The sequence below is a fragment of the Oryctolagus cuniculus genome, chromosome 9, assembly GCF_964237555.1.
Source record: "Oryctolagus cuniculus chromosome 9, mOryCun1.1, whole genome shotgun sequence".
Taxonomy (NCBI): Eukaryota; Metazoa; Chordata; class Mammalia; order Lagomorpha; family Leporidae; genus Oryctolagus; species Oryctolagus cuniculus.
In genome coordinates this window covers 30,332,894-30,404,982 of record NC_091440.1, presented here as the reverse complement: position 1 = coordinate 30,404,982, position 72,089 = coordinate 30,332,894, and the positions used below count along the sequence as shown (strand labels likewise).

Below are 72,089 nucleotides of genomic sequence, written 5' to 3'. Positions count from 1 at the left end.
AGAGGGAGTGGGAAAGGGGAAGGTTGTGGGTGGGAGGGACGGTATGGGGGGGAAGCCATTGTAATCCAGAAGTCGTACTTTGGAAATTTATATTCATTAAATATAAGTTAAAAAAAAATCTTTGTGAACTATAAACGGATATTTTACAAACATGTACAAACTTGGGAGAAAAGTGGACTAGTTGACCAAAAAAAAAAAAAAAATTCCAGTATGGGATATCAGTCTCAAGTAACAGCTTATCTCACTCTGTCACTATATCCACCCATATACTAGTAGATGAGGATTTTTTCAAATAAATGATTTTCTTCTGTGAATATAGTTTTCATCTTTTCTCTAATAACTTTAAGGGAAATCTCTTATAGAACACTAGATCTCTGATTTTTAATTTTTTTACAATTTTATTTGACTTCAAGCTTATAATAACCTAATGAAATTATAAATTATTGACTAAATGATTTCATTGTCCAAGGTGGCAAAAGACTGAAATACTTATACTTTTTATGAGAAGGAAATCTGGTACTGAGATGTTATATTTCTTTTATAAGATATTGATGCTGACATTAATAGAAGAAAGATTTGAGATGCAGTCTTCTGAATTCACATCCTACATGTTCTTTTCACTAAATTTCATTAAAAACTACTTGAATTTCCATTTTTGTCATAGGACACTTCTAGAATATATTAATTTAAAATTAAATAAACATAGGTACCAGTGTTGTGACTTAGTGGGTTAAGACACTGCCTGCAGTACAATCATCCCATATGGATGCCATTTGAGTACTGGCTGCTCCTCTTCTGATCCAGTTCCCTGCTGATGTACCTGGAAAAGCAGCAGAGGATGACCTAAGTCCTTGAACCACTGCATACATATGGGAGACCCAGATGGAGCTCCTGGCTCCTGGCTTCATCTTGTCCCAGCCTACCCATTGTGGTTATTTGGATATAAGATTCTCTCTCTAGTATTTAGAAAATTTAGAACATGAAATTATTTATACATAAAGTCATAAGAAACTTGAAGCATGCAATTCATCTCCCACATCATAAACAACATTAGAAAACATGACCTTTTAAAGATTTATTAATTTATTTGAAAGCCAAAGTTATATATAGAGAGAGATAGGGAGAGGCAGAGAGATCATCCATCCACTGATTCACTCCACAGATGGCTGTAATGCAGGGATGAGCTAGGCCAAAGCCAGGAGCCAGGAGCTTCTTCCAGGTCTTTCAAATGGGTAGCATGGGCACAATGCTTGGTATGTTTTCCACAGCTTTTTTTCAAGCCATTAGCAGAGACCAGGATTGGAAGTGGAATAGCCAGGACACAAACCAGCACCCGTATAAGATGCTGTTGTTGCAGAGGGCAGAGGGTGGCTTGGTTGGCTGTGCTAGAATGCCAACCCCAAAAATGACTTTTGAGATTGCAGTATATAGTACAGATCTATGTCAAATTTAGTGGTATAGAATGAACAAAAGATGACACAATGAGGAATGTTCCATTATTTCTCTCTTCTTTAAGACTGATCAATTTCCACTTACTATAAAACATGTCTGAAATATTGAAATTTTTGTATCAAACTAGGAAAGCCTGAAATCTAAGATGTCATCTATCTTTTAGAAGCACAATAGCATCTCTCTCTCTCTAAAACTCATCATGCTTGGATACGGCTCAGCAATGAAAAGTCTCATTAACCCTGGAAGCGAGAACTTTGTGCTTTCCACAATCAGTGAAGTCTTTCTTTCAAGATTCTAAAAAAGAAATTAATGTTTTCTACAGACTTACTACTCTTTTTTTTTTTCCTCTGATGGGAACTGCATAAATCAGCAGGTTGTCATAGAGCCATTTTCAACTTCTTGACCGCTTTCATAACTCTCTTGCTACAGTGAAGAGCAAAGGTTAACAGTGCTAAGTGAATGAAAACTGATGATTGAGAACAGGTTAGGAAACTGGTTAAACAGAAAAAGAAAAGCAAATAATCTCATAGGGATTTTGGACATTATTTATAAGCAGTATGAACAATGTGCTTTAATATACACAACATATCATCTACTGAATATACTTAGCACTATTTAATCATAATTACATAAATTACATAATTACATAAATCATAAATACATTGAGTTCATAGGTCTTTATAAAGTCTTATATTTCTCACTAGAAGTCATATACTTTATATATCATTCTCTTCTGATTATTAATAGTTATAGGTAAAGTCACAACATGTGTTCTTCTTGCAATTTAGTTGTGAGTGAATACAATTTCCTTAGCAAATCTTATTATCTCATGTCTTTAAAAATCCACTCAGGAGCCAGCGATGTGGCATAGTGGGTAAAGCCACCGCCTGCAGTGCAGGCATCCACATGGGCTCCAGTTCAAGTCCAGGAGTCCAGGCTGCTCCACTTCTTCTTCTTCTTTTTTTTTTTTTTTTTTTTTTTTTGACAGGCAGAGTGGACAGTGAGAGAGAGAGAGACAGAGAGAAAGGACTTCCTCTGCCATTGGTTCACCCTCCAATGGCCGCCGCAGCCAGCGCACTGTGACTGGCGCACTGTGGCCGGCGCACTGCACTGATCCAAAAGGTACTTCTCCTGGTCTCCCACGCAGGTGCAAGATCCAAGCACTTGGGCCATACTCCACTGCACTCCCTGGCCACAGCAGAGAGCTGGACTGGAAGAGGGGCAACCAGGACAGAATCCGGCACCCTGACCAGGACTAGAACCCAGTGTGCCGGCACCACTAGGTGGAGGATTAGCCTATTGAGCCGTGGCACCGGCTGCTCCACTTCTGATCCAACTATCTGCTATGGCCTGAAAGGCAGTAGAAGATGACTCAGGTTCTTGGGCCTCTGTACCCATGTGGGTGACCCTATAGAAGCTCCTGGCTCCTGATTTCAGATCGACACAGCTCCAGCCATTTTGGCTGTTAGGAGAATAAAACAGCAGATGGAAGGCCTCTCTCTTGTTCTTTCCACTCTCTCTTGTTCTCGCTCTCTCTCCCTCTACCTCTTTGTAACTCTGCCTTTCAAATACATAAATAAATCTTTTAAAAATCCATGCAAAAATGTCAAGTGATTTTAAAATGAATGGTTATATTGCTCAAGGAATTTATCAAGAGGAATGTTTATAATAACATTATGAGAACACAAAACCAACACCAGTCATAAAAGGTAACATGAAGTATGATTTAAATAATCTGTTTTTACAAACACAGGCATAGATGAAATCTGAGCACTCACTGAGCCACTACATAACTTGGTGACTTTAATTACATCACTCAAGAGAAAAGGGGATAAATAATAAGATCTGTAAATTAAACTTGCACTTTTCAGGTTAATACAGAATCCTAGTATGCAATTGTTGCAGTTGATTTCTCAACAATGTTGCAGTGGATTCGTTTCTGAGATGAGGAGTGTGGTGGGGGCAAGAGGCGCAGAGTCACCACACAGACCCCGGGAGTCCAGTGAAAGTGGGCGTGAGGCAAGGAGCCCGCAAACTCATTTATTTCAGTTGGTACAACAGCTTATATAGCCAAAACCAGCCAATCTGGTCAAGGGGCGGTCTATGCCCCAACCAATCACAGCCTGTTGCCAGGCAGTTTCCAAAACCATGTGGGTTTCAAATCCATCCAATCACAGCCTGTTGCCAGGCAGGCTCCGTTGCCAGGTGGGTTTCAAAGCCATTCCTGAGTAACTGACACTCGCTTGCCAGTGGCTACCTTGGCATGGCCTTCTCATTCCACATTTCCCTGTTTTCATTTATTTTTGAGCAACAGGAGGCATGATTCTTGGCCAGACCATTGTCAACCCCATTTCCATGTGGTCTCCATACGCAGTTGTCCCTGTCTTAGGTTGTCCCCCAGGGGATCTTACCCTTCATTGACTAACCAGACCTCAAATCAAGAGACCACAGGATTGCTTGCTCAGATAGGGGTAGGAATGAGGAATAATGGTTATCAGGAATGGCATGACCGCATACAGGCTGTGGGCCGTTTGAGTGGCTGACCAGAGCTAGTGGGGTACAAAACAGTAACAGATATGGCTATTGGCAGTTTCTCAGGGTAGGATGATAGGGCAGGTACGTCTGCTAACAAGGCGGACTCTCAGGCTTGTTCAGCTGGTTCTGGTTAGCTATCAGTTGCAGGCTTGATGTTTCTGGCTGGTACCCAAATGGGCTTTTCTGCATTCTCTGGAAAGACACAAGCATATCCTCGACCTTTGGTTAGCAGAAGGTGTGGTCCCTTCCATTATCCTGTCAGGGGGTCTTTCCACCTAACCATAGGGGCTGGGGTATGGGATGGAAAGGATCCCCAGTGTTTATACGTTGGGCTTATCCCTTGGGAATCAAAAGTAAGAAAATTGATAGTGAAAAGGACCTCAGTCAAAGCAAGCTGTGGGTCTGAGGGCATATGATTGTTGCTTTGTCTTTGTAAGAGATCTTTAATCGTCCTATGAGTTCTTTCAATGATTGCCCGTCCCGGTGGGTTGTATTGGATACCTGTGGCAGACTGTATGTTCCAATTCAGGAAGGAATTAAATTCCTGTGATGTATACGCTGGCCCGTTATCAGTCTTCATGGTCCAGGGGACACTAAGGACCAGCATGGCTGATTTAACCACCTTTATCACATTACAAGCCTTTTCTCTGGATTGGGCTGTTGCAAATACAGCCTTTGAATAAGTATCTACCACCACATGGACAAACTTAGGGTTACCAAAGGAGATAATGTGGGTGATGTCCATTTGCCATAGCTTATTAGGAGCAAGGCCTCGCGGGTTCACTCCTGCTTGTTGCAGTGGGCAACTACTCCAATGCGGGCCTGTTCTTGAGGATAAATGTAGGTGCCACGGCTTGTGAGCATATGAAAGGTTACTGTTATTCCATAGGCAGCATTATTCCTTGCCACAGTTTCAGCCTCTTCCTGATAGGAGGCTTTCCACTGTAAAAACTGTGGTCTCGACAAACATGCTTTGAGCAGTGCAACCCAGTCAAAATGAGTTTGAAGGTTTGCTGCCCACTGTTCAAGCATTTGTTCAAAGTAGGGAGAGTCAGGACCTGACTCTTGAGAATCCTTTTTTAGTGTAGGGAGGTCATTTATGGGTGTTGGAATCCAGGGCCTGAATTCTGCATCCTCTCCTACATTAACAGCAAATGTGCAGGTGGGGTGGGGTGTAGCAGCTGCCCTAAGAGCTTGGGGTGTCCTAGTATTGCCACAAATGTGGGTATCCTCACTGGGTGTGGATGGGATGACCTTGCATGAGTTATAGTCTAGAGGGCCTCTAAGTTCATCCCACAGGTATGTGCGGGGTGGCCGACTAGGCATTGCTACCTTGTTTGCTACCTTGTTTGCTACATTGTTTGCTACCATGTATGCTACATTGTCATTTTCACTGTCGGAGCTCTCTCCCTAAGTCATCCACTGTTGTCTCTGAGACAGATGCCTGGAATGACAGGCTCTTATCACTCACAGACTCAGTATGTTTGGTAATCTGTGTGCGCTTCTGAGAGGGGTGTATCTTCCCCATGTTTGAGCACTTAAGAGCGGCACGGTACACCAACTCTAGCCAAAGGAAAGACTCGCACAGCACTGCTGCCATAACAAAGCAAATTCCTAGCACCTCAGCTGTTGACGGCATTTTGCAGGAGGTTTCCCTATATTAGACAAACAGATGGTGGTGTATCAGATCGTAAGTATGTCCTATGCTTGGTGGGGGACTTCCTTGATTTGTTAGGTCAAGGCCGTATGCCCACACGGTGTCTCCAGAGTGTCACCTCTCTCGAGTGAGGGAAGATGACTTGGTTCCGAATTCTGGGATGATCAGTCCCTTATGTGAATTCACCAGGTGAACTGAAAGTAAAAGGAGGAGCCGAGAAGCGACATATGCTTCTGGGCAGTGTGTGCCTAACCTGGGGTCACTTAGACCGAGGACAAGGACAAGGAAAAGGGTGAAGGAGGGGGTTCTGTGCTCACCCTCACAGAACCGAGCACACAAAACACTGAGGGGCCTTTTTGGGGAAATCCAGGGCAGGCCTTGCCGAGTCCGACACATTGTCTCTTTCTCAGTCACATTGTTGGCGCTCAAGATGTTACAGTTGATTTCTCAACAATGTTGCAGTGGATTCATTTCTGAGAGGAGAAGCGTGGTGGGGGCAAGAGGCGCAGAGTCACCACACAGACTCCAGGAGTTGGGTGAAAGTGGGCTTGAGGCAAGCATCCCGCAAACTCGTGTATTTCAGTTGGTACAACAATTTATATAGCCAAGACCAGCCAATCTGGTCAAGGAGCGGTCTATGCCCCAACCAATCACAGCCTGTTGCCAGGCAGGCTCTGTTGCCAGGTGGGTTTCAAAGCCATTCCTGAGTTACTGACGCTCGCTTGCCAGTGGCCACCTTGGCATGGCCTTCTCATTCCACCACATGCAATGAAGCAAGACTTTGAAATTGAGATAATTATGTTTAACTTAAACTGCTGTGTTCAATCACCTGTACAAACTAAATAGGGCATTTCTGGGTACTACTTGTGTTCCTTAGGAATGTCACTTGAATAGATGCCTAATTACAATGTGGCAGTCACCTATGAAAATTTAGATATGGATTGCAGAAATGACAGGATGAAGCCAGGCAAAGGCATACAGAGTAGATGTCACATGAGAGTGATGCTCTGGAGGAAAACAAAACAATGGATTTAGAAAGGAGAGGCATGATGGCATACACTCAGCTATGGTGTTCATATTAGAAGCTCTATATTCACAATACCAAGAAATATTTAAATTAAAGAATGCTTTACACTAACTGAATGTAAGACAATATGAAATACAGAAAGATATGAGTTCATTTTAAGTTAATCTCTGAAACTAAAGATAATGGTTGAAAAAAAGAGATGAAACTTTACACACAGATGATCCTCCTTAGTGTGAAGGGAAAGTCAGGCACTTTCCACTAATTGCCATCATTACAAAGTGCATGTTACATCATTATGTAGTCTATACAATCCTTGACTACTACATTAAGTGATAGTTTTTCTTGTGCATTGATCATGACAATTTCATTAAAGTACATGGATTGCAAAGGAACATCACTCCAAGCAATCTATTTTCATTGGTGTTCATCAAAAACTAAAACTAACCTGAAACATATTGACAAATTTAAATATATCAACACAGATAAATAATAGCAACAAAATAGACTGGTTCTAAGACTACAAGAGCATGCATATAAATTAGAAACTTTTATTAAATGAAGTAAATCAGCTTGTAAAAGCTACATAAGTTTGACCTCAATTATAGGGCATGCTGGAAAATGTAGAATCTTAGTAGAGGTAAAAAGTTCAGTGATTACTATGGATTTGGGGAGAGCTGAATTATATCCTCTGCAATTCATACACTGAAACCCTAAATCCCCAATAATTCAGTATGTCTCTGTAATGGTTGATGGTTCCTTTAAAGAGGTGATCAAGTTATTAAGTAAATTTATTAATCAGTTTAGAGGTGGAGGTGGAGTTTAATCCAATCATATTAGTGTAACTGTGGCAAGAGGAAATTCAGATGTACAGAGACAACAGGCTTGCATGTGTCAGGCAGCAAGAGGAAAGTCAACTGCATCCATCAGACAGGCCTAAGTCAAAAGTAACCCTGCAGCTACCATGATCTCAAACCATGATCAGTCCTTCAGAACTGAGAGGAAATGCGTCTCTTTTGTTTAAGGCACCCAATCCTAGAGAACTAAAGCAGGCCATGAGAAGGAGCATGAGACAGTTAAAACAAAGAGGGTATTTTAGTGGTGAAATTATTCTGGGAGACACATGATACAAGATATGGTAACTGGCAAAACTCAAATATTTTATCACACAATAGTGAATTTTAACATGACATTTAAAAAAAGAAATATCTGAGTGATCACTGACTCTCACTATAGTGCAGTTGTTTTGTAAACAACTGTAGCAAAATATGCCAATGGAAAGTAGAAAAATGTTACTGATTTTGCAAATTATTGGTGTCTTAGATTAAAGGCAAAAGAATGGTAAATTAATATACTGAGGGGGCAGGCAAGATGACGGAATAGGAAGGGAGCACACTGATAGTCTGGGGAGAGACAGTTTAATAAAAGTGGAGATACTTCAGGTTTAAGGAAGTGTAGGGGAAGAAACAGCAGAAGAAACTCTTCCGGAATGAGTGATTCACAGTGGACCTGCATGGAGAGCGTGGGAGCCCACAGTTCGGGACACCAGCTGCAGACTCAACACACCAGCACTGGAACGTGAGGTGAGCCGAACCTCAATAGCCCGAGAAACCGGCAGGCAAGCGGAGAGAGGAGACTAGAGGGAACGACTCTGGGGGGAAAAGTTCACCAGGCTAACTAGAAGAGAGAGAGAGAGAGAAAAAAATGACCGTTAGGGACACGGGTTTCTCTCTCTCCACTCACCTCTCAAAGGCGAGCAAGACAAAGAGCAGGCACCATCTTGGACATACGTCATAAGCAGAGCGACCTCAGGTCTGCACCAGCCCTGAGCCTAGCAGAAAAAACTGACTCTGGGCAGGGTGAATGAACAGGAGATTAGGACCTAGTGAATTTGTGGTGCTACTGAACTGAGACTGTGAAAAAAGAGATGGTGGGGGAGAGAACTCACGGAAGTCACGTGAGTACTCTCCAGAGACGCTACAATTCTGTAACTTTGGCAACCCAGTGGGAGACTGAAGGAGAATTTGAGCCCACTCTGAGGGCAGAACAGATTCCCTGTGTGGTCCTTGGGAAAGAGCTTCTGATCTCTGGCTCCTGTGGGTATATCATTCGCCTGCTAACTACCTCCAACTTCGTTCAGCTGTGGGGAATCACTTCCCTTTTGAATCAAAGAAAGAAAGAAAGAGAGAGAGAGAGATCTACCTGGGAGTGTCACCTTTGGCACACCAAACAGAGCTCTCAGGCCACACCCATCTCAAGCCTCTAAGGCTCCATCAAAAACAGACAGTCCACTTAATCTAGAGTCATAGTATAACAAGAAAAAGCACCACAGTGAAGAAACCAAATATCTCCAATATGCCAAATAACAAACGCAAAAACCGAGGTAATAAAAACAAGGAAGTCACTATGATGCCCCCAAATGAAAAAGACACCCCAATTCAAGATTATGAAGATGATGACATAGAAGAAATGCAAGAAGCAGATCTCAAAAAATTGATAAGAACTTAAGAAGTTCTCAAAAACAAATTCTTGAACTACAGAAATCCTTAATGGACAAGATAGAAAATCTCTCTCATGAAAATGAAATATTAAGGAGGAATCAAAATGAAATGAAACAACTAGTACAACAGGAAACTGTGATAGTGACGAGAAATCATAATGAAGTGAAGAATTCAATAGATCAAATGAAAAGCACATTATAGAGCCTTACAAACAGAATGGGTGAAGCAGAAGAGAGAATATCGGACTTAGAGGACAGAGAACAGGGAAGGATACAGTCAGACCAAAGAAAGGAAGAGGAAATTAGAAATCTAAAATATATTGTCGGGAATCTTCAGGATACTATTAAAAAACCCAACATTCGGGTTCTAGGAGTTCTTGAAGGCATGGAGAGGGAGAAAGGATTGGAAGGCCTTTTGAGTGAGATATTAGCAGAAAATTTCCCAGGTTTGGAGAAGGACAGAGAAATCCTAGTACAGGAAGCTCATAGAACCCCTAATAAACACGACTAAAAGAGATCCTCACCACGACACGTTGTAATTAAACTCTCCACAGTGAAACATAAAGAAAAGATCCTAAAATGTGCAAGAGAGAAACGTCAGATTACTCTCAGAGGATCTCCAATCAGTCTCACGGCCGACTTCTCATCAGAAACCCTACAAGCTAGGAGGGAATGGCGAGATATAGCCCAGGTACTAAGAGAGAACAACTGCCAGCCCAGAATATTATATCCTGCAAAGCTATCATTTGTGAATGAAGGTGAAATAAAGACTTTTCATAGCAAGCAGAAATTGAAAGAATTTGTTGCCACTCGTCCAGCCCTGCAAAAGATGCTTAATGATGTGTTGCACACAGAAACACAGAAACACGGCCATCAGTATGAAAGAAGGTAAAGGAAGGAAACCTCACAGCAAAAGATCACAGGGAATTCAAAGCATATATTAGAACTTATCTTTGGCAAATGGCAGGGCAAAGTCACTACTTATCATTAGTCACATTGAACTTTAATGGCCTGAACTGTCCAGTTAAAAGACACCGATTGGCTGATTGGCTTAAGGAACAAAACCCATGTATTTGCTGCTTACAAGAAACACATCTGTCCAACAAAGATGCATACAGACTGAAAGTGAAAGGCTGGTAAAAGATATACCATGCCAACAGAAATGAAAAAAGAGCGGACATAGCCATCTTAATATCGGACAACATAAACTTTACCACAAAAACTGTTAAGAGAGACAAAGAGGGATACTATATAATGATTAAGGGAACAATTCAACAGGAAGATATAACAATTATCAATGTATATGCACCTAACTACAGGGCCCAGTTTATTTAAAAGATTTGTTACCAGTTTATTTAAAAGATTTGTTAAGGAACTTAAAGGGAGACTTAGACCCCAATACAATAGCACTGGGGGACTTCAATACTCCACTCTCAGAAATAGACAGATCAACAGGACAGAAGATCAACAAGGATACAGTAGATTTAAATGACACTATAGCCCAAATGGATCTAACAAATATATACAGAACTTTCAATCCTACAGCTAAAGATTTTACATTCTTCTCAGCAGTACATGGAACCTTCTCTAGGATTGACCACATACTAGGCCATAAAGCAAGTCTCAGCAAATTCAAAAGAATTAGAATCATACCATGCAGCTTCTCAGACCACAAAGGAATGAAGTTGGAAATTAGCAACTCAGGAATCCCTAGAGCATACGCAAACACATGGAGATTGAACAACATGCTCTTGAATGAACAATGGGTCATAGAAGAAATTAAACAAGAAATCAAAAATTTTCTGGAAGTAAATGAGGATAACAGCACAACATACCAAAACTTATGGGATGCAGCAAAAGCAGTGTTAAGAGGAAAGTTTATGTCAATAGGTGCCTCCATCAAGAAATTGGAAAGGCACCAAATAGATGAGCTTTCAATTCACCTCAAGGATCTAGAAAACCTACAGCAAACCAGACCCAAATCTAGTAGGAGAAGAGAAATAATTAAAATCAGAGAAAAAATCAACATGATTGAATTCAAAAAAACATTACAAAACATCAGCCTCACCCTTACTGTTGATGAGCAGCTTAATATGTTATCCTTCTTAGTATTTTTTTGTTTGTTCTACTTAATACTTTTGGTTGAATACTGTAATCAATGCACAATTCTTCTTAAGTGCTGAAAATTAACTGAAAAGTGATCACTGTTAAATATAAGAGTGGGAATAAGAGAGGGAAGAGATGTGCAATTTGGGACATGCTCAAGCTGACTTACCTCAAACGGTAGTTAGAAACATACCAGGGGATTCCAATTCAATCCCATCAAGGTGGCATTTACCAATGCCATCTCACTAGTCCCAGTGATCAATTTCTGTTCACACTTGATCATAATGATAGGACTAAGAACCCAAGGGAGCACAGAAACAAGATTAGTGTCTGCAAATACTAGCTGATAGAATCAAAAAGGGAGAGAATGATCCAACATGGGAAGTGAGATACACAGCAGACCCATAGAATGGCAGATGTCCTAAACAGCACTCTGGCCTCTGAATCAGCCCTTAAGGCATGCGGATCCGGCTGAAAAGCCCATGAGAGTATTTCAGGCATGCAAAGCCAAGACACTCTGGGGAAAAAAAAAAAAAACAAACAAACAAAAAAAAACAACTAAATGAAAGATCTCCGCGCGTGAGATCCCAGTGGAAAGAATGGGTCATCAAAGAAGGAGGTACCTTTCTCTGAAGGGAGGAAATAACTTCCACTTTGACCATGGCCTTGTCTAAATATGATCAGAGTCAGTGAACTCAGGGGGCTTCCATAGCCTTGGCAGCTCATGACAAGAGCCTAGGGTGATTACTGAGGCCATAAACAAGAGTGTCAATTTGTTAAGTCAACAGCAGGAGTCACTGTGCACTTACTCCTCATGTAGGATCTTTGTCCTTAGTGTGCTGTACATTGAGATTTAATGCTAGAACTAGTACTCAAACAGTATTTTTCACTTTATGTTTCTGTGTGGGAGCAAACTGTTGAAATCTTTACTTAATGTATGCTAAACTGATCTTCTGTATATAAAGAGAATCGAAAATGAATCTAGATGTGAATGGAAAGGGAGAGGGAGTGTGAAAGGGGAAGGTTGCGGGTGGGAGTGACATTATGGAGGGGAAGCCATTGTAATCAATATTCTGTACTTTGGAAATTTATATTCATTAAATAAAAGTTTAAAGTGGATTTATCTGCTAAGCCACAGTGCTGGCCTCAAGATTAGTCTTTTCTTTAAATGATACTGACAAAACTGGATGTATTTATGTAGATGAATGAAATTAGTTTCCTACCTCTCACCGTACATAAAAACTACCTCATGACAAAGCAAAGATCTCAACATAAGAGCAGAAATTATGTAATGGCTAGAAGAAAACCTAGGATAAACACTTCAACACCTAGGTATATGTGATGACTTCTTTGTTAAGACACCCAAAATATAAGCAACAAGAGCAAAATCAGACAAATCAGCTTAATAAAACTCGGAGGAAACAGTAAATTGAGTAAAGAGATATCTGACAAAGGGAAAATATTTGCAAGCTATTAGTGTGACAAAGGATTAATATTCAGAATACATCAGTAAATTAAAAACTCAACAGCAACAAAAATAATTAAGTTAAAAATGGACAAACTCAACAGCAACAAAAATAATCAAGTTAAAAATGGACAAAGGACCTCAGTAGACAGATCTCATAAGAGAAAAAGTAGATATCTGACAAATATATCAAAAACTGCCCAATATCATTAGCCATCAGGAAAATGCAGGTAAAAACCACAATGGCATATCAGTTCACCACTGTAAAAATGCTATTATCTACAATCAGTAACAAATATCTGTAGAATGTGGAAAAAAACGAACTCTTAAACATTCCTGGTGAGAGTCTAAATTAGTGAAACCACTGCGGAAAACAGTATGTAGATGTCCTTTAAAACTGGATATAAAACTGCCGTAAGATCCTGCAATCTTACTACTGTGGATACATCAAAAAGAAACGAGCTCATTGTATTAAAGAGACATCTGTAGCATCATGTTTATAGCAGCAGTATTCACAATACTCAAAATACTAAACCAAGCAAAGTATTCATCATCAACTGAATGGATAAAGAAAATGTGGTATATGTGGCCAGTGCCATGGCTCACTTGGTTAATCCTCTGCTTGCGGCACCAGCATCCCACATGGGCGCCAGGTTCTAGTTCCAGTTGCTCCTCTTCCAGTCCAGCTGTCTGCTGTGGCCTGGGAGGGCAGTGGAGGATGGCTCAAGTGCTTGGGCCCCAGCCTGCGTGGGAGACCAGGAGGAAGCACCCGGCTCCTGGCTTCGGATCGACATAGCTCCAGCCATAGAGGCCATTTGGGATGTGAACCAACGGAAGGAAGACCTTTCTCTCTGTCTCTTTCTCTCTCTCTCTCATTGTCTAACACTATCTGTGAAATAAATAAAAAAAAAAAGAAAATGTGGTATATGTACACAATGGAATGCTATTCAGCAATAAAATAATGAAATCCTCTCATATGTTGCAAAATGGACAAAAGTGGAGATCATTATTTGAGTGAAATAAGCCAGATGCAGAAAAATATACTGCATGCTCTCTCTTATATGTGGAGTTAAATTTTAAAGCAAAATAAAGAGACAAACAAAAAACCTCAATCTGAACATAGAATGTTGAATACCAGAGACTGGGATTGGGTATTGGTGGGATATAAGGATTAGATGAAAGGCCAGTACTAAGTACCACTTTGGCATAGTACATTAAGTTTCCACGTGTGGTGCCAACATGATAGATGGGTGCCATTCTTAGTCTCAGCTGTTCCACTTCTGATTCAGCTCCCTCCTAATGGCCTGCTAAAGCAGCTGAGGATGGCCCAATTGGTTGGGCCCCTGTACCCATATGAGAAACCTGGAAGAAGCCCCTGGCTCCTGGTTCCTGGCTTAAGATTAGCCTAGCTCCAGCCATTGCCATTATTTGGAGAATGAGCCAGCAGATGGAAGATCTCTCAGTCTGTCTCACCCTCTCTCTGTAACTCTGCCTTTCAAATAATATAAATAATTCTTAAAAAGAAGCAAGTAGCACAGGCAATTATATCCCTACAAATTTGCTAATATAGAGGTCATGAATAAATTCCTAGAAACATACAACTTAACATGATTGAATCAAGCAGAATGGAAAGCATAGATAGAACAGCTATAAAGAAAGATATTGAAGTAGCAATTAAAACTGTCCAAAAAAGAATACTTCAGATCCAGAAGGCTTCATGGCTCAATTTTACCAACTAAAGATTTAATAACAATCCTTCTTAAAGTATTAAAAAATGCAGAAGAAGAAGAATATTTTACAATTCTTTTCATGAGGGATGGGTTTTGTTGCAGCAGCTAAGATATGTATCAGAGTACCTAGGAGTTTTTAGTCCTGGCCTCATTTTTGAGCCAACCTTACTTGTAATGTACACTTTACAATGAAGCAGGTGACTATTCAAGTGATGGATCCCCGCCATCCTTGTTGGAAAATGAAATTGAAGTCCTGGCTTCTGGCTTTGGCCACCCTGGTTTCCTAGTAATGGAATCTGAAAGGCAGCCAATGATGGCTCAAGTGCTTGGGTCCTTGAATTCCATGTGGGGTATCTGGATAGAGTTCCAGGCTCCTGGTTTCAGCTTGTCCCAGCTCTGGTTGCTGTGCATATATGGGGAGTGAACCAGTGGATGGAAGTAAACTCCTTCCCTTCCCTCCCCTTCCCTTCCCTTCCCTTCCCTTCCCTTCCCTTCCCTTCCCTTCCCTTCCTTCTCCTCCTCTCCTCTCCTCTCCTCTCCTCTCCTCTCCTCTCCTCTCCTCTCCTCTCCTCTCCTCTCCTCTCCTTTCTTCTCTCTCTCTCTTCCTTTCAGATAGATGAAAATCAATAAGTAAACATTTTAAAAATGTTTGGAAAAAATTTATTTGTTCACAAGAGGAATTGTGCGTACAAGTGAGAGCTTCCCTCTAAAGCATATCTTGCAGCACTCACAAAAATTAATTTGAGCTAGATAATAAACCTAAATGGAATTCCTTAAATTATAACACTTCCCTGAAAAAAGAAACTTTCCTATGGGGTGAGCAAAAATGTCTTAGATGAGTCATAATATTCAGGAAATATCTAAGCTACATTTCAGCAAAATTTCCCGAAAGTCTCTTTTAATGGTAATGCTAAGAAAATGAAAACACAAGGGCTGGCGCCATGGCTCTCTAGGTTAATCCTCTGCCTGCATCGCCGGCATCCCATAGGGGCGCCGGGTTCTAGTCCCAGTTTCGCCTCTTCCAGTCCAGCTCTCTGCTGTGGCCAGGGGTGGGAGGCAGTGAAGGATGGCCCAAGTGCTTGGGCCCCTGCACCCTCTTGGGAGACCTGGAAGAAGCACCTGGCTCCTGGCTTCAGATCGGAGCAGCGCTGGCTGTGGCGGCCATTTGGGGGAGTGATCCAATGGAAGGAAGACCTTTTTCTCGGTCCTCGATCTCACTGTTATATATCTACCTGTCAAATAAAAAAAAAAAAGAAAATGAAAACACAAGCTACAAACAAACACAAAATGTATCAACAATTGGGACCTGTACTGTGGTGTAGAAGGTCAGTGTTGGCATCTCATATGGACACCAGTTCAAGTCCAGGTTTTTCCACTTCTTTTTTTATTTATTTATTTGAGAGGTAGAGTTATAGACCGTGAAAGGGAGAGACAGAGAGAAAAGTCTTCCTTCCATTGGCTCACTCCTCAAAAGTCCGAAATGACCGGAGATGCACCAACCTGAAGCCGGGAGCCAGGTGCTTCTTCCAGGTCTCCCATACAGGTGCAGGGGCCCAAGCAATTGGGCCATCTTCTACTGCTTTTTCAGGCCAGAGCAGAGAGCTAGATTGGAAGAGGAGCAGCTGGGACTAGAACCGGTGCCCATATGGGAAGCCAGAGCTGCAGGCAGAGGATTAACCTACTGTGCCATGGCACAGGCACCAGTTCAAGTCTAGACTGTTCCACTTCTGATCCAGCACCCTGCTAATGTGCCTGGGAAAACAGCAGAAGATGACCTAAGTATTTGTGTCCCTGAGCCTAGGTGGGAGACTCAGAAGAATCTCCTGGCTCCTGGCTCTGGCCTGGTCCAGCCCTGACCATTGTGGTCATTTGGGGACTTAACCAATGGATGGAAGAGCTCTTTCTGTTTTTTCATTCTCTCTTCCTGTAACTCTACCTTTCAAATAAATAAATAAATTCTAATCAGCATCTGTGATGAAGCACTTAGTATGCAGTATATGTAAAGGATTCTCCCCATTTAATAATATAAATAAACAAAAAATAAGCAAAAAAAGTGGGCAAAAGTCTTAAACATATACTTCACTGAAGAATAAATATACAATAAGGAAGCCACACAATTGCAATCAACAACATCAGTTATTAAAATTAAAACCAATGAAAAAGTGGTGTCGTGTTCCTGTGGGAATCATCATATATTTTCTCTGATATGTGGTTGTTTTATGGAATACAACAAAATACAACAAAATATTATGTAAGCAAAAGACATTTTGTGATTTGATTGTTTTTAGGCCTAGTTTGGACTCCTATTGAACTGTGATCTTTCTCCATTTTACTTGTTGAATATGATGGTTAGTGGCAAATTAACCATGTGATTATAGGGTGAATTAAAATTATAGTTTTGCAAAAATTAAAGAAAAGAGATTTATTTTTCTTTAAAAAAAGATTGAGGGATTGAGAGAAGGAAAAAAGGAGAGGGAGAAATATGGTTATCTTCTTAGAATTATACCTTTGCCTTAAATGAAATTTGCTTGCAACATATTAATGAAAATTAAAAAAAAATATTTTAAGCTGATGAAAATGAAGGATACCACCAGGAACGTTGGGTATCTACTGAAATTATCATACATTTTGGTGTAAAAAGAACTCAAAGAGAAAGTTCCCAATAAAATAATATATACATTTAACATATGACCTTGCATTTGTGTTTCAAGGTATTATAGAAAAAGAAATATTTAAAAATGAGGTCATTAATGCCAGTATTAATTGCCCCACTGGAATTAGTCCATCTGGGGAATGTGTATCTTGTGATCAATTTACATGATGAAACATTACTTAATCAAAAAATGAACCTTTTCTAATGTCAAGAATATAGATGGCTCTCAAAAGTAATTTTTTATAAAAGAAAATATACACAAATATGTATAGGCTATATGATTTCCTGAAAATTTCACAACTTTAAGGATACATGGCAACATGAGAAGACATAATTATGGCGTCCCCTTGTAGTGCAGTGGCCAAAAACACTGCCTGAGAAATTAGCATCCCATATGGGCTTAATTTGTGTCTTGGCTGCTCCACTTCTGACCCAAAACCCTGCTAATGACCTGGGAAAACTAGTGGAATATAATCCAAGGACATTGGCCCCTGTCATCTATCTGGGAGACCGAGATGAAAGTCTTGGCTCATGATGTTGCTTGTCTCAGCCCTGAAATTTGTGCCCATTTGCAGAGATTGAAGCAGATTGAAGGTTCTCTCTTTCTCCCCCCACCCCGCTGTCTCCCTCTCTTTCCTAGAACAGACCTGCAAAGTAATAAATGAATCTTTAAAAGAGAGAAGACCTAATTATTATTCATTGCAACAGTGATGGGGGTTACATAGATACATGACTATACACATTTCTCAAACCTCTTAGAACGTAATTTGCTACTAGATGTGTGTTATCCCTCAATAAATCCATTTAAATATGTAACTTGGATTTCTGATCTCAAATCCAAAACAAAGAATGATGGAAATCATCACTTTCATTCTTACAGCAAAAATAGCTGAATGGAAAAGCAGTGACTTTTTTTAGTGCATCAGAAAACTGACATTTCATGGAAAAATGCTCTCCTCAAATCCAGAGAAACAGGGTAATTGAGAATGACAGTCGAAATCTGCTTACTTACAGCAAAGCTATTAGAGGAAGAAAGTGCAATGAAAACAAGCAACAAAATTGAAAAACGCTGGAGGTTGCCTGTGGATTCCTATGTTGGTGACAATCTTCTGAAAATCACAGTCTTGGCAGGGACACACACTTTTATGGTTTTACCTTTAGGTGCTCTGTCAGATTCTAAGAATGAAGAGCTGACAAAGATCCCCTGTGATTCTGTCTGAGAGAGGAGAATGACTATCAACATATAATAAAACCTGAACACTCTAACAAATAGATTCTCTTCAGGGTTGAAGACTTCTCCAAAAATAAAGTCCACCTAAGACAAAGGCAGTCACTCAAGGCCTACTAGCACTCCTGTCTCATGCAGTAGGGTAGGCATAAGGCACACTTGTAAAAAAAAAAAAAGGCATAGAAGGTAAGGAACAGGGACCAAAAAAGGGCAAAGATTCAATAGCATTTTATTATTAGATTTAAAAATACAATGCAATTCTTCCCCAACACTTAGAGCAAGATAAAACCATACTTGGGTATAACACTGGCCAACAGTTAAAAGTTCTGCAAGATGTTGAAGTTTCATGTAGGAGATATTAGGGAAGCTCCAAGTAAACAGGGGATACTTACTCCTTAACACTAACCACAGTCCAGCTTCTTAAATAAAATGTCATATCAACGCCTCTTTATTACAATTCCTATTAGCAAAAACATATTTAGATTTCCAAAAAGGTAATTACAAGTCATAAGAAAATCAGAAAAAGCTGCAGCCTGAAGAGACAATAAACACATTAGCAAATTTCATTGCCATTGCCATTATCCCATAAAGAATTTAAAATAGTTATGAATAATATGCAAAAAGATCCAATAAAAAGTAGGTAATATATGAAATACGTTTTATTGTGGAAATGATACAAATAAATTTAAAGTAAATGGTAGGTAGAACATATATAGAAAAATTAAATCTAGAACCATACATGTAACATGTATTTTAAATATATTGCTGTAAATGTATTTGCAAAAATATTTCAAAGTTTTATCACACTAGTTATATGATAGAATACTTTTACACTGGTATCTATTAATACTGCTATTTATCAGAAAGTTACAATAGTTTCTTCTCTGAAATTTGCATTTAACAATCACTATTTTGCATTTTTAAAATTTGTGTAGAAAAATGTAGTCATGTGGATAAATGAAAAATAGTCATGCTTAAAGAGCAAAGTGTCCATTAGTGTCAGGTTGACAAACGTGTTAATAATCTCCAAAAGGAAAATTTTCATTTTTTTAAGAATGAGTTTTCAAGTCCCATTAGAAATAAGCATACAATGGTGAGTCATCCAATATTTGAGTGTGATTTATGCTCTGATGAAACAAATGGAATAGATCACTGTTTAGGTTATTCAATTGATTTTAAAGATGCCATAAACAAGAGTGTCAATTTGTTAAGTCAACAACAGGAGTCACTGTGCACTTACTCCTCATGTAGGATCTCTGTCCTTAGTGTGCTGTACATTGTGATTTAATGCTATAACTAGTATTCAAACAGTATTTTTCACTTTGTGTTTCTATGTGTGTGCAAACTGTTGAAATCTTTACTTAATATATGCTAAACTGATTTTCTCTATATAAAGAGAACTGAAAATGAATCTTGATGTGAATGGAAGGGGGGAGGGAGAGGGAAAGGGGAGGGTTGCGGGTGGGAGGGACGTTATGGGGGGGGGCATTGTAATCCATAAGCTGTACTTTGGAAATTTATATTCATTAAATAAAAGTCAAAAAAAAGAACAATTGTAAAATATAAACAAAATATATACAATAAACACAGAAAATAATAATGATAATTTCAACAGAAATCATGAAGTTCCAACATAAATGAGAATCTGCGTAGCTGATACATATTTTTATATCTTGACAGGAACCTCACTCCAGCACACTTAGGGTACCCTCTGGATGACAGTTTGGCCTAAAGGAGGCTCAAGGAATTGACAATTAAACCTTAAAATGTTTATGTTTTAACCTCAAAGTGATGTCCAGTTTATATCTGACCTTTCCATTAGAGTGATATGGGTGTAACTATGGATGGTTTAGTAAAAAGTAGTGCTATTATGTATACTAGAATGAAATTTTGAGATTTTTTTTGGATATGGAATGAGAGGCAAACCTAGTGCATGAGAATGGAACACCTAAATTAGTTAAAAAAGAAAAAAAGGAATTGTAACTATTTAACAAAGATTGCATATAAAAGGCTTACTTCACATCAAAATAAAAATAGATAAAAAATAAAAGTAGGCAAATTAGTATCTATCAGAGACTATTGATACATAAAAATGATATCAGACAGAATATATTGAAAGGAGAAATTAATTTTAATGATGACAAAAAGGCTCAATAAATCTAAACATTCATAAATGTTTATGTACTCATAAACAGTCCTCAAAGTAAACAAAGCAAAACTTAAAAGCACTGAAAATGGTTATAGACAATATTAGTTGGCTTTTTCATTGCATTTACTTTATTTAATGTTTATTTATTTGAATGACTGAATACCAAATGGAGAAATATTTCATCTACTAGTCCACTTCTCAAACTCCCATCACAGCTGGGACTTGGCCAACAAAACCCAGGAGCCCAAAACCCAACTGGGTCTCCAACCTGGATGGCAAGGAGCCAAGTACTTGAGTCATCATTTGATGCCTTCCCAGACACATTAGCAGGGAGCTGGATCAAAAGCAGAGTTAATATTCAGTTCTAGGCTCTTAAGTATGGGATGTGGGCCTCCCAAATAGTGAATTAACCTCATTTACAGCTCCCCATCCCATCAATATCCTCCAATGTATTTCTTTTTAATAAATGAGAGAAAATCCTGGGAGAACAGAATGAACAATACTGCAAATTGGAATCAATGGTATGCCAATGGGAAAGGAGGAAGTCAAATTACCCTGTTTGCCAATGATTTAATCTTTTACAGAGGGGAACAAAAAGACTCCACTAAGAGATTGATGGAACTCATAAGAGAGTTGGCCAAGTGACTACAAAATCAACACACAAAAAATAAATAGCACTTGTATAAACAACGCCATGGTTGAGAAATAACATTTAAGATGAGTCACATTCACAATACCTACCAAAAATATAAATACCTTGGAATAAATTTAACTGAGGATGTAAAAGATTTCCACAGTGAGAATTAGCAAGCATTAAGGAAAGAAATAAAAGACAAAAAATGGAAAATATTCCATATTCATGAATTTAAATAATTAATATCTTCAAAATGCCCATATACCCTGAAACAATTTACAGATTCAATGTGATTTGATTAAAAATGCCATGGAAATTCTCAGGTCTACAAAAATGACCTTAGAATTCATGTGGAAACACAAGAGGTGTTCAATAGCTATAGAAATGTTAAACAATAAAACAGCTAGAGGCATCACAGTCTCACACGCTGTACATAAGCCAAATCAAAATAGATCAAAGATCTAAATCTAAGAACTGAAACCATTAAACTAGTAGAAGAAACACAGGGGAAACAGTGCAAAACATTAACAATGGCAAAACCTTCTTAGGAAAGACCACAGAAGCATACTTAATAAAAGCAAAAAAGACAATGTTTTAAATCAAGCTAAGAAGCTTCTGCACAGCAAAGGGAACACTCAACAGTGTACACAGGTAACCAAAAAAATAGATGAAAATATTTGCAAACTATTAATCTAATAAGTGATAAAATTCTAGAACACATAAGGAACTTAAGAAACTCAGGAAAAATAAAACAAATAATCCAGTGAAGAAATAGGCTAAGACAACGAACATAGGCTTTTCAAAGAATGAAATACAAATGGTTGACACATGAAAAAAAAATGCTCATGATCACAAGCCATCAGGGAAATGGAAAAAGCAAAAACATAAGGAAGTTTCACCTCGCCTCAGTTAAAATATTTGTCATCCAAAAATCAAAATATAACAAATGCTAGTGAGGAAGTAGAGAAAAAGGTACCCCAATACACTTTTGGTGGGAATGTAAACTAGTATGATAATTATGGATGCGAAAATAGATCTAATATATGACTCAGTCATCCCACTCCTGGGCATTTGCAAAGATAATGCAATCAGAATATGAAGGAGTTTTCTATATTCTCATGTTTGTTGCTGCTCAATTCACAATAGCTAAGCTATTGAATCAATGGAAATGTCAATCAATGGATAAATGGGTAGGGGAAGGCATTGTGGCACAGCAGGTTAACGCTGTGGCCTGAAGTGCTGGCATCCCATATGGGCATCAGTTCTATTCCTGGATGCTCCTCTTCTCATCCAGCTCTCTGCTATGGGATAGCAGAAAAAGATGGCCCAAATCCTTAGGCCCCTGCACCCACATGGGAGTCCCAGAGGAAATTCCTGGCTCCTGGCTTCGGATCAGTGCAGCTCTGGCAGTTGTGACAAACTGGGGAGTGAATCATGGGATGGAAGAACTCTCTGCCTATCCTCTCTTTGTGTGTAATTCTGACTTTAAAATAAAAGAAAGATAAATGGGTAAAAATGTGGCATATATGCATGATGAAACACTACTAATCTATAAAAAATAATGAAATCTTGTCTTTCACAACAAAATGGATGCAATTGAAGACCATGTTGCATAGAAAAATAAGCCAGTATCAAAAATGTAAGTAGAAGCTTTCTTTGATTTGTGGTAACCAATATATAGAGCACAAATACACAATGTATATGACATCATGAGATTTGATTATTGCTCATAGCTTCTGCCTATATTCCTGAGGAATAGTGGTATTTCTACTTACTACTTGTTGAATTCTTTGTCCACTGGAGGTTAAAGATTATGAGTATAATGTAAACTGAAATTATGTCTTCACAAATATCTAAAGAAAAATAAGAAAGAAAGGAGGAAGGAAGTGTGGGAAGTATCATCATGTTCTTAAAACTGTATAAATAAACCACGATTCAAAAAAGTAATGACAAGGGAAATAAAAATAATTGAACTCAGTCGTATATATGGGATTCAAGTGAAACAGGGAATAAAAAATAAAACTACATATGTATTAATAGATATATTAGTATAGAAACATTTATGTTAATTACCAAAATGCTAATAAAAAGAACACACTAATCCCAAGAAAACCTTAAGAAGATATAATAAAATCATAACAGTACAGAATAGGAAAAAGAAAGAGAAAAAAATGAGACCAAAATTTTGCATTTTAAAATCATTAACAAAAGACAAAGATATAGTTAGACTATTCAAAAAGTTAAGTAATCAACATACTCTGAGGAACAGTTCTTTAGTGAAAATAAATCAGTTACAAGTTGACTAATATAACACATTTATTTACACACTTGAAATATAATCAGCTGCTTATTATGTGCAAGATATTATGCTTATTTATATGGATAATAGGAATGACATGAACACAATTAAATTAAATAGTGTGTATCAATTTATAGTCTGCTTATTTTTGTAATCATTAAATTAAATTCTTCTCGGTTTTCATAATTTGCAAGAACAGTATTGTTTAGGTTTCATATTGATTAAGTCTTAAAACACACAGCATAGCTATTTGTGAAATAGGAATAATATTATCGCAATTTATTTTCTAAATTATAGATTTGAAGGCCATACCTATTAAGTGGCCTGTTACTAGTCAAAAATAAGATAATGACAAACTAAGACTTCTGTCTAGGACATGTATATCAAGATTCAGTGCTTTTAATCACCATGCTACATAATATTATTGTATGATGAAGTGTTTTGATCAACACTTAGAATATAGGTCAGCATTTTTGTTGTCCACTATTTGTGTTGTCAATGTTCTATAAATATTGCAAAAATAAACAAATGCCTATCAGTTAATATTCTCTTCAACTTGGATATATTTTACCAAATAGAAAAAATAGGAAACACTAATATAGTATATATATTTTTCATATGACTAAACTAATGCGAATTGCCATAATTTAACTTCATTTCAAATACGGGGAAATTTTCTCCTAATTAACCTGTGCAAATACATATACTGCTACATCTATTGAAAAAAATCCTTAATGTTCATGGATTGGAAGAATCAACATCATCAAAATGTCCATTCTCCCAAAAGCAATTTGTAGATTCAATGCGATACCAATCAAGATACCAAAGATATTCTTCTCAGATCTAGAAAAAATGAGGCTGAAATTCATATGGTGACACAGGAGACCTCAAATAGCTAAAGCAATCTTGTACAACAAAAACAAAGCTGGAGGCTTCACAATATCAGATTTCAGGACATACTACAGGGAAGTTGCCATCAAAACAGCATGGTACTGGTACATAAACAGATGGATAGACCAATGGAACAGAATTGAAACACCTGACATCAATCCAAACATCTAGAGCCAACTTATATTTGATCAAGGATCTAAAACCAATTCCTGCAGCAAGGACAGTCTATTCAGTAAAAGGTGCTGGGAAAACTGGATTTCCACGTGCAGAATCATGAAGCAAGACCCCTACCTTTCACCTTACACAAAAATCCACTCAACATGGATTCAAGACCTAAATCTATGACCTGACACCATCAAATTATTAGAGAACATTGGAGAAACCCTGCAAGATATTGTCACTGGCAAAGACTTCTAGGAAAAGACCCTGGAGGCCCAGGCAGTCAAAGCCAAAATTAACTATTGGGATTGCATCAAATTGAGAAGTTTCTGTACTGCAAAAGAAACAGTCAGGAAAGTGAAGAGGCAACTGAAAGAATGAGAAAAAATATTTGCAAACTATGCAACTGATAAAGGGTTGATAATCAGAATCTACAAAGAAATCAAGAAACTCCACAACATCAAAACAAACAACCCACTTAAGAGATGGGCCAAGGATCTCAACAGATATTTTTCAAAAGAGGAAATCCAAATGGCCAACAGACACATGAAAAAATGTTCAAGGTCATTAGTAATCAGAGAAATTCAAGTCAAAACCACAATGAGGTTTCACCTCACCCCAGGTAGAATGGCTCACATTCAGAAATCTACCAACAACAGATGCTGGTAAGGATGTGGGGAAAAAGGGACACTAACTCACTGTTGGTGGGAATGCAAACTGGTTAAGCCACTATGGAAGTCAGTCTGGAGATTCCTCAGAAACCTAAGTATAACCCTACCATACAACCCAGCCATCCCACTCCTTGGAATTTACTCAAAGGAATTTAAATTGGCAAACAAAAAAGAGGTCTGCACCCTAATGTTTATTGCAGCTCAATTCACAATAGCTAAGACCTGGAACCAACCTAAATGCCCATCAACAATAGACTGGATAAAGAAATTATGGGATATGTATTCTATAGAATACTATACAGCAGTAAAAAAAATGAAATCCGGTCATTTGCAACAAAATGGAGGAATCTGGAACACATCATGCTGAGTGAAATAAGCCAGTCCCAAAGGGACAAATATCATATGTTCTACCTGATCAGTGACAACTAACCGAGCACCAAAAAGGAAACCTGTTAAAATGAATGGACACTATGGGAAATGGTGACTTGATCAGTCCTTGCTCTGACTGTTGATGAACAACTTAATACTTTATCCCTTTTAGTATTTTTTTGGTTGTTCTACTTAATACTATTGGTTGAATTATGTAATTAATAAAAATGGACAATGAAATAATTAAATGGTACATTAAAAATTCTATGAGTTGAATAAAAAAAGAAACAAGAGAACTTGAAACTTTTGGGATGCAGCTAAAACAGTTATAAGAGGGTCGTTACAGCAATAAATGTCAGCATCTAAAAGAAGATTTAAACAACTTTATGTTGAGAGGGAGCTGGATCAGAAGTGGATCAGCTTGGACAGGAACAGACAAGCATATGGGATTCCACCATTTCAGGAGGTAGGTTTTACTTGTTATGCCACAATGCTGGCCCCTTGAATGTTCTTATCCCTCAAAAATGCTAAATGCTTAAATTATTTGATATACTTATTGCTCTTATTTAATCACCACAAAATATATACATATTTTGAAACATTAACTTGTACATGTCAAAAATAATAATAAAACAAGCAAGAAACTGAAGTAAACTCTATAAGATATTTCTTGTAAATATATCATTGTCTTAATTTGAGATATCATCATACACCAAGATGTTTAGTGAATATGAGGTAGTCAAATGGTATCCCTTAGAAATGTTTCAAGGGGTAGGCATTTGCTAGAGGGAATAAGATGTCAATAATGATGCCCAGTCCTATTTGTGAATGCCTGGTTTCATGTACTGGCTCTGATCCCAATTCCAGCTTCTTGTTAGTGCTCACCCTGGAAGAATGATGATGGCTTAATTAGTTGGGATATTGACACCTAAATGTGGGAGTCCCAGCCAGACTGAGTTCCTGTTAGCTTCAGACTGGACCATGTCTGGCTGTTGAGTGTATTTGAGAAGTGAAAAAGCAGACAGAAGATTTTCATCTTTCTGTACCTCTCTTTCAAAAAATGAAATGAGATGAAATAAAGTTTCAATTGGATACACTAGTTTATATTCCTTTGTTATGGAAGTTGGTAGATGGAACACAGTGAGAAGTGTTTTAATCCTCAAAACATTCTACATTTGGTTTCATTTCTGTTGAAACTGTTTTAGTGACCTGTCTTCCTATATCCATTTACTTCTAAACTCATTGGCTTAAAGTATTGAACATCTGATTTTCTTGGATTTTTGAATTTTGTTGGTCAGAAATTTCAAAACACATCAGTCTTGTACCTTGCTTGAATTCTCTTGAGAGTCCAACTATAGTGTTGATGTGAGCCATATTCTTCCCTTAATTTTTAATCTGCAACTGTCAATTGCAAATCATACTTCTTTTGCTCTTATGTGACATTGATGATGTTCTTGTAGAATATCCTCATATTTGAATTTGTTTGGTTGTTTTTCTTTACTTTGTCGAGTTCCCATTCTGTAACATCAGCTATAGAAGGGATAAGTCCTATGTGTGACTCTGACTTTCAAATAAATAAATAAATAAATATTTTAAAAAAAGAAATAATCAAGAGTAAAGCCACAAATTAGCTGATATTTCAAACTTTCTAATGGGCTATTGCAAAAATATGTTCAGTCAAGATGTAATCCAGTTTCCTTATATTCAGGTGCATGCCAGTACAATAAAAATAAGCACTATCTGATGTGTCCTTATGTATTAGTTTACTTGATATGTTATGAAATTTACATGATAATAGCCTTACACAACAATTATGAAGGAAGTACAAGATTTAAAGGAAGTATTTTATTTTTAATAGTTGTTCAATAGTTTGTTATTAATGAACAAAACAGCCAAAGTAAATGGGATTGCCATTATCATATCTAATATTGCTCAAATTCAGAGACTGTATATGAGTGTATGTGCACTTTTTGCTTGTCAAAGAAGGACTGATAGGCTGGTGCCGCAGCTCACTTGGCTAATTCACCTGCGGCGCCAGCACCCAGGGTTCTAGTCCCGGTCGGGGCGCCGGATTCTGTCCCGGTTGCTCCTCTTCCAGTCCAGCTCTCTGCTGTGGCCCGGGAAGGCAGTGGAGGATGACCGAAGTGCTTGGGCCCTGCACCCCATGGGAGACGAGGAGAAGCACCTGTCTCCTGGCTTCAGATCAGCGCAGTGCGCCGGCTGTAGCTGGGCGGCCGTGGCGGCCATTTGGGAGGTGAACCAATGGAAAGGAAGACCTTTCTCTGTCTCTCTCTCTCTCTAATTCTGCCTGTCAAAAAAAAAAAAAAAAAAAAAAAGAAGGACTGATAGTTGTATTCCTTTTAGTTACAATAGACTAATTCTCTAAAGCTATTACAATTCATCAATCAGAAAATGGAAAACTTACTTTATTTAGCAGTTTTGCATTTCCAAAATTAAGATTGAAAATGTAATAAAATGACAGAAAGAGAAATATTATTTAAGAACAAATAATATTTCTTTAATTTTTTATTTATATAAAGGGAACAAATTGGATGTATTCGTAGATACAGTTTTGAGAGCATAATCATACTTCCCATCTTGCCCTCCCTCCTTCCTCATTTCACCCTCCTTTCTCCCTCTTTTCTTTTCATTTTTTACAGTAACATATTTTCAATTTACTTTATAGTCACACATTTAACCCTGCACTAAATAAAAGATTAACAAGTAGTAAATAGAAAAACCAGTGTTCCTCAAGAGTACAGATAAAGGCTATAAATAATAATCAAATCTCAAAATGTCAGTTTTGTTCATATACATTATATCTTTTTGCACTGTTTATTAGTTACCACAGATAAGGGAAAGCATATGATATGTGCCCTTTGAAGACTGTCTTACTTCACTAAGCACAACAGTCTCCAGTTGCATCCATTTTGTGTGAAAGACTGGATTCCATCCTGTTTTTTTTTTATTTTTTTAACTTTTATTTAATGAATATAAATTTCCAAAGTACAGCTTATGGATTACAATGGCTTCCCCCCCATAACGTCCCTCCCACCCGCAACCCTCCCCTTTCCCGCTCCCTCTCCCCTTCCATTCGCATCAAGATACATTTTCAATTCTCTTTATATACAGAAGATCAGTTTAGCATACATGAAGTAAAGATTTCAACAGTTTGCACCCAAACAGAAACACAAAGTGAACAATACTGTTTGAGTACTAGTTATAGCATTAAATCACAATGTACAGCACATTAAAGACAGAGATCCTACATGAGGAGTAAGTGCACAGTGACTCCTGTTGTTGACTTAAGAAATTGACACTCTTGTTTATGGCATCAGTAATCATGCAAGGCTCTTGTTATGAGCTGCCAAGGCCATGGAAGCCTTTTGAGTTGACAGACTCTGATGATATTTAGACAAGGTGGTAGTCAGAGTGGAAGTTCTCTCCTCCCTTCAGAGAAAGGTACCTCCTTTTTTGATGACCTGTTCTTTCCACTGGGATCTCACTCATGGAGATCTTTCATTTAGGTCATTTTCTTTTTTTTTCCCCCGAGTGTCTTGGCTTTCCATGCCTGAAATACTCTCATGGCTTTTCAGCCGGATCCACATGCCTTAAGGGTTGATTCTGAGGCCAGAGTGCTGTTTAGGACATCTGCCATTCTTGAGCCTGCTGTGTATTTTGCTTCCCATGTTGGATTGTTCTCTCTGTAATTAACACACAATTATTCTTAGGTGTTTAAATTTTAACTGAAAAGTGATCCCTGTTAGGAATTTGGAAAACATTATGCTGAGTGAAATAAGCCAATCTCAAAGGGACAAATACCACTTGTTCTCCCTGATAGGTGACAACTAACTGAGCACCAAAAAGGAAACCTGTTAAAGTGAAATGAACTCTATGAGAAACAGTGACTTGATCAGCTCTCACCCTGACTGTTGATGAGCAACTTGATATGTTATCCCTCTTAGTATTTTTTTTTTGTTTGTTCTACTTAATACTTTTGGTTGAATACTGTAATCAATACACAGTTATTCTTAAATGTTGAAACTTAAATGAAAAGTGATTGCTGTTAAATATAAGAGTGGGAATAAGAGAGGGAAGAGATGTGCAATTTGGGACATGCTCAAGCTGAATTGCCCTAAACGGTAGAGTTAGAAACATACCAGGGGATTCCAATTCAATCCCATCAAGGTGGCATGTACCAATGCCATCTCACTAGTCCCAGTGATCAATTTCTGTTCACACTTGATCATAATGATAGGACTAAGAGCCAAAGGGATCACATAGACAAGACTAGTGATTGCAAATACTAACTGATAGAATGAAAAAGGGAAAGAACCATGTTTTTTTTTTTAACTTCTGAGTAGTATTCTATAGAGTGTACCATAATAATTTATTAATCCAGGCCTATGTTGATGGGCATCTGGGTTGATTTCATACCTTAGCTATTGTGAGTTGAGCTGCTATCAACATGATGATACAGATAACTCTTTAATATGCCGATTTTATTTCCTTTGGATATATTCTCCAGATATGAAGAACTGGGTTATATTGTAGATCTGTTTTCATTTTTCTGAGGAATCTCCACACTGTAATCCATAATAGTTGTTCTAATTTACATTCCTACCAGTAGTGAAATCTGATACCTTTTTCCTTACATGCTTGTTAGTATTCATTATTTTTCTGTTTTTGGATGGTGGCCATTTTAAATACAATGAGGTAAACACTTCACTGTGATTTTTATTTCTGTTTTACTGATGACTATTTTTTCTGAGCATTTATTTGTTCATGTGTCTGTTGACCATTTGTATTTCATCCTTTGAATAATGCTTGTTCTTTTCCATGGCCCATTTTTAACTGGATTGCTTGTTTTGTTGTTGAGTTTCATGAATTCTTTATATATCCTGGACTTTAGTTTTTTTTTTTTTCATATATGTGTGTGTGTGTTTGTGTGTGTTGTGTGCGTGTGTGTGTAGTTTGCAAATATTTTCTCCCATCTATCAGTTGCTTCTTTATTTGATGAGTTTATATTTACATTTGGACTAGAGTTGTAACCAGACTTCCACCCTCCCCCCTCTTCCCTCTTTTGTAAAGATGTATTTATTTATATGAACGCCAGGTCTACCAGGTGATATCCCCCATTTGCTAGATCACTCCTCATATGATCTCAATAGCCAGAGCTTAATCAAGCTGAAGCCAGGAGCCAGGAGCTTTTTCTAGGTCTCTCATGTGCATGGCAGAGGACCCAGGCCATAGCAGAGAGCTGGATCTGATGTCCAGCAGCTGCGACAGGAACTGGAGCCTATATAAGATGTTAATGTTGCAGGTAGTAGATTTACCTGCTATGCCACAAAGTTTCCCCACACTCCCTCTTCTATGCATATCATTCAAACACATATTTGACCTCTGTTTTTCTTCTCTATAGTAATTATTCGTGCTAGTAAAATTTAAAATATAAAATGATATGAAGGCTAATTATAAACCTGATTGAAATATTTATTTATTTATTACTTGAAAGGGAGAGAGGAAAACAGGGAAAGAGAGGGGGGGAGAGAAGGAGAGGAAGAGGGGGAGAAAGAGAGAGAGAGAGGGAGGAAGATAGAGAGAACTCTCACACACTGCTTCATTCTTCAAATGACTACAACTGCCAAAGTAGGTCCAATTCAAAGCCAGAATCTGGGAACTCGGTGTAGGTCTCCAATATGAGTAGCAAGGAATCAACTGCTCCACCCAGCTCTTGCTAACTGCTAGTGTACAGTAGTAGCAGGTTGGATCAGGATGGAAGTTGGGATTCCAATATTGGATTCAGGAACCCCAGTGATATCTTAACCTCTATTCCAATCTTCTATTCCTAGTGACAAACTTTTTAAGTATTTCTACAATTTGATTATTCTGTTTTTTATTTCTTCATGTTGTACACTCTTTGGAGAAAGTCGGTATCATTGGCCCAAACTTGAGAGAAATAAGGAGTTATGTGCCACCTCGTTATGGAAGGAATATTAAATAATTCAGAATTCTTGGGCAGCACTGTGGCTTAGCAGGTTAAGCCACTGCCTGCACTCAATCCAGCTTCCTGCTAATGGCCTGGGAAAACAATGGAAGATGGCCCACGTGCTTGGGCTCCTGCACCCACATTGTAGACCTGGAAGAATCTCCTGGCTCCAAGCTTTGTCCCTTGCCCAGTCTTGGCCCATCTGGGGAGTGAATCAGCAGATGGAAGATTTCTCTCACTCTCTCCCACACTCTCTGTATAATTACACCTTTCAGATAAATAAAATAAATCTTAAAAAATAATAAATAAAGTGTTTCTGGAAAAGACCCGGGAGGCACAGGCAGTCAAAGCCAAAATTAACTATTGGGATTGCATCAAATTGAGAAGTTTCTGTACTGCAAAAGAAACAGTCAGGAGAGTGAAGAGACAACCGACAGAATGAGAAAAAATATTTGCAAACTATTCAACAGATAAAGGGTTAATAACCAGAATCTATAAAGAGATCAAGAAACTCCACAACATCAAAACCAACAACCCAATTAAGAGATGGGCCAAGGACCTCAATAGACATTTTTCAAAAGAGGAAATCCAAATGGCCAACAGGCACATGAAAAAATGTTCAAGGTCATTAGTAATCAGAGAAATGCAAATCAAAACCACAATGAGGTTTCACCTCACCCTGGTTAGAATGGCTCACATGCAGAAATCTACCAACAACAGATGCTGGCGAGGATGTGGGGAAAAAGGGACACTAACCCACTGTTGGTGGGAATGCAAACTGGTCAAGCCACTATGGAAGTCAGTCTGGAGATCCCTCAGAAACCTGAAGATAACCCTACCGTTCGACCCAGCCATCCCACTCCTTGGAATTTACCCAAAGGAATTTAAATTGGCAAACAAAAAAGCGGTCTGCAGCCTAATGTTTATTGCAGCTCAATTCACAATAGCTAAGACCTGGAACCGACCTAAATGCCCATCAATGGTAGACTGGATAAAGAAATTATGGGATATGTACTCTTTAGAATACTATACCGCAGTAAGAAACAACGAAATCCAGTCATTTGCAACAAAATGGAGGAATCTGGAACACATCATGCTGAGTGAAATAAGCCAGTCCCAAAGGGAAAAATACCATATGTTCTCCCTGATCGGTGACAACTAACTGAGCTCCAAAAAGGAAACCTCCTGAAGTGAAACGGACACTATGGGAAACGGTGACTTGATCAGCATAGCCCTGACTGTTAATGAACAACTTAATACATTATCCCTCTTAGTAGTTTTTTTGTCTGTTCTACTTGATATGACTGGTTTAATTCTGTAATTAATACACAGTTATTCTTAAGTGTTGAAAATTAACTGAAATGTGATCCCTGTTAAACATAAGAGTGGGAATAAGAGAGGGAAGAGATGTATAATTTGGGACATGCTCAAGCTGACTTGCCCCAAATGGTAGAGTTAAAAACATACCAGGGGATTCCAATTTAATCCCATCAAGGTGGCATGTACCAATGCCATCTCACTATTCCAAGTGATCAATTTCAGTTCACAATTGATCATAATGAAAGGACTAAGAGTCAAAGGGAGCACATAAACAAGTCTAGTGCCTGCTAACACTAACCGATGGAATAAAGGGGAGAGTGATCCAACATGGGAAGTGAGATACTCAGTAGACTCATAGAATGGCAGATGTCCTAAATAGCACTCTGGCCTCAGAATCAGTCCTAAAGGCATTCGGATCTGGCTGAAAAGCCCATGAGAGTATTTCAGGCATGGAAAGCCAAGACACTCTGGCAAAAGATCTCTGTGAGTGAGATCCCAGTGGAAAGAACAGGTCTTCAAAGAAGGAGGTACCTTTCTCTGAAGGGACGAGAGAACCTCCACTTTGACTATGACCTTGTCTAAACAAGATAAGAATCGGAGAACTCAGAGGGCTTCCATAGCCTTGGAAACTCATGACTGGAGCATAGGGAGACTACTGATGCCATAGACAGGAGTGTCAATTGGTAAAGTCAACAACAGGAGTCACTGTGCACTTACTCCTCATGTAGGATCTCTGTCCTTAATGTGCTGTGTATTGAGATTTAATGCTATAACGAGTACTCAAACAATATATTTCACTTTGTGTTTTTATGGGGGTGCAAACTGTTGAAATCTTTACTTAATGTATACTAAACTGATCCTCTGTAAAAAAAAAAAAAAAAAGAAAAAAAAAAAAAGAAATTCTCAACTCCCAACTTGACTCTCACTGGGATTAATCATGACAATAGGTCTGATCTGATTTCATCATCATTTAAAAAAATCATCTATTATTTTTCACTTTATGTTTCTGTGTGAGAGCAAACTGTTGAAATCCTTACTTAATGTATACTAAGCTGATCTTCTGTATATTAAGATAATCGAAAATGAATCTTGATGTGAATGGAAGGGGAGAGAGAGTGGGAAAGGGGAGGGTAGTGGGTGGGAGGGACGGTATGTGGGGGAAGCCATTGTAATCCATAAGTCGTACTTTGGAAATTTATATTCATTAAATAAAAGTTAAAAAAAATAAATAATGTAGAAATCCTTAGCACAGGAAATATTTCTATTCTGTTTTACTTATGAACATAATGTTTGTTTGTTTGTTTGTTTTTTTGTATCAGTATGCAGTCCTGGATACAGATCATACTAGTGGTTAAATTCAATGAGGTTTATTTGGCGGCTTACATTGTTTCTAGTTTGTTCACAAGTGTTTCTGTTAATGATTGCTTTTGCTTAACATATCACCATCTTCATTTTCTGTTTGCTTTTTTTTTATTGAGCTTATTTTCACCTTATGTCAGTACAAGATTTTCCAGGTTCATCTAGATTTCCTCTTCGAGGCTTAGGATCAGTGATTTTTTCCAAACGTCTCCAATGTCTTGTATCAAATGATGCTGGGAAATTCACGATCTGTATGCTGTGCGTGCAATTGATATTAGAGTGTCTTTGCTTCTATACCCTCTCAGTGCACAGAGCTAGAAAATATAGTGTATACCATTTGTGATACATGAGTGTATTTGCAACTATTTGCAGATACAAGTATTTATATGTGCAATAAAGTCACTTGAGGGCATTCTGATGTCTCCAACACAAACTTGTAACCCCTTAGATAAACTATGTCTTTCCCCTTTGCTTATTTATAATCTCTCACTTCAAAACTGATAATCATTGATTGCACCATCAGATATCTACTTTCCATTACATTTTAAAATTTCCAATAAAATTCAGAGTGGTTTCTGAACTTGTGGAATCTGGCACAGTACATTTCTATTCATATGCATTGTCAGCAGCTTTTCTTACCATCTCTTTGGGTGAATTTGTACCATACATTTGTCATATAATTAGATTTATTGTCACATTATGAATTCCATCCTGAGTAATTATATTCTTGAGTTTTCTTTAGTGTATACAATAAGTTTCTATTTTGTACTTTATTATATGAGCTTTACCAAATGAATAACACTCTAAGTTCCCACCACTGCAGTATCAGAGAATTGTAGAAAAGATTTTCATTATTAAAATAAATCTTTTCAGCTTTATCTCTTACACACCTTCAGAGACACACAGCATACACAACTAAAAACTCACGATTCCTTCATGAAAATGGAACTTAAGTTGTTGCACCAAGAAAAACAGAGCTTTATTTTACAATCTCTTATCAATGTATAGTAAATGTTATTAAATCAATGCATAGTAAGCTAATGTATACGATATATTAAATGAAAGAAAACATAACACAATAAAATATATTTTGGAAAGTTTTGTTTAGCAACTATGACAGCAATTTGTTAACACATGGAATGTATTAACCGATTTATATGTTCATTTGCTTTATAATGTTTTGGAACTGTTGACATTATGAATAAATTATGTGAATACCTGACCTAGCTATAAAACTATTCTCTTTAAACCTGCTCAATTAATATCCAACTTGTTACTCAGAGTTTCTCATTACTATCATTTTGAAATAAGATACTTGGAATTCCTAGGTATAAAAATGCAAATATGTTTTCTCTGTAAGTTATTACATTAAACTCTCATTTCATATTTTTAGCATCATATACCAGTTTTCCTGATTCTTTAACAGGAAAAATATCCTACAGGGCTAGGTATTTTGCCAGCTAACTTTAAAAGTAGGATAGAATTGTCATTCCCCTGCTGTTTTCTTTGTTTTCCATTTCTTCATTTCATTCACAGTTAATTTGAAATAGCAGAATTTTAAAACTGTTTTGAGGATTCATTGTCTCAAAGTTAAAGTAAAAAGCATGTACAATGATAATACTGTCATTTCTGTTCTGAATTGAATATATAGAAATATTGTCCATCATCACAATATTCATTTGTCACCCTTTGAAGTTCAATAACTAATCTAGTAAAATTATTTCTTACCTGGTTTGTAGTCTTTTATAAATCCTTATGTATATAAAAGAACTTTATTTTTGTTGCTCTGTTGCAATCACAGCTTTTTGCTCCCTGTTCACTCCTTGCATTGAAATATAGTCAAGTATCTGAGATCCCCATTTAGCATGTGTCATAGTGACAACATATATTCTTATTTGTGACAAAAAGTTGTAAAAGTAAAAGAGATTTGTTAGAGTAAAGTTATAATAGATTAGACTTAATTTATTGGAGTGAACAATTTTATATGTTTTGGTATAATTATACATTAGAGAAACTACTATCACAATTAAAATAATAAATTCATTCACCACCTCCAAAAAGTTCTGTGTGTGTTATTCATTCTAACCCTTTGGGCATATCAACAGACAACAGCTGACCCCTCTTTACTCTTTAAATTAGTTTACATTTTAGAATTTTGTAGGAATGCAATAATATAGTATATACTTTATTTTTGTCTATCTTTATGTGTAAGTGTATATTTTTACATTAAGACATTTTAAGATGTTTCCAATGATATTAAATCATGCATTGAATTTATGATTTAATTAATTAAAATGCTGAACTGCTTTTCACAATTTTTCCCATCCAGAAAATTTTCTGAATACTCTATATTTGAATACTTTGTTCATCATTTCTTAGATTGTTTTTTTTTTCTTTTTTTTTAGGTTGTTTAGTTTTTAATGTTTAATTTTGAGACTTCTTTATATGTACTATATTAAAAAATCAGATGTAAGTCTAACTATGTCTTTCAAAGAATATGTTTGACTTTGATGAATTCTAACTTATCGATTTTTTTATGGTTTGTGCTTTGGTGTCATATTTTTAAAAAATCAAAGAGATTTTATAATGTGATTATTCCATAAGTTTTATGATTATGTTTTATGCATTGATGTGCCATCAACTTTGAGTTAATTTATTTTCTGATGGACACAAAATTAATCTAGAATTATATGTGACAAATGCTATTTTTATATAGAATTGCCTGTTTGATTTTATTTTGGTTTCCTCAATTTATCTCAGAAAATTTTTGTAGTTTTTAATAAATTCTTTTTAAATACTTTTTCATCCCAGATTCATTCTTACATTTTTATGATGTTGATATTACTTTACATGGTAATGTCAATTTACTTTTCTATCAGCCCATTGCAATTTTATACTTGGTATTCTGTCTTATGAACTGAGTATCTGAATCAGTTCAAGCTACTGTAGCAGAATATCATAAACCAAGTGACTTAAACAAGTGATATTTAGCCTGCACAAATTTGAAGGCTGGGAAGTCCAAAGTCAAAGCACCAATGGATATATTGTCTTGTAAAGGCACACTTTCTGATTCACAGATTGCCCTGTTCTCATGCCCTCCCACAGCAATGTTCTCATTGCATCCTCAAATGATGACAGAAAGCAGAAAGTAAAGAAACAAGCTTTCTTCTATCTCTTTATTAACAAGTGTTAGCTCCATCTGGATGTGTCCACCTTCACGATCTAATTACCTTTCATTAGGATGCTAGGTTAATGTAGAGTTTTGCAGGAAAACATATATTCAATTTATACCATCTAGTATACTTGTGTCCCTGTTCTCTCAACTCTACCATTTTAATCCTGGGAACCAATCTTCACTATATTTCTTAGCCATGTTCAATACCACGTACCCAGTTTTTCTTTCCAATTTATGTGGATAATTTCTTGGTGATTTGGATGAGCAGGTAATTTTCTTCTGTTACTGCATCCTGGGCAGAAACAGAAGTTACATATTGTACTTTGTCCACCTTGGTATGCTAGTGTGTCATAGCATTCTCTGTAAAATTCTCAAAATAGAAAAAAAATATGCCAACAGGGCTTTCATGAGTAAACAGAGTAGTAGTACATGAAGATACAGGAGTAAAAATTACCAAATGCCAAAACAGGCAATAAAGATGAAAGATTCATTAAACACAGCCTACTAAAAAAGTCAATGCAACTGTAATATTTTCACTTCATTTTTCCAACCTCAGACAAGTTTTTTAACCCATGTAAGCCTTAGATTTCTCAAGTGTAAAATTGAGGTGAAAATAATGTGCACTCCATAGAGTATTTGGGGAGAATTGTAATAGTTAACATGCAAAATGTTTGGCATACTGCGTTTGTTCAATACATTGGAATTTCCATTTATCTGTCATAAAGATTATTGCAACATGTGGGAAAAATATCATTTAAGTCATTTTTGGCTGAAGGCAGAACTTAAATTGAACATACTTTTACTCTCCAGAGTAAATTCTCAACAGAAAATTGCAAAAGCATGTTTAGGGAGTGGATGAAAAATAAGGAAAAGAAAACTTCACTTCAAGTTTTATCTTGTAAAAACTAAGAACTGCTCTCAGAATGTAAAATTTTGATAAATTCTTGAGGATTTGGAACTCCATTGTGATGGCTCAAAAACTTATTTGCCATTATTTCAACTAAATAATTTTATGAATGTCATAATTTTCTCTCCTTAATACTACAGTGCAGGTAAACTGATCAACACCATCACTTTCCTTATATTGCTTGCATAATGCCACAAAGTTTACTGTTTCTTCAACTCAACCAATAATTGATTGCAGGTGATGGATGATTTTGTTGTCCACTTTACTTAAATAGTATCCATACATCAATCATATTGAATGATCATTTATAAGGTATTCCATCTTTCAAGTTCTATTTTTTTACAAATTTCATAAGTACAATTTTAGGAATAATGTGATTCTTCCCACTATGCCCTCCCACCCACCGTCACTCCCACCCCACCTCCTCCTCACTCTCCCATTCCCAGTCCCATTCTTCACTAAGACTCATTTTGAATTAACTTCATACATAGAAGACCAACTCTATACTAAGTAAAGATTTCAACAATTTGCACACCCACAAAAAAACTATTTGAAACAAGTTTTACAGTGAATTCTCATAATAAAACTCATTGAAGACAGAAGTCTTGCATGGAAAGTAAGTGCACAATGACTCCTGTTGTTAATTTAACAATCAACACTTTTTTTTTTTTTTTTTTGGACAAATAGGGTTAGACAGTGAGAGAGAGAGACAGAGAGAAAGGTATTCCTTTTGTTGGTTCACTCCTCAAATGGCCGCTGTAGCCGGAGCTACGCCAGTCTGAAGCCAGGAGCCAGGTACTTCCTCCTGGTCTCCCATGCGGGTGCAGGGGCCCAAGCACCTGGTCCATCATCCACTGCCCTCCCTGGGCCACAGCAGAGAACTGGACTGGAAGAGAGGCAGCTGAGACTAGAACCCGGTGCCCATATGGGATGCTGGCACCACGGGTGGAGGATTAACCAAGTGAGCCACAGCACCAACCCAATCAACACTCTTATGTATGACATCAATGATCACCCAAGGCTCTTTACATGAGCTGCCTAGGTTATGGAAGCCTTTTGAATCCACAATCTCCATCAGTATTTAGACAAGGCCATAAGAAAAGAGGAAGTTCTCTACTCTTTTCAGAGAAAAGTACATCCTTCTTTGATGGCCAGTTCTTTCTACTGGGGTCTCTCTCATGGAGATCCTTCATGTAGTGTTGCTGTGGATTCATTTCTGTGAGGAGGAACATGGCGGGGGCAAGAGGCACGGAGTCACCACACAGGCCCTGGGGGTCAGGTGAAAGCAGGCCTGAGGCAAGCAGCCTGCAGACTCGTTTATTTCAGTTGCTACACCTGCTTATATAGCCAAGGCAGCCAATCCAATCAAGGGGCGGTCTATGCCCTAACCAATCACAGCCTGTTGCCAGGCAGTTTCCAAAGCCATCCAATCGCAGCCTGTTGCCAGTCAGGCTGTGTTGCCAGGCAGTTTCTGTTGTCAGCGGCCATCTTGGCATGACCTTCTCACCTTTTCATTCTACCACAATGTAGGACATTTTTTTGTCACATTGTCTTGGTTTCCCATGCCTGAAACACTCCCATGCACTTTTCACCCAGACTAGTATGCCTTAAGGGCTGATTCTGAGTTCACAGTGCTATTTCAAGTGGTTGTCATTCTATGGCTCTGCTATGTGGACTGCTTCCCATGTTGAAACATTCTCTCCTTTTTAATTATATCTATAACTATTAACAGACATTTGATCTTATTTATATGATCCCTTTAACACCTAATCCTATCTATATGATCACTTTAACACTTAATATGATATCTTTAACACTTAAGATGGCATTTTTACTGCTATCATTCCAGGAAAGGACTCTGTTCTTTAGGTTGTATTGTAGATAATTACTTCCTCTTATATAAGAGACAAGTGCCTTCTAATTTTAGAAAGGAACCTTGATTAGTCCTTAGAGTTTAGGGAGACTACACATAAATGATGCCAACATTATCTGGAGAATTTTAGTTTCTTAGGTATGATAGAGTAGAGAGTCTGGAGAACTCATGTCTATCTGGCACAAAAGTTTTATCTTTCCCTAGTGTAACAGCCAGCGCATAGGAGGTCATCTAATGTAAAATTACTCAACAGGATTAGTAGTTAATTGGATTTTATAGTAAATCTTCAGCAATTGGTACCAAGTAGTGTCTCAGTCGGTTGGGAGCCAAGAGTATAAATTGAATATATCACTCTGTTAGAGAAGAAAAGAAGGGCTTGACACAATTAATATATCTGGAATAGCATCAAGAAGAGTAACAAGGTCCTCAGCTAACTTCTGAATGAAGAGATTCCAAAAGCATTAACTGAAAACTGTCTCACAAGGTACATTTGGAGTCACATAATGTTGAGCATGCCAAATATAGCATTATAATAAATCCATATTTTGAGATGTGACTACAGCACATATGTATTCTACAAAAAGGGACAATAATGAAGGTAATGGTATCTACTTTTAGAGTAGACCTATAATAATTATGCATAGTAGAAATTAGATTTGCTCCTTTGCTGGGGAAAACTGAGTATATAAAATCTTGAAGGACAGAGAAAATCAAAATTCATGTTCATCTACTCATCTACAGCTTTAAAAATGTGAACTCCCTCTGCTACTCACTTGTGTCACCTGGAAGAAAAAATGAAGATGATACAGTGATATGGTTTAGTAAATTTCACAATGGGGTAAGGATACTTAATGCAGCTTAATATATCTCAACAAAAATGAAATATAATGGGTAATTAGCAGCTTTCCATAGTTACAGAAAATTTCTGTAGCACTCTATCAAATCTGCCCATCTTATGAGTGAGGCATTCCATCATATGTCATGCTTTCCTGTCTGATAGCAATCTCATAGCTAGCACCCCACTGGAGCAAGGACACTGCACAACAGCAAATGGGACCATTTCTGTGTTTCCATTTCTGTGAGCAACAGGGGTTAAATTAGGTCATTGATTTTAAGTGACATTTATATTTCACAACAAATTTCGGTAGTCACATTATATGATTTTGGTTCAGAAGCAATCCATTGCAGCAAGACAAAGTCATAAGAAAGAGAAATTATTTTCCTTTCATTTAGATGATTTATGTTAATTAAGGTCCAGTTGCTTCTACAAGATAGAAGGAGAGAATTCTTGAGTTTCAAATCCAGGACAAGTAGTCACAAATATCTTCAATCAACTACAGGATGGCCATAGGTGTTCATGGAGACTGAAACTCAATAGCTGATTGAGAAAGACTTGAAGATAGATTTTTTTTATCAGCATCTGGAGTCTAGTTTTCTAGGATACCTGGGAAAATATATCAGGTTAACATCAACTTTTGATGAATGTGTTAACATGGAAAATATCTCTGTCACCTTGTTGTTATAGATATATGCTTTTTTAGTTGTTTAATATTAAACTTCTTTTTCCACATTATTTCAATGAATTTCTGATGCCATTATTTTATTTTTTAAGAACTTTGAGATTACGTTTGATTTGAGAATACCACATGAGTAAATAATAACCTCTCTTGGCTACTACAGCAAACAAACTGATACATAAACTCTCACAAGTTCATCAATATTGCTATATTTACTTGTATACTATTATATTCTACTCTCCATGGGGTAACATAATCAGAACCTATCATCCAAGTTTTTTAAATAATGTAATGCATCACATGAAAATCCATTGTTGCTCAATATATTATATGTTTAATTTTAGTGTGGGAAGACTATGACAGCACAAGGCTAGAGACCTCAGCACAAGCAGCTATATGCTCACTTTAAGATCCACCTCAGGATTATGGAACAAGTCTGTTACTGCACTATCAGGTAGGGAAAGATTCTGCATTTGTCAGAATGAGAAGGTTAGGGCAATTAGAGACCTTGGGTCTGCTGATTCATATAACTCTGCCACAATCCTGATTTCAGTTCTCAGGGTGACAATCATTTCCTTGGAAATTCATCAGCTTTCTTTTTAAAATGGTAAGAAAATTTGCATGATGACTCGTCTATCTGAAAGCTTAATCTTTGATTTCTGGGAAACTAAGAACTTTGGAAATAGGGCTGAGCATCTTTTTCTATCAGAAAAAGCTACTGTTTATCAGACAGTAACTTGACTGAAATGTTTAAGACTTTTAACTTAAGCTTGCAATTTATTTTACCTGTCTCATTTAGTTAGAAGTCACCAATCCATATTTTCCATATTCCTCAGACTGTTATATAATAGAAATCATTCTGTCATCTAAGATCTTGTTTGATAACCCATTGAAAACATGAATTTGGTATGGATGTTGTGTCCCACTGGGTTCAGCCACCTCTTGGGATGCCTGCATCCCATATTGGAGTGCCTGATTGAGACCTAGCTCTTCGAGATACAAACCAGATTCTTGCTACACACACCGGGAGAAAAACAGATGATGGGTCAACTGCTTGGATCTCCAATACCTTTGTAGTAGACATGAATGAAGTCCCAGGCTTTTGACTTTGGGCTTCCCCACCCCTGAGTTTTGGGGGAGATTGAGAAATGAATCAGAAAATGAAGATCTCTCTGACTCTCTCTTTGTGTCTCTGTCTGTCTCTCTGCAGCTTTCAAGTAGATGAAAATGAATTTTAAAAAATCATGAGTTAATTAAAATTACATTTTTGCCCCTGTAACTACTAGATTTTTTTTTTTTTTACATGCAGAGTGGACAGTGAGAGAGAAAGGTCTTCCTTTGCCGTTGGTTCACACTCCAATGGCACCGTGCTGTTCTGAAGGCAGGAGCCAGGTGCTTCTCCTGGTCTCCCATGGGGTGCCGGGCCCAAGGACCTGGGCCAACCTCCACTGCACTCCCGGGCTACAGCAGAGAGCTGGCCTGACCAGGACTAGAACCCGGTGTGCCGGCGCCGCAAGTTGGAGGATTAGCCTATTGAGCCGCGGTGCCAGCCCTACTAGATTTTCATCTTTGAATTCTAGCTGCCCCCCAATCCCTTAAAACTCAAACATATACAACAAATGTCAGGAATTCATTCCATGAATGTCGATTGCTTGTATTCATCCATTTCCAGCATCAATGTCTGGATTGAAATAAGAATTCACTATAATCTGTTTAATCTAGATCTATATTTGTTACAAGATTCTTTTAGAGAAAAGTAACTTGCAACCTATTCAAATAGTGACATAGTACTTTATAGTTTTGTTCACCATGACTCTATAGATGTTGTCCTAGGGCATAGGGAACTATTGGTCTTAGCTGCTGAAGCTCAATTGATTCTGGCTTTAGTAATCACTGTCACATTTATACACTGAGCCATTTCCTAAAAGTGGACACTGAGCAGCTGATGCTTCTTTAGGTTATTGTAAGACCAGATCCAATAATGAAACTACAGTCTGTTGCCAGAGAAGTAGGTGATATGAATAGATATCTTCTATTTAGCCATTCAAAATCCAAAATGTGGAAGACTTTTCCCCATTTGAATGATAATCAACATACTAGGCAACTAAAAGCCATGTTAAATGTACATTTCATATGGTACTGAGATACTAAATTGTCAATAAATTTACGAGTACATGTTTTGTTAAGATAATTATTTAATATATGAAAAGTTGTCCATGATTGAAGGATCTCAGTAATGAAATGGAAAAGCATTTGTTGCCCTGCAATGAATTGCTTTGGAAAATAAAGCATAACATGGTCAATAACTATTTAACTGGAAACTAGAAGAGTCCATAAAAAATAGAAATACAACTTTTTATATGTATAAAAATTGTTGAATTTGCTCAAAATGAGAAATATGAAAGTTAAATTTATACTGAGACAATATTTTTCACTGAAGAAATTATCAAAAGTACAGAGTTTATTTACTGTCATGAGACTGAAGGAAAACCAGTACTCTCCTACTTTGTAGTGGAAGTTGCAAATAGTGCAATCCCTATACAGGAGCTGTACCACTTATATTTTTAAAAGCCCAAAAATGCTTATAAATTATGAAAACATACATTTATGATTGTTATTTTCAGCACTGTTTTTAATATCATTATCCTATAATTAGCATTAGCATATAAGTTGGATGAACTCTGCCATGGCTCATACTTGTGTTCTCTACAGTTTTTAAAAGGAAAGTGAAATACTGCAATAAGTATATACAGGGTGATCTTTGGAATAGAAGAAAAAGTGAAGAAAAAGAATGGTAGTTATTTTCACATGTTATTAATATAGAAGAAAATCTTCAGTGGTTCTTTACAAGGTGGTGAAGGAGAAAACATAGTATGGAGAGGGAACTAGTTTATTCTTTTCAGGGGGGAATGAGTGGGCTTGTATGTGGTCATTGCTTTTTTTGAGGTTTGGTTCAGAAAGTAAGGGTGTGCAGATTCACATATTCTAGGACAAAAGTTCATATAATTTTATTTCATTTTTTAAATGTTATTTTTTAAATATTTTAGCACATTCAATGTCACTTGTGGATATAATTCTAAGAACATAATGATATTTCCTTCCTCCCTCCCACCCTCACTCTCAATTTAAATGTGTCCAGATTAAACAGAGTAGATATGTCTGATGCTAAATTTTTATTTTGATGAATGTAAAATGAAGAATTCCTGAGAGACTCTAAGAGTTCATATGTGGATTTGTGTAACAGTTTACACATATCTGTGTTGGATACAGATATACCCAGGTTGCACATGTGAACTCAAATAACTTTATAAAGTCACATAATCACTTAATATTTTAATATACGTAAAGGGTTTATTAGATAAAAAGTGGGACCACTGTTGTGTAGCAGGTTAAACCACTATTTGGGATGCCAGCATCCAATATGAGCGCTAGTTCTTATCCTGGCTGCTCCACTTCTCATCAGCTCCATTCTGGGAAAAGCAATTTAGGATGGCTTAAGTGCTTGGGCCACTGTAACCTGTGTGGGAGACCTGGAGGAAGCTCTAATTTCATGGATTTGCTGTGGTCCAGTCCTGGACATTGGGGCCATCTGAGGAGTGAACAAGCAGATGGAAGATCACTCCCTTTCTCTTCTTTACTCACTCTCTGCTTCTCTTCTCTCTGTAACTTTGCATTTCAAAAATAAATACATTTTTGTATTTATTTATTTTTAAAAGATACATATATTTTTGAAAGGCAGAGTTACAGAGAAGCAGAGGCAGATTGGCCGGCTCTGCAGCTCACTAGGCTAATCCCCCCACTGTGGTGCCAGCACACCTGGTTCTAGTCCCTATTGGGGCGCCGGATTCTGTCCCGGTTTCTCCTCTTCCAGTCCAGCACTCTACTGTGGCCCAGGAAGGCAATGGAGGATAGCCCAGGTCCCTGGGCCCTGCACCCGCATCAGAGACCAGGAGGAAGCACCTGGCTCCTGGCTTCAGAGTGCTGGCCGCAACGTGCCAGCCGTAGCGGCCACATGGGGGGGTGAACCAATGGAAAAAGGAAGACCTTTCTCTCTCTCTCTGTCTAACTCTGCCTATCAAATAAATAAATAAATAAATAAAAACAAGAAGCAGGGGCAGAGAGAAAGGTCTTCCATCAGCTGGTTCACTCCCCAGATGGCTGCAATGGCCGGAGCTGGGCCAATCAGAAGTCAGGAACAAGGAGCTTTTTCAGGGTCTCCCATATGGGTATAGGGGCCTAAGGACTTGGGCCATCTTCTGCGGCTTTTTCAGGCACATTTGCGAAGAGCTTGATCACAAGTGGAGTAGCTGGGACTCAAACCAGTGCCCACAAAGGATGCAGGCATTGCAGGCAGCAGCTTTACCTGCTATGCCACAGCACTGACCCCACAAATATATCTCCAAAAAAAACCCCATAAAAATGAAAATAATGATGAATAAGTAAAGTACAAGGACAAGAATAAAAGTAGAGTGTAGACTTCTTGGAATATACTTTTTTGTTAGATTTGCCTTTGTAACATGAATTATATTGCATAACTTGATTTTTTGCAAAGTTAATTTTAAAATGAATTATTAACATCAAAATTAAAATGAATGATTATAAAGAGAAAATAATAAAAGTTCCTTTAAAAGATATTACAATAATATTTTGACTGTATATCCTTACTGGAATAAAATCTAAGTACTGAATAATTGCGGCCGGCGCCGTGGCTCAATAGGCTAATCCTCCACCTTGCGGCGCCGGCACACCGGGTTCTAGTCCCGGTTGGGGCGCAGGATTCTGTCCCGGTTGCCCCTCTTCCAGGCCAGCTCTCTGCTGTGGCCAGGGAGTGCAGTGGAGGATGGCCCAGGTGCTTGGGCCCTGCACCCCATGGGAGACCAGAAAAAGCACCGGGATCCTGGCTCCTGCCATCGGATCAGCGCGGTGCGCCGGCTGCAGCGGCAGCCATTGGAGGGTGAACCAATGGCAAAGGAAGACCTTTCTCTCTCTGTCTCTCTCTCTCACTGTCCACTCTGCCTGTCAAAAAAAAAAAAAAAAAAATAGAGGTGAATAATTGCAAAATTTCTTAGCAGATTGTTTTTGTAATAATGTTTGTTATCCTGGTGCTTTAGTTTAAAGCAGGGATACTAAACATCTCTAATGCACAAGTTGAATATTATTTCAAATCACCTTGGGGAATTGCTGATTCTGGACAAAGGGTCAAGTGATGTCAAGTGGTACCTTGACATCAAAAATAACAAGATAATTATCAAAAACTACTTGGCTGTGATACTTGTCTACATTATTTCATCTAACAAATGCAAGGAACCAGATTAAGAAACCTCTCTATCTCCAATCTGGGACAATTTGAGATTCCAAAAAAGAAACTGTAGATTAAATATATATTAAATGCGTTTAAAATCATGCTATGAATGAACCACAAATATTCTAATTGTTCATCGTCTTCGTAAAATAAAAAGGAACATCAAAACTAAAAGCCTGCAACCTGCAACAAATATCAGAGTGCTTGGGATTGAGTTCTGTCTGCCTGATCCAGGTTATTGCTACTGTGTCTTGGAGGCAGTCGATAGTGGCCTATGTACTTGGGCCCATCAGACCTACTTGGGAGACCCAAAAGGAGATCCTGGCTCCTGGAGGAGGCTCAGGTGTTGCAGCACATTGAGTTGAGAGGGGTATTCAAAATGCCGTTCTCTTTTCTAGAAGTTACTTTGTAAATAGGAATCTATGAGGTAATTAGAATGATTTCGGTTAAAATATCAGGGGTTAAATTGTTGCTTATGATGTCCACATCTCATATTCGAGCATCTGGGATCTAGTTCTGCTTCCAATCTGGGTTCCTGATAATATACTCTAGAGGAAGCAGATTATGGCCAAAGTTTGGGCCCCTGTCACCCTTGTTGGATATCCATGGGAAGCTCCTGCCTTCAGCCTGCCCTAGTCCTGTCTAATGTAGGCATTCAAAGAGTGAACCAGTATATGGGTGGAAGTTCTCTGTCTCTGTCTATCTCTGTCATTGTCAGTTTGCTTTTCAATTAAACAGTTTACTAAAATTTAAAATATCAAAATCACTCTAAAATGTAATAAAGCTCGTGATATATCATTATATGTACATACATAGGTTTCTTTTATTATTTGAATATGAATTACCTCAATTTCACACTGCTGATTTGATGACCACAGCTATAATTAATCTCCTGATGATTAACAAGGAGAGACACTTTTTAATGTCAAATAGATGAGAATAATAGCTTCCATGAATTTTGTGAAAACTAATTTATTAAATTGGTACTCAACAATTTGGAAAGTCTTCTGGTAGTATAAATGAATGAAATCCAGCAATGAAGTACTTGTTCTGAAGACAAGATACGTAATGAAAGTACTGTGGAATAAAATCTATCATTCTTACAATGACAGTGATTATAAAGTCAAATATGAAACACTATTAAAAATGGAATTGTGAAGAGTGAGGTCAAAATAACACTAAAAAGATGATGGTGTATTTTAAAAAACAAGGTCATTTTCAAATACAGATAGGATATTTAATTCTCAGAAATCACATTAAAGAGAAATGGTTAGCAGAACTTAAAATTCAACTTTATATAAATTGGTATCATTACTACATCTTACTATATATTCTATTTTTAATATAACATATAACAGACAAAAATATGTAATATTTCTAAAAAGTACTAAAAGACACAATGAGAGTGACATAAAAAGAAATAGGATCACAAATACTCATAATTATTATATTCATGTTCCTACAGGAGCCGCTGTGATATCTGTATTAGTAACTGATGTGCCCATTAAATGACACAGAGCTGTCCAAAATCCTTCCGGTCTTGTTCTGCAGCCTCAAAACACTTATGTCTTGCACATCGATCTTTCATTTCCATACTTATATTTTGTTTCCTAAACTTGTCATTCTTTATAGGACCTAGGACCATTAGATTTTGTTCACACTTCAGCTTTTCTCCTGATAGCACATATTCCCTCCTACCTTGTTTCCTACAATAAAATTGGCAAATATCTACGCCATTATTTAGAGTCAGCTATAGAAAACATTATATGTCATTCCTTTCCCACCAGGTAGGAATTGATCCTGCCATCCTTTGGCTAATCATTATGCAAAAAATTAACATTTCATTTCAGTAACTATAAAACATTCTGAAACTTATATTTAACAAATCTGTTTCCTCTTCTAAATCATGGTCTTTTCTCTATGTTGCTTCTATTGAGCCAATGACTGCTAAATGCATGCCTGTGATTTAGCTAAGATTTTTAGTTAGACTACCAGATAATTATCAATAGGTTGCTTCCTTAAAATTTAGATGACAAGATCCATTAATTTGATCAGTATTATGTGGCTTACAGAAAATTAAACAGATTTTAGTGAATTATGAGAACTATAATTTTCATCTATATCAAAAATATCCTTAATTAAATATGTAACATATATTGTTGAAATGTCACATACTCTATAGAGTACCACCTTGCAATAAAACTGCAGTGATAAAAATTTCTTTGAAGTGTCCTATATGATAATCATTAGGTGTAAGTAATTATTGAATTTATGAAATGACCAAAGTATCTGAGAAAGCAAAGAGTAAATTAATTTTAATTCTTCTACATTCAAATTTATGTAGCCACATATCACAAATTGGGGCTACCTATTGTACAGCACCACATTAGAGTTAGAAGACAGAATTGAAGTATTTTTAATGCTTCACCAAAATGTGCCTTCTTATACACTAATATTTAATTGATGACTTCCTAATTGTGAGTTTTATTGCATGCTTTTCAAATCACATTGCTGTATATTGGAGACTCAAAACAATGTCATGCATTCTTAAGAACTCTAGATATTTTTACTTTCTATGGAGATATTTTGATAAAATCTAGCTCTTATTGTTGTAAATATGAGTAATGATTATTTGCCTCTATGTGTTTTCCATCACACAGATTAGACATCTTGCAGAGAAAGAAAGGAAAGGATAAGTGGCAAAAAGTAGGTTTACTAAAGAAGGAAAACAGATATGACAGAGTTAAGATATTGACAATGGAATGAAATTATTCAAAATGAGTTTTATATATTCCAGAATTACAACATTGAGGTAATTACCCAATAATGGACATTTTAATGGACAATCTTTTATTTTATTGATTTTAAAAAGTTTATTTATTTGAAAGGCAGAGTTTACGTGGTAGCAGGGTGAGAGGATCTTGCATTGCTTGGTTACTCCCCAGAGGGCTGCAATAGCCAGAGCTAGTCTGGTCTGAAGCCAGGAACTTCTTCCAGGTGTCCTACATGGGTGCAAGGGCCCAACTGCTTGGGCCATCTTCCATAGTTTTCCCAGACACATTAGCAGGGAGCTGGACCAGAAGTGGAGCAGCCAAGATTTGAACTGTTACCCACATGGGATGCCTGCCGGTGGTGGCTTTGCCTCCTGCAACACAATGCTGGCCCCATGAAGTCTTCTAAATGATACAATTATATTTTTAAAAAAAGAAAATTTCAAATTTCAGGTCATAGAGGTTTCAGGAAATTAGTTTATTCAGTGTTACCTCTTACCACTATGCATTTATTAAGAAAAGCTACAATGTCAGCCTTGTTCCTGGGGTCCTTTCACTTAATGTGGCTATTGAACTATATAATACAACAAATATTACATCAAATACTGAATTAATCACTGTTCCTGAATTCTCCTAAATGTTTGATGAAATTATACAAGTTAGAATTTAATAAATATTAGAAACAAATTGAGGATTTTAGATCTTATAGCAAAACACCAACACAATATTCATCTGCAGAAGGAGTTAGAATAAAAAAGTAACTGTCAAGTGACAAGGTGAACCAACAAACATTGACAACAGGTTGCTTTGTTGACATTGTCAATTCAGAAATCTAATTCTCTTTTCTTTTCTCAGGGGCTAATCATATTCTCAGTGTCACATGTCTTCTTCCTTGTCAACGTTTTTAATAAATGTGATATGAAGAAAAATACAATTGTGGGGGGGAGCCATGTATACACTTTGGGTGATTTCATGAATTATGTGTTCTTCGTTGTTGTTGTTGTTCAGTCGGGAAGCAGAGAGGGCATAAAGAAAGACAATGATCTCTATTAGAAAAAAATTAAGAATGCTTAACACTATAATACTTAATTATATTAAAATATCATAAAGAAATTTTTACAATGCATAATTTGTTATATCTGAAGAGGAAGGCATGATGCTTTGTAATTTAATTAGTATACATTTATTTTTAATTTTTAGAGTAATTTATCTGTCAATATATATCTCAGGGGTAAAACCTTAAATTATGGCACTATCTTACATTCTTAAGATATGAAATAATGTTGCACACACCTGTCATGTATACACTGTAATGTGAGTTTGCCACTTTCACTCTCAAATAATCATCACTGAATCCTGAAAAAAAAACCACTATTTTAAGTTACTGTTTATATTTTTCTCCAAAAAGAGTTTTTCTTATAGCTAATGAGACACCAGTGTTAAACAAATTATAATTTACAATTATTAAAAACCAACCTTCAAAGCCTCAAAAAGTCATTTCTTTGGAAAATAAAGTTAATTAGTAACTGAATTTAAATCCAGTTTAGATATGCATGTCTATGTTATATTAAATTTAGAAGTAGTGGTAATTAACTTTACATGTTTTATTTCTCAATTATTTATATTTGAGCAAAATATTAAGTAGGAGTTTAATTATAGTTTTATCCCCTCCTCCTGAGATATTTTATTTCTTTTTCTGATTGTTATCTTTGACAATTTTATAAATTATTTATTTTTAATCATTTTTAAAGGAGACTTTTCTGAATTTTAGCATATTATAAATTTTATTCCAGAATTGTGATATACTAAAATATGAAGAAGCTTAAATTGGCAGGAAACAGGAAATCAACAAAGTTAAAGAACTGGGAGTATTAAGGGACTTGGAGGAAATGCTGCTTCCCTAGCATCATCACTGGGGCAGCCCAGAGGCTACTTTAATTGGGCTGCATTTCATGCTGCACAAAGTAGTTTTGTAATTACTTTCAAATGACCACACAATATAGAATCCTAAGGAAAATATCATATACCCAGTAATGAACCGATTTGCAATGATTGGATTTTTTATGTAAGGTATTTGTTGGGAAAACAATATTTAAATATATGTTCCTTGAAATCTATATCCCTGTAAGTAGTTTCATTTTAAGATCTTATTTCAGAATATATAGAAGTAATGAAGAAAGTTAAAAATAAAACCTACTGATCTTTACAAATATGTTTTGCCCAAAGCAAATGCACTATATCTAACATCAAGAAATATAATGCTAAACAAACTAAAGATAAAAACCTTAAAATCTAATTTTAAGTATGTAAATTATATTTTATTAAAATCCATATTTCTTAATGTGATATATTCTTAATGCGATATATTCTCTTAGTGAGAAAAGAGAAATGCCTCATATTTTTTGTGATTCAGTGTCTACAGTTAATTATTTTGCTTGGAAATTTTCTGAAACATAACAGTTTCTTGACAAAACTGTCCCTCTATTGTCTTTCCTACAGGATGAATGATTTTATGGTATCAGAACTCCAACCCAAGCCCAAAATCTCTCCTCTCCAATGTAGTCAGAAATGAAACTATCAGACTTTACACAGGGAAGTTAGATTTGACTTCTTTTACTTTATTTAAAGTTATTTGCATTCCTAGAGACAACAGCATCATACAAAAATGTTGGATACAGAAAATTTTTGAAACATGAAAAATTAATGATTTGTAAATAACTACATTTAACATTTTGAGAATTTAATGAAAAGAAGAAAAGAACAGCAACAATTAGTTTTATATGTCACAAAATCAAAAAAGTATAATTTGATAATGGAAACATAGATATTTCACATATTTCACATATCTTATACATCAATTACTTTGTTGTATTTAGCGTATACAAGCTGAAAAACTAATATTTTCCATAATTTTACTGAAGAAATACATATTGTAGCAATTATATATAGATTTTAATATGTTTATTTTTCACAGCTGACTTTATAGTGAGTTTCATTTAACACAAGGAAAAATATGAAATAGACGAAAGTTGAATGACTTACCAAGAACACATAAGTATCAAGGTAGAATTACAGATAGATAGTCTATCCACTGGTCACTCCCTAAAGGGCCACAATGCCTGGTTAGGACAGGCTGAAGCCAGGAGCCAGGAGCCAGGAGCCAGGAGCCAGGAGCTTCTTCTGTGTCTCCACGTGGGATGTAGTGGCCCAAATGTCTGGGCCATCTTCCGCTACTTTCCTTGGTGCATTAGCATGGAGCTTGATTGGAAGTGGAACAGCCAAGACCTGAACTGTCATCCATATGCAATGTCAGAGTCCCAGGTGGCAGCTCAATCTGTTATGCCACAATGCCATACCCCAGAATGTTTTAATTTTAAAGCCCGTAACCTGACAACAATGCCATCATGCCTCTTCATGATTTACTGCTTGTGTGGTTATTGTAACAATATCTTGGTTAAAGATACACATATAAATGTATTGAACATTCACATCAATCTATGGGTACTTAAAAAGAGAAACTAAGAGACAAGTCATAGCGAGATATACCTCTCTCAGAGAATTTACATACATGTAGAACAAAATTGAATAACTGAAATAGAGATGGGCATTTGCTGGTTGATAAGCCTACATCTGGCATTGAAAAGATTGGCTTCAACTCTTGGCCACACTACTGATTCCAGCTTCATGCTAATTTGTATGGTTATGTCCCTGACACCTATATGGGAGACCTGTATTGAGTCCTAGCTCCTTGTTTTGATCTGATCCAGCTGTGGCCATTGAGCACCTTTGGGGAGTGAATCATTGGATAGTAGAGTTCTATCTGTCTGTCTGCCTGTCTCTCTGCTTTTCAGGTAAATAAATAAAAAATGTGTAATGATATATATATATAAATCATGTTTAGACTAATAAATATTGATAATAAATATGCATTTCATATATGATCAAGCACATCTAAGTAGCTATAATTAATTACTAGTATTTTTAAACAAAAGTGATTACAATATTTAAAAAATAAAGAAGATACTATCAAAAAGCAATTCTCCATGGAGATTCCTTATTTGTAACATAGTGTATGAGCAGATACACTTTCTGCCATTGTTCCAGATTATTTGATTGTCGAAAAGCCAATATTATTGGAAAATAGACATATTTCTCTCTGTGGATTAAACAGCAGGTTTACTTAAGCCTTAGGAAAAATACCCAAATTTCTATCTGTAATATGGTCAAATATGGTTTTTGTCCACTATTAAGATTTTGGGTTGTTTTCCTATTAAATGGGCCATTGCATTAACAATCATGTATTTTAACCCATCTGTGTAACTCCCCCCCCCACCTTGGGGCAAGAGGAGCTGGTGTAAATATGCTGCTAATAGTTCCTGCTGTGCTAGGAGTAAGTAACATACTCTTTTGGATTTAACACAAGAATCTTGTGTTTTCCTTTTTGCCCAAATCCATAAAGCTTTTGAATTTTTTTAAACTGCAAGTTGCGTAAAATCATAGACCCTTCTCAGTTCTTCATGAAAACAGTATCCAATAATAATTCAGGATCCGAATTCATCAACTAATCAGAAACTTTAAAATAAATTTTAAAATACACTTTGAAAACAAAAGAAGAAAAGACTTAAATTGGCTATTTTAGGGGCAAGCATTGTGGTGTAGAGGATACAAATGCCACCTGCTGCATTGGCATCCTATATGAGAGCCGATTTGAGACCCAGTTGCTCCACTTACAATCCAGCAGAGGAAGATGGTCCAAGTCCTTGGGCCCTTGGACCCATGTGGGAGACATAGAAGAAGCTTCTGGTTCCTGCTTTAGCTTGTCCCAGCCCTGGCCATTGTGGCCATTTGGGGAATGACCCAGTAGATGTAAAATATTTCTTGCTGTCTCTCTCTCAATCTCTCTCTCTCTCTCTGTAATTCTGCCTTTCAAATAAATAAGTAAATCTTTAAAATAAATAGGTTATTTGAATTCTCTAAAATTTTCTCTTAGATAGGAATTCAAAATCATATTTAGGTAAAATTTTAAAAGAATTACACTGACATTTTCCTTGTAAACATGTAGAATGGACAAGGTTCTCTTATAAATTGATTTATGAGGAAAATAAATGAAAATATTTAAATTAACTGTTTAGACAAAGGACTGAAAAATTAATTAACAAGAGCTACAGGAGAGTCTAATAAGTTATATTTGATAAACTAAGATTTTTCTTGAGACATAAAATTAACAAACTTGGAAAATCCCATGAAGAAAGTGCATGTCAAGAAGTCACATTCCGCCAATGCCGTGGCTCAATAGGCTAATCCTCCCCCTGCGGCTCCGGCACACCGGGTTCTAGTCCCGGTTGGGGCACTGGATTCTATCCCGGTTGCCCCTCATCCAGTACAGCTCTCTGCTCTGTCTTGGGAGTGCAGAGGAGGATGGCCCAAGTGCTTGGGCCCTGAACCCGCATGGGAGACCAGGAAAAGCACCTGGCTCCTGGCTTTGGATCAGCGTGGTGCGCCGGCCGTAGCGCAGTGGCTGCAGCAGCCATTGGAGGGTGAACTAATGGTAAAGGAAGACCTTTCTTCCTGTCTCTCTCTCTCACTGTCCACTCTGTCTGTAAAAAAAAAAAAAAAACAAAAAAAAAAAAAACAAAAAAAAAAAAAACACAGCACATTCATTAAATTAAGAGAGGCTAAATATAAAGAATGACAAGTTACTCCATGAATTAGTAAAGAAATATTCACCTATTCATTTTCTTCTAATAAATACAGAAATTTGGGAAAAATGAACAATATCTCAAGGAAAAGTGTATTTGAAATTTCCATGGAAAAGTAGAAAACCTACATTTAAAAAAATGACATGAAGGATGTTAAGGGAGTTAATATTAAATATAAATATATAATCCACAACAAAATTCAGTGCACTTATGGAAAAATAATGTACTGATAGTCTTACATACATCTGGTATTGTAATTTATTATTAGGTATATGTCAAAGGGTTAAAAACATATTTATGCATGATTTTCTTCCCAATCAACTTGAATAGGTTTTTCATTAACTTTGTTACTTCATTGATTTATTGTTATTTTGCCCTATATATCTGTTATTTACTTATAAACTGTTGTTAGATTTATGTATGTGTAGTTTCTAAGAGAGTATACTTAAACTCAAGCAAAGATAATTTTTTCTTCCTTCATATTATTATCAGTGCTTTTATTTTACATGGTATTAATACTTTTGAAAGAAGGTCATGAGGAAATTATCTTCAGTTAATAGACTAAGCAATATAATTAATTTAGACTTCAAAAGTTTCCTTGTAGTATGAGAACAAAAATTCATCTTTTAAGCTTATTATCTTTTGATTTTTCTGATTCAAGTTTATTTAATCAGTCCCAAAGCCACCAATGTTATGGTTTAGAATAAGTTCACTGAGAAAGATATGGATTTCTGAGTTTTTTAAAATATCTATATTAAAATAAGATTAACTCTAAATGTGATTTTCTTCTTAGGAAATTATTATATGGCTGTTCTCTGACATTTTTCTCTTATATACATGTCATTTTAACATGAATAAGTATGCATAAAACAAAAATTTTCCATTCCATGGTTTTTGAGAATGAAAATTTGTTAATAATTACATGCTTTAGAATTATGCTTGATAGACAAATTGCTTAATTTTTTTTTTAAATTACACATCCACAAATATATTAATAATTCATCAAGCCTTTAATTTAGGTAATGTGTGTGGCTTGGTAAATGCTTGTTATTCAAATAAATAAAACAACATAGAAACTGTATAGGTTACGTTAAACATTATTGAAAATAATTTAATTACTGACATATATATTCAAGCATATCCTGTATACATAAAATAGTCACTGACATTTGAAAATAATGGCCGGGAACTTCTGTGGGAGTCTCCAACTGTGGAGTGGAAACGCTCACCTTCTTTTGTGAGCGTGGCCGTGGAGTGATAGCTCTCCCAGGAACAGTTATCACCCTGCTCAGGAGGGCTGAAATTGTGCCCCAGTTCTTCTCATTTGGCAGCAACAGCATTTATATATAAGCGTGGCATGTATCCATCTCAGTCCTTTACTCAGGTGCAGAAGTGTGGATTCACCTTGCTTGTCACCACGGATCCTGAACTCATAAAATACCTAAACAATGTTGTGGAGCAACTAAAATACTGACTACACAAGCATTCAGTCAGAAACTGACAGTAGTCATCTCAAATAGTAAAAGCCGTAAGCTCCTTGAAAGATGACAATTTGGTATCCAATGAAACAATACTGCAAAAGATAATAATGCTCCCAGAGAAAAGTGTCAGGAAGTTATCCTAGGTGAAATTCTGATCAGACAGATCACAGTGACAGTGACATTTCTGGCACTGTTGCAAGTTTCATTTTCATTTGATCCACTGATTTTTTTTCAGACAAAGATTTGGCTTTCCCTGAGAAATGTGAAGAATCTGCACCAGAGTTTATTATCAATTCTGAAAAAAAAAAATTGTCTCTGTCCATTTACTACAACTATCTACAAAGTAAACAGAATTATGGCCTACAAAAGTCCTGTCAATGACTGATAATGATAAGAGAAAATAATGTATTTATCAAATAGGGTTTTTTTCTGAGATGAAGTTAACTGTAGTCGATAAGGTGTTTGTTTTGTTTTGTTTTGTTGGTGATTGTTTTTTCCATTGATTAAGATTTTGTTTGTTTTAAGATTTTTTTAAATTTATTTTAAAGGTAAAGTTATAGAGAGAGGACAAGAGACAAAGAAAGTTTTTCCATCTGCAGATTCAATCCCCAAATAGCCTCCATAGCCAGACTAGGACAGGATGAAGCCAAGAGCCAGGAGTTTCAACCAGGTCTGCCACATGTATGCAGGGGCACAAGGACTTGTACATTGCTTTGCTATTTTCTTGGGTGCATTAACAGAGAGCTGGATCAGAGGTGGAGCGGATACATCTTGAACTGTTGTCTATATATGATAATAGTGCCACAGGCAGAGACTTATCCTGCTGTGCCACAAGGAGGTTGGCCCCATTATTGATTAAGTTTCAGATGGAGACAACCAATATTATACTTTAATCAACTGTAAATTATTTTACTTGACCTCCCCTCCCACAAATAAAATAAAAGCTTATTATGAACAAGGACATTTCTCTCTCTTTTAGTGCTTTACATGTAAAACCAGTAATGAATATCTTTGAGCTTCTGAATTATCAAGTGGATGAATACATTTATTTCCACAATATGTCTAAATAATAACAAATACTAAAAAAGCATCTAAAATCAACTAGTATAAATGGCTTCAACTCTCCAGTTAAAAGACACAGACTGGTTTAATGGATTATAAAACAAAACCCATCTATTTCCTACAAGAAACACATCTCACCTACAAAGATGCATGCGGAATGAAAGTGAAAAGATGTAAAAAGAAATTCCATGCCAAAAGAAACCAAAAAGGAGCTGGTATAGACATCCTATTATCAAATATAAAATACTTTAAAACAAAAACTGTTCAAAGAGGTAAAAAGGGCACTATGTAATGATTAAGGATCAGACAAACAGGAAGATGCAACTATTATAAATGTATCTGCACCTAATTATAGGGCACCTGGCTATTTAAAAATGTTGAAGGATCTAAAGGGAGACATAGATTCAATACAATAGTAATGGAGGACTTTAATACCCCAACTTTAAGCAATAAACAGATCAACCAGACAGAAAATCAACAAGAAAACAGCAGAGCTAATCAACATTTTGGACCAAATGTACCTGACAGAAATCTACAGAACTTTCCATCATACAGTTGCAGAATACACTTTCATCTCAGCAATTCAAGGAACTTCCTCTCGGATTGACAAGATGCTAGGCCATAAAGCAAGTCTCAGTAAATTCAAAAACATCGAAATAATACCATGAGTCTTCTCTGACGACAATGGAATGAAGCTGGAAATCAACAACCCAGAAATCTCTAGAACATATGCAAACATATGGATACATATGAAGGCTGAACAACATGCTCCCTAATGAACAGTGCTTCATAGAAGAAATCAAAAGAGAAATCAAAACATGTCTGGAAACCAATGAAGATGAGAGTACAACATATTAATACCTTTGGGATATAGCAAAAGCAGTGTAAAGAGGAAAGTTTAAAGCAATTAGTGCCTACATCAAGAAATTGGAAAGATATCAAATAAACGAGCTATCAGTGCATCTCAAGGATCTAGAAAACAACAGCAAACCAAACCCAAAACTAATAGGAGAAAAGAAGTAATTAAAATTAGAAAAGAAATAAACAAAATTGAATAAAAAATACAGAAGATCAGCAAAACAAAGTGGTTTTTTGAAAAAATAAATGAAATTGACAAACCATTGGCCCAATTAATTTAAAAAGAGAGAGAGAACACCCAAATCAATAAATTAAAGATTAAAAAGGAAATGTAACAGCAGATGCGACAGAAACAAAATGAATCATCAAAAAGAATAGATTGATTCCTGGACATTAACAACCTACCTAAATTGAGCCATGAAGACACAGAAAACCAAAACAGACCCATAACCTAGATAGAAATCAAATCAGTAATAAATGCCTTCCCAACAAAGAAAAGCCTAGGACTGGATGGCTTTACTGCTGAATTCTACCAGACATTTAAAGAACTAACTCCAATATTTCTCAATTTATTCAAAACAAATGAAAGGAGGAGAATCCTCCCAAATTCTTTCTATGAAGCCAGAATCACCTTAATTCCTAAACCTGAAAAAGATGCAACATAGAAAGAGAATTACAGACCATTTTCCCTGATGAACATAGACACAAAAATCCTCAACAAAATTCTAACCAATTGGATCCAACAACACAAGAGAAAGATCATCATTCCTGACCAAGTGGGATTTATCCCTGATATGCAGGGATGGTTCAACATTCACAAATATTTTTTTTTTAATGTGATACATCACATTAACAAGCTGAAGAACAAAAACCAATGATTATTTCAATGGAAGCAGAGAAAGCATTTGGTGAAATACAACACCATTTCATGATGAAAACTCAGCGAATTGGGTATAGAAGGAACATTCCTCAACACAGTCAAAAATTTATGCCAAACCCACATCTAGCTTCCTACTGAATGGGAAAAAGTTGGAAGTATTCCCATTGAGATCCTGTACCACTGCTATTCAATATAGTCCTGGAAGTTTTAGCCATAGCCATTAGGCAAGAGAAAGAAATCAAAGGGATTCAAATTGAGAAGGAATAAGTGAAATTATCCCTATTTGAAGATGACATGATTCTATATATAGGGGATACAAACACTCCACCAAGAGACTATTGGAACTCATAAAAGAGTTTTGTAAAGTAGCAGGATATAAAACCAACACATAAAAATCAACAGCCTTTGCACACACAGACAATACCAAGGCTGAGACCAAAAGTAGGAATGAGAGAGGGAGGAGGAAGTTTATAACTCTAAAACTGTATAGTTCTGCATACATTCCTATGGAATAACTTCTAAGGGCACAATTTAAAAACATATCATGGGGCAACAAATCCCATTAAGCTGGTCATCTTAAGTGTCAAAGTGATCACATTAAATGTTGAAGTGAACATATATGTAGGATTAAGTGTTGCTATGACACTGAAGCAAAAAATTATAATCTACATGAAGGATTTCTGTGAGTGAGATCCTAATGGAAAGAGGTGGCCATCAAAGAAAATTTTGCTTTTCTCTAAAAGGAGGAGAGAACTTCCACTTTGCTGTGACCTTGTCTAAATACTGATGGGGTTTGTGGATTCATAATGTTCCATAGCCTAGGCAGTTCATGTCAAGATCTTCAGGTGGTCACTGACATCATACATAGGAGTGTTAATTCTTAAATTAACAACAAAAGTCACTTTGCATCAACTCCCTATGCAGGATCCCTGTCCTCAACCTGCTGTATTATGAGACTTAAATGTGATACTTGCTCTCAAACACTTTCTGTGTATGTGTGCAAATTGTTGAAATCTTTACTTACTATACAGTTCGTCTTCTGTGAACAAAGTCAATTGAAAATGAATCTTAATGGAGAATGGGACTGGTAATGGGAGAGGGAGGAGGAGGGGTAGGAATGTGGGTAGGAAAGCAGGTATGGCTGGAAGAATAACTATTCCTAAAGTTGCACATAGTAAATTTACATTCCATAAAAAATAGATTAACTAATGTTAAATCTATGTTTTTAATTATTTGTATTTTCCTCTATTATTTGAAATATTTTCAAATAAAGAAAGAGCCTAGATTTAGAAATGAAAAATTCATATCACATATGCTAATTCTTGACTGGCTCTAGGCTAGTTATTCCAAAAAGAAAATAAAACATCTAAAGATTATTTGTGTTTCTATTATTGCAGTAAGAGTGGTAGACCAGTTAAATGAAGCATTTGGTCTCCAAGCATTATATTTATTCATTTGTTTATACATCCAACTATTTCTTCAATATAGTGTGCAAAGTTGTATACTAAAATGAAAATACAATTTCAGAAAAGTATATATTATAGATCACATGAAACAATAACTTTAATGAATATTTAGCTCAATAATGTTATTGAAGGATTAAATCCATAACCATAAAAATGTATTAAAATAAAGCCTGATGACAAATAGGATTTATTATTTGATAGTTAGTATTTTATTACAAACATCAACAGTATTATTATTAGAACAGAGCAAGATGATTAGAAAGACTTGCACAAGGGCTAAATGATCAAACATTTGCAAAGCAACGCAAATGTTGAAGATATAATCTAAATATTTATTGGATGCAACAAAGAACACAATAATCAGTGTAGAAACAAAAATAAACTGAGATTCAGAGAGAAACTCAGAAACTCTTTCCATGACAAGGATGGTAATTACTTTGTAGACTAATGAAGCTATGTCACAACACTGGCCCCAGTGTCAAACTTTTGAAGTATATAATTCCTCATCACCTGTGTGCCTTAGTAATAATTACTATATTATCCTTTTTAAATAGTCAAAGTTTATAGATATTCTGTACAAGTTAGCAATTCAGAATAATTTTTCTTTTTATATAAATATGCAGCACTCAGCTTTTTTTTGAAAGAGTACTTCATAATGTTAGTATCCAATGGAATCAAATATGTGTTCTTTTAATATTATTTTATTTTTCCACTGAATTTTTGCTACTCAAACTATTTTGGAGAATTGGAACACACGTATTTCCTGAAATATTTCTTTTCCCTCCGTTTCTCAGGGGAAGCCCATAATGACTGTCCATGGACCACACTTTGAGTAGTCAGGTTTGAAGGAGTAACTGTTTTCTGTACAAGATATTCTAGTAGCTTTCCATATTCTTTACTGTGCAGTGTGTCAGAGAGACAGGTCTTCCTTCCGCTGCTTCATTATGCAAATGGCCACAATAGCCAGAGTTGGGCCATTCTGAAGCTAAGAGCCAGGAGCTTCTTCCAAGTCTCCCACATTGATTTAGGGACTCAAATACTTGGGTTGTCTTCTATTGCTTTCCCAGGCCATAAATGAGAGCTGGATCAGAAATGGAGTAGCCAGGACTCAAACCGACACCCATATCGGATGCTGGCACTACAGGCAGCAGTTTCACTTACTATGTCAAAGTGCTGGCCCTATAGTGATGCTTTTAAGAAGAAAAAAGTAATACTTCTCTGAATTGATAATAATAAATTTTAAGATAAAGATTTATTTCACAAAATGGCATTAAATAAATATAAGTGTTATATAAATAATTAATATAATTTATAGAGTTGAGAATGTATGTTCTATTTTGATTTTTTGTTTAAAAGATGCCTGGCATTCTGGATTGCAGGAAATAGACACAGTATTTTTGTTGTTGTTGTTGATAGCAGAGGGGGAAGAGACAGTTTTTCACACAATATTGACTAAAAGGCTATGCAAAAGCAAATATAATAGGTTCCTTAGGCATGAAAGAGAATTATGGTTAAATAGGAGTTTCAGATGAGAACAGAAACTAACATAAAACAGAATATATGGGTTTTGTCTTAATTATTAATATTGCAAATTGAATGCTATAATAATTAGGTTGACCAACAACCATTCTCCTCTTTTAGGAAAACTGAAGTATTTTGAGCAAAGAAATGAAACAGTGGTAAAGGCCAAAGTTAGTTAGTTTGTATTTTTCCAACAACAATTCACGTCTACCCAATCACTTAAAGAAGATCAGATATTCACAAAAGTTCAAAGGATAGAACTTTTTAGTGTGATGTTCTTTATCATCACATTGTATTTTATAAATATGTAGAAATCACTCTATTGCCTTTTCCAGTGCACAATGAATATGTAGAAGTGATTTTCAGCCACTTAATGAACATCCTTAGGATAATACAATTGCTGTAAAAAATAGACCAATATTACATGTCAAGATTCACTGAATCCAATATACTCTTAAGTTAATCAAGCTACAGGATTTAATTTAAATTAATCATGGAATCACTTTAATTTCCTAAGCATATTGCACTTGGCTTTGGTTAGAACACTGGGCTGAACCCCCAGGCCTGACAAAACTTGGTCCTGATAGTTGATGCAAAGGCTAGTGGAATGTTGATTGCTTCAGAAAATCCTGTACTGGGGACATTTCAAACTGCTAAGACAATGCACTATAAACTTCACCAAGGAGCCTTTTGCACATCTCCCATCCACCTGGTCAAGGTCCGTGAAGTGATCTGCAGCTCCCACAATAAGAATTTTAAGAAGGGAGTCTGCCTGATGCTCAAATGGAATGAAGCCTGTTTTAAAAGCTCCTACCCTATGTCTGGACAGACTCAACTCCACTCTATCTTTACCTCCTACATTCTGCACTTCCCCCGCCCCAAATAGTCTTATCTAACTAGCTGTCCCTTCTCCTTCTCCTTCTTTGAATCCTAAAATCATAAAACCTAACAGATTTGGGCCCAAATTATTTGCATGCTTATGATTGTCTCAAATGGGGTACATATAAAACAGTGACAGGCTATTCACAGAATCCAAATAGCCAGCACTTTAAAATGCTTTCTACAGAGACACTTGTTTGGAAGTAATAGAAGATATGTACAGAAGAAGCCTTTGTGATGATGAAGGGAGTCAACATGAGGAGAAAGCAAAAAAAATAAATAAATAAAAGTGAGAAAGGCATACTGAATTCCAAAATTTCTAAAATGTCTACCTGTAAATAGATTTTTTAAGAGATGTATTTATTTATTTATTTGAAAGGCAGAGTTACAGAGAGGCACAGGCAGAGCAGAGAGAGAGAGAAGTCTTCCATCATCCGATTCACTCCTCAAATGGCTGCAAAGGCTGAAGCTGCACAGATGCAATTCCAGGAGCCAAGGACTTCCTCCAGGTCTCCCATGTGGATGCAGGGGCCCAAGCCTTTAGGTCATCTCCCAGTGCTTCCCCAGGCCATAACAGAGAACTGGATCAGAAGTGGAGTAGCCGGGTCTCGAACCAATGCCCATAGGGGATGCCAGCACCACAGCCGGAGATTTTACCTGCTATACCACAGCACCTGCCTCTAGATTTCTATATCTTAAGGTCACTATTTTCTGCTTCTGGGTTAGTTCCAGTGAAAGTAGGGAAGAATTCCCAAATTTACCTTACAAGATGTGTGTCTTTGTTATTTGTTTCTAGAATTTCAGCTACAGACAGTGTTTATAGGCATAACACATTAGAGTGTATATGGATTTGTTACCCCTGATACATTGTGGATAATATATTCCTGTTAATCAAATATTTGTTTCTTCTGCTTTCCCCTACTTCTTATAATAATTTTTCCTTTCTCAAAGCAAACAAACTTTGCACCAAAAATGTTTATGAGATATGGGAGACTTTTGCAAGCATGACTAAAAGCAATAGAGAGATGCCAGAACTCAGCTTGAGCTTAACTATATGAAATAAAAGAATTGGAGCATTTTCAAAGCTGGAGTGGAAGATCTTAGGCCATATGTGTTTACTAATTGGCTTTACCCAAAGGGAAAGTAAACTTTCTTCTATTTTCTTTACAGGAGGCAGCTTTATGAAAGAAAACACGGTGTTATCCTAAGTTAGACACTGATGCCCTCACAAAGATTGGGAGTTCGGGGACAAGTTTCCTTATTTATTACATTTTAGACTGATGAAATCCATGTTCTTTAAAGGAGTGCTTACTCTGTTAAATTGACAAGAGACTTTTAAAAACTATACGTTTCAAAAAAATAGAGAAATTACAGTTACAATTTTCCTACAAGTAATGCTCTAAGAAAGGGGAAGTCAGGGACTGGTGACAGAAGCATGGGGGACTCTGGGGGACACACTGGGGGAACAGTTAGGTGTTAGGCACCATCTAATAAATGAGCAATAAAACATGAAAATGTCAATACATGCTCATCTGAATAACTCTCCTTGCCACTACCATAGCTGAAGCTTCTGCCATACTGAAGCTTACATTAACACAACAGTGACTCCAATAGCTTTGGACTTTAGATGAATGGAATACAGTTAAATAACTAACCTGAATTGGACATTCAGAATAAGCAAAATATGTGTTTATTTCTAAACCAGTGATACCTTGTATTTCTTTGACATATAGCATGATCTGATATCACCTGGCTAATGCAAATATTAGTTTTTATGTTACCCTCATGAATCTAGAATATACAACACAAATTTCTGAGCTGGAATGGGCAATTAGCAGAGGCTGGAAAGATGTCATTCTTAAGCAGTAGGAAAATATTTGGAAACACAATGTCTCAGAAATGTCTTCTGGAACAGATTGCCCGTCCAATTATTTTGTAGCTGTGGAAGAGGAAGACGTTGTTGAGGAAGAGGTTGAGAGAGAGAGAGAGAGAGAGAGAGGGAGGAGAGAAAGCAAATTAATATTTTGAGGTTTTATTGACTAAATTGTATCAAGTACTATTTGGAAGATAAAAACTTTGTCAATAGAAAGCAGAAAAAAAAAAAGAAGTTCAAAAAATTTTGGAACTTTGGGGCTTGATGTGCTGTGAAGCTCAAACAATAGGTGACATAATTGATAAAGGTTTGGAAAGACTGCACCTTGTTAAAATTAAGAATTCTGGAAAAGGTAAAAATAACAATCTAGGTTTCCCATTTACTGCTAGAAATTCTCAAAGGATCCAAATGCCCAGGGCAAAGGTCAGATTAAGGCTATAGATGACAGTTAAGCCTCAAATTGAATGAATTTATTTAGAGAAACCCAGCCATAGCTTTCCCCAAGAAGCTAAGGAATTCAAAGGATCAGCTGCAAATTTAAGGACAAAGTAGAAGTTGGAGTTGAGAAATGATATTGATCATCTGTACTCACACACATACACATATATGAATTGTGGGTATGAATTGAATGTTTACTAGCATATGAAATAGGATCTTTTCATACAGACAAAATATAACATTTGGTCTGTTTTGAAGCAAATTGCTAGAATGCATAGAAACCTTAAGGACAAATGGTAAAATGAAGCCATTCTTATTAAAGACTATCTGTCTTCCCCATCAATGGACGGGGGTCTAGAAAACTGAATAAATGTAAGATAAGAACTTTTCTTCAAGTAAATCGAAGAATAATAAATAGAAAGAGGAGTCTGATGTGTGTAGGTCCAGAACCACAGAATACATCACACCCTGGCACAAAATCTACAGAGCAGAAGCAGGCCCTAATTCATGGATATTCAGCAACACAATGGAAGGGTCTGCTTTATGATACTCCCAGAAGGATTTTATGAATCCTATAGCCATGGCTGGTGAGGATCTACCATTCTCCCTTTTCTGATTAGGAGAATGTAGTGCATGTAGATTCAGCCCTTAGTTCACGGAAGCAGGAGTTGATGGAAAGAAGATAATTTGTCCTACTCTTACTGAAAGTCTAGTCCTTGCAATGATGCTGAATGAGAAATCGAGGAAAAGGCTTGAGAATAAGTGAAAGGGAAATTTAAAACCACTTATTGATGAGGAGGGTAACAGATTGTGGTCTCAAGAACTATCTTCCTCCTTAGTGTGGGCTGTCCGGTTCTTTTAAGCATTACAAAGGGGAATTTGGGCTGCCGAGGGTGTGACAATGATAGGACAGGAACAGACAAGTGCTGAAGTCCATTGCAGGTCTGACACAGGGTATTTTATCAGTCTTAGATTTCAACGCAATTCCTGGAGACTTACTGACAGCTTGGCTCAATCACGATGAGGGAATGGCAGGATGCTCTGCACAACTCAGCAGCTGGGTACTGCAAAATATTTAGCTCAGGATCTGAAAGAGGCAAACTATGATGCTATGATGTTTAGTGTTTTTGATTTTTTGTTGTTTTTTTTTTTCTTTCAAACTTTTATTTAATGAATATAAATTTTCAAAGTACAGCTTATGGATTACAATAGCTTCCCCCCCATAACGTCCCTCCCACCCGCAACCCTCTCCTTTCCCACTCCCTCTCCCCTTCCATTCACATCAAGATTCATTTTCGTTTCTCTTTATATACAGAAGATCAGTTTAGCACACATTAAGTAAAGATTTCAACAGTTTGCTCCCACACAGAAACATAAAGTGAAACATACTGTTTGAGTACTAGTTATAGCATTACATCTCAATGTAGAGCACACTAAGGACAAAGATCCTACATGAGGAGAAAGTGCACAGTGACTCCTGTTGTTGACTTAACAAATTGACACTCTTGTTTATGGCATCAGTAATCACCCTAGGCACTTGTCATGAGCTGCCAAGGCTATGGAAGCCTTTTGAGTTCACTGACTTTGATAATTTTTAGACAAGGCCATGGTCAAAGTGGAAGTTCTCTCCTCCCTTCAGAGAAAGGTACCTCCTTCTTTGATGACCCATTCTTTCCACTGGGATCTCACTCGCGGAGATCTTTCATTTTTTTTTTTTTTTTTCCCAGAGTGTCTTGGCTTTCCATGCCTGAAATACTCTCATGGGCTTTTCAGCCGGATCCGCATGCCTTAAGGGCTGATTCAGAGGCCAGAGTGCTGTTTAGGACATCTGCCATTCTATGGGTCTGCTGTGTATCTCACTTCCCATGTTGGATCATTCTCTCCCTTTATGATTCTATCAGCTAGTATTTGCAGACACTAGTCTTGTTTATGTGATCCCTTTGGTTCTTAGTCCTATCATTATGATCAATTGTGAACAGAAATTGATCACTGGGACTAGTGAGATGGCATTGGTCCATGCCACCTTGATGGGATTGAATAGGAATCCCCTGGTATGTTTCTAACTCTACCGTTTGAGGTAAGTCAGCTTGAGCATGTTGTTTGTTCTACTTAATACTTTTGGTTGAATACTGTAATCAATACACAATTCTTCTTAAGTGCTGAAACTTAACTGAAAAATGATTGCTGTTAAATGTAAGAATGGGAATAAGAGAGGGAAGAAATGTGCAATTCGGAACATGCTCAAGCTGACTTACCTCAAATGGTAGAGTTAGATATTTAGTGTTTTATTAATTAGGATGAGACTCACTCGATAGAGAGTCTATACCTACTGTGCACTTAGTTATGAATACAGTGTGTGTTTATGATTTTTGTAAATAATTTGTAGTTTCTTATTTACTTATTGATATCCATTTTTGTAAGTCTGATACTTATATAATAGTTGATAGAATAGATATTTCAAAATGTATATGAATAAATAAGGTTATATATATTGCTTAGCAATATATGTAATTATATCCTGAACACCACATAATAGAATTTACTTCCTTAGGGCAGTTGAAGAGTTTCACAAATTTTATGAATGTTATAACAAATTAACAAACTGGTTTTAAAGCAATATATATATAGTCATGATAGATCTATTATGATGGTATATTTTCAGTTTTCTTATTTTAACACTGTTATAAACTTATTAATCATAAAGTCTCAGCAAGCACTAATACTTGAATTATATTTATTGCTTCTTTGTTTCTGTTTCTCTCTGTCTCAAATACACACCCCATCATTCTTGTCTTTTAATCTCCCGCTCTATCTTCTTTCCTTCCTTATTTCTTCTTCTTCCTTCCTTTCTTTTCTTTCATATATCAATGCAAATATAGATTTGCAAATGTACACACACACACAGCCCCACGTATGTACACATACATATGTGTATATATATATATATTTATTTATTGTTAGACGCTAATTCATCTAATGCCTCTCTAATATTAATAACGTCATAGTGGCCTTTTAAAAGATAAAGATCAGACATATTTTCTGAGTAGCATCTCGTTTTATACACACTATTACAAAACTCAAAACTGGACAATAGCTGCCTCTGAAAGTCAAAATATGACTCAGAATATTTATAAATAGATTTGATATGTACATGCTATGTTAATATTTTAAAACTAACTCACAGGCAAATTGAGAATGTTGTATATGGCTGTAATTCAAATTTCCGTTAAAATGAAATGTTTTATATTGGATGCTGTCAATGAAGGTTTTATTTTTACAAAGCATTTGTTCTGGAAGAAGAAATACTTCATGTGAATAAATCAAATTACTATATCATTCCTTTTTTTTTTTTTTTTTTTTTGACAGGCAGAGTGTACAGCGAGAGAGAGAGAGACAGAGAGAAAGATCTTCCTTTTGCCTTTGGTTCACCCTCCAATGGCCACCGCGGCAGGTGCATCGCGCTGATCCGAAGCCAGGAACCAGGTGCTTCTCCTGGTCTCCCAAGAGGGTGCAGGGCCCAATGACCTCTTCTACACTCCCAGGCCATAGCAGAGAGCTAGCCTGGAAGAGGGGCACTGGACAGAATCCGGCGCCCCGACCAGGACTAGAACCTGGTGTGCTGGTGCCACAGGCGGAGGATTAGCCTACTGAGCCACGGCGCCGGCCACTGTATCATTCCTTTCTTCAATGACTAAAGTTTTATATTATTATAACATGTTATTTAATATGCTTATAGCAAGACACTTAACAGTGTAAGTAACTGTAGTTTATATATATAAAATACAAATGCACATATAAATGTATGTCAATCTTTTAAAAATAAATTCAAATCAGCATCTTCATTACTTTCAATTAACCTATTTATTAGCTTGCATTTTCACTGTTGATAAAGCAAATCAAAATGCACTGGATTACAGATTCAGTATAAATAATTTATTTTGTATTTGTTTACATAGTTCTGTTTGTTAAAATATCAAAAGCAGGGATGGATAATCATGATTTTTAATGCTGTGCATTTATGTGCATTAAAACACTAACTTGGGAATAAAGCTTAATATATTTGCCATCCATGAAGTAGTTCAAATACAACATGTGTATACATTCCCCACATTTCTAAAAAGTGTCAATACAGATAAATATTTGAAGATATTGATAATGAAAGAAATAGTAACTAATTGAGTGTGTTTGAAGACATAGTAAAAATGTAACTTAAACATTTATTAAAAACTATGTGATAATATGCAGACCCATTCCAAAATTATGACTAGATTTTCTAATGACAAATGTATACAATAGATCATAAATGATAATTTCATATATTCACAATAAAACAGATATTATGCACATGCCACTGTATTAACAGAGCCATGTATCTTCTAAATAAACAAATATTATATACTCTTAATTATGTGTTTTATATAACCTTCCAAGTGAGATAAAAACTCTATTTGAAAAGTTAAGGCCGGCACCACAGCTCAATAGGCTAATCCTCCGCCTGAGGCGCTGGCACCCCGTGTTCTAGTCCTGGTCGGGGCGCTGGATTCTGTCCCGGTTGCCCCTCTTCCAGGCCAGCTCTCTGCTGTGTCCAGGGAGTGCAGAGGAGGATGGCCCAAGTGCTTGGGCCCTGCACCCACATGGGAGACCAGGAGAAGCACCTGGCTCCTGGCTCCTGGCTTCAGATCAGCGTTCTGTACTGGCCACAGTGCCCCGGCCTTGGTGGCCATTGGAGGGTGAACCAACGGCAAAGGAAGACCTTTGTCTCTGACTTTCTCTCTCACTGTCCACTCTGCCTGTCAAAAAAAAAATTAAAAAAAAGAAAAGTTAAAATATCATAACGATATATAGAATGCATAAAACAAAGGTTAAAATTAGTCATGATCTAACATCCACTTAGTTATTTTTATGCAAAGTATTTAAAAGAAAAAGAGGCACATTTGGGATGTATTTAACACATTTTTAATGACAATTTTAACATACAGAAATATGAAAAAAGAAACAGAAACATAGCATTTTCTGCAAATGAAGAATAATTTGATACTTGTGAATCTTAGATTAATATTAATTCAAATGATACTAGGACAAGATAGTATATTTAAACTGATGGATTTACAACAATGTGGTGTCAGTTTATAGTCTTTGCATTAAATGCAGTACAACGGAAGATACAGGTCATCAGTGTCTAGATGATTTAATTCAACATATTAAGGCAAGATTAGTAAACTGATGCTCTGAATTACAAATGTAATTTTTCTTTTCTTTTTTTCTTTTGTTGATTTATTTATTTATTTATTTATTTGACAGGCAGAGTGAACAGTTAGAGAGACAGAGAGAAAGGTCTTCCTTTGCCGGTGGTTCACCCTCCAATGGCCGGCACGTTGCGGCCGGTGCGCTGCAGCCAGCACATCGTGCCGATCCGATGGCAGGAGCCAGGTACTTCTCCTGGTCTCCCATGTGGTGCAGGGCCCAAGGACTTGGGCCATCCTCCACTGCACTCCCTGGCACAGCAGAGAGCTGGCCTGGAATAGGGGCAACCGGGACAGAATCAGGCACCCCGACCGGGACTAGAACCTGGTGTGCCGGCGCCGCAAGGCGGAGGATTAGGCTAGTGAGCCGAGGCGTCGGCCACAAATGTAATTTTATTATTGGAAGAGATGGATATTTTCATCAGCATCAGTTAATATAATAATGTAACCTTAGAGAAGTCAATGGGAAAGCGTGTATATCTTGGAAAAAAACTCACTAAGTGTCCAATTTAAAATAAAATTGTGAGAAAAATCAATATTACTATGTTATTCATCTGAGATATCAGTTTAAAAGGAAGCTCTAAATGAAATTTTAAATATGCTGTTCCATCAAGTTCACATCTACCTTTTCTTCAATGTTCATGCCAACATTGTAATTTTGTCATTGTTTATGTTAGTTTTTATAAAAAATTAGGAATTTTTTATTTCAAATCAATATTTTAATATGACTTTTGCAATTCACTTGGAAGTTAATTCAGTGCAAAGAGTTAGAAAAATTTTTGTAAATACAAATGAGAAGGTAATATTTACATAGCCATTAATAAAATATATCCCCACTTAAGCTACTTAAAATAGTGTGATAGTGACTCAAGAACAGAAAAAATAAAGTTGCATACACCAAATCATTTCCATGATCAGATAATTTGAAAGGCGTATATTGGCTTTGAATTTTTT

At 36.6% G+C, this 72,089-nt stretch overlaps 1 pseudogene; it reads left to right on the top strand.

The window, feature by feature from the left end:
- Window positions 1-18,108: 18,108 nt before the first annotated feature.
- On the top strand, window positions 18,109-57,300 carry LOC100346108 (mitotic spindle assembly checkpoint protein MAD2A pseudogene; annotated as a pseudogene).
- Window positions 57,301-72,089: the final 14,789 nt, after the last annotated feature.